A 72,089-nucleotide genomic window follows, 5' to 3' on the forward strand; every position below is an offset into this window, starting at 1 on the left:
AATTTTGCTCAATAATATTGTGTCTGTGAGATTCATCTATATAATTAAATATAGCACTTGTTCATTCTTTTTCATAGCTGTACAGTATTTTATTGCTTAAATAAACACAATTTATCAATTCATTTCCTGTTGAAGGACATTTGAGTTATCTCTAGTTTGGGTCTATTATAAATGAAGGTATTATGAACATTCTTGTGCATGTTTTTTGGTGAATGTAATCTCTCATTTCTATGGGGTACTACCAAGAAGTGAAATGGATGAGTCATAAGATAAATGAAGATTAAGCTTTATTATATATTGCCATGGTGTTCTAAAGTTGTTGTACTAATTTATACTCCTAACAGCAATGAATGAAATTTCCAGTTGCTCCACATGCTCATCAACAGTTGGTCTTGCCAATTTTTAATTTTAGTCATTTTAGTTTATAGCAATATCTCATTGCAGCTTTAATTTGAATTTCCTTGCTATGATTATTTACTGTTTGGATATTCTTTTTCGTGTGTAAATTCCTGTTCAAGATTTTGCCTGTTTAAAATATTGGTTTTGTATTTGTTATCCCTTCTGAGTTAAAAATTACCTCAAGATATAATGATTTAATACAGCAATAAGCAATTTTCTCACAGTTTCTGTAGGGCAGGCATTCTGGAGAAGCTCACCTGAGTGGTTCTGCTTGGGGTCTCTATGAAATTGCAGTCAAGGTATTTGCAGGGGCTGCAGTCATATGTAGGCTCAACTAAGGCTGGAGGATCCCTTTCCAAGGCAGCTTTCTCACATGGCTGGCAAATTGGTGCAGGCTGTTTGCAGGAGGTCACAATTCCTTGCCTCAAATTTTCCATAGGATGGCTTGAGTGCCTTCACAACATTATGTCTGTTCTTCTCCAGAGAAAGTTACGCAACAGAGAGCAGGACAGAACATGCAATGTCTTTCTTTTACGAACAAGCTTTGGAAGTTGTACGTCATCATTTCTGTAATACACTATTGCTCACACAGTCAACCTAATTCAATGTGGGAAGGAACTAAGCAAGGGTGGAAATACTAGGAAGTAAGCATCACTGGGGGCCATTTTGGAATCTGGACACCACAGGTTGTCTGTTGTTTTCCATGTATATTCTGGTTTCAAGTGTATTTATTGCAATATCTTTTCCTTGTTTGTGACCAGACTTTTCATTCTCATAATTGTGCCTTTTGGCAAAGAGAAGTTATTAACTTTATTAAGAAAATTCCATTTTAAATGTACAATTCAAAGGGTGTTAGTATATTCAGAGTTGTGTAACCAACACCACAATCAATTTCAGAATATTTCCATCACCTCAAAAAGAAACTCATACTTATTAGAAATCACTCTCCATTCCTCCTGCAAACTCCTAGCCCTAAGAAACCATTAATCTACTTTCTCAATATAGAGATTTGCCTGTTCTGGATATTTCATGTACATGAAGTCATACAATATATGGCCTTTGTGACTGGCTTTTTTCATGGTTCACTCATGTTGTAGTATATATCAGTACTTCATTTCTTTTTATTGAGAAATAATATTTCATAGTATGTGGCTGTTTGGGTTGGTTCTGCTTTTTTGGCTATCATGAGTAATGTTGCTATGCACATTCATGTAAAATTTTGTGTGTGAACATATGTTCTCAATTCTTTTGGAGTGGAATTCTTAGAAGTGGAGTTGCTGGGTCAAATGGTAACTCTACATTTAACTTTTTGAGGAACTGTCAAACCGTTTTTACCAAGGAAGCACTGCTTTCTACTCCCACCAGCAATATTTGAGGATTCTAATTTCTCCATATTCTCACTTGTTATTTTCGATGTTTAAAAAAAAATTGTTTTAGGCATCCTTGTGGGTGTGAAGTGGTATCTCATTGTGTTTTTTTCTGTAATTGATTATTTTATTTTTAATTGTGGTGAAATATACATAAAAATCATTGTAACCATTTTAAGTGGAGAATTCTTTGACATTGAGAACACTGAAAGGGAGCAGGTATAGCTCAGTGGTTTGAGGGCCTGCTTCCCCTGTATGAGGTTCTGGGTTCGATCCCTGGTACTCCTAATAACAAACAAATGAAAGAACCAACTTGGGGGAACCATGTAGGTCAGGGCTTGTGTGCTGGCTTCCTACATACTAGGTCTGGGTTCAATCCCCTGCCCTGGTACCTAAAAAAAGAAAAAAGGAAGAAAAGGAATATTGAAAATACTGTCCACTTTCATCACTATTTCTAGAATATTTTCATCATCTCAAACAGAAACTGATATACATTTAGTAAGAACTCCCCATTTCCCCTTTCCCCCACCCCTGGTTACCACTATTCTGCTTTCTACTTCTTTGAATTTGCTTATTCTAAGTGTTTCATGTAGGAGAAATCATACAATATTTATACTTTTGTGTATGGCTTATTTCATTCAACATGATGTCTTCAAGGTTTATCCATGTTGTAGCATATACCAGCACTTTTTACAGCTGAATACTATTTCATTGTATGGATGTACCAAATTTTGTTTATCTACTCATCTGTTGATAGACACTTGGGTTGGTTGCACATTTTGTCTATTGTGAATAATACTGCAATGAATATTGTTATATAGGTATCTGTCCAAGTCCCTGCTTTCAATTCTTTTTGTATATACCTAGGAATGGATTGCCAAATCATGTGTTAAAATTCTTTTTTTTCTTTCTTTTTTTTTTTTTTTTTGTGGTAGGCAAGGGAGTTAAGAGATTATTAAGAAACTAGAAAATGAGAAAAGTACACCGTCTGAAGCATGGACTGTGGGCAGGCTATAGAGTGAGATGTGCCTAAACTTTTTATTTGCATATTTAAAAATTTGTGCATTCTAATAATTAAAATCATTTGGGAAAAAATGGCACTCAGATTAAATTGCATTTAACAGTTTTTGCCTTTACTCTAGATTTCACTGTTGTCCCACTCAGCTTCTTCCTTCCCCATCATGCAAGTTCTTTTCCTTATCTGTGAGCCAGCCAGGCATATGGGAGAGGTAGTTGCAGTCTTCCCTGTCAGTGGTTCTTGATTCTTTGATGTGAAAAGGGGCAGCATAATTATTTAAACCTGATCCAACCTCTTTGTATCTTACAGAGTTAACAGCTAAAAGAAATAAAATAAGAAGGCAATGCTTATAGAATGTACAGTGAATAATGGCAATGCATGTCTCATTACCATTCACCTGTTTGCTTCGCTGGTTTGATCATTTCTTTGGAAGGCAGTGGGTCTTTTTCTCTTGTGTTTATGTCTTCTATTGAGTCTGTCATGCATGGTTGTACAGGAAGCTGAGCAAGGCACGCAAGCAAGAATTTTCCAGTCTGTGCAGTGGTTGCTGGTGAGTCCATGTATTAATTCTGTTTAACTTTCTGAGAAACCACCAAATTGTTTTTCAAAATGGTTGCACCATTTTACTTCATCATCAACAATGTATGAGGGTTTTGTTTTATTTTATTTTTAAAGATTTATTTTATTTATTTCTCCCCCCTCCCCCATTCCCCCCGTTGTCTGCTCTATGTGTCCATTCACTGAGTGTTCTTCTGTGTCTGCTTGTATTCTCCTTAGGCGGCTCTGGGAACCGATCCTGGGACCTTCTGGAGTGGGAGAGAGGAGATTGCTATCTTGTGCCACCTCAGCAACCTGTTCTGCTTTGTCTTCTTATTTTCTCTCCTTTGTGTCTCTTGTTTCATCATCTTGCTGCGCCAGCTCTCTGCATTGGCTGGCACTCTTGTGCGGGGTGGCTTTCCCGTGCTGGACAGCATTCTCATGCAGGGTGGTACTCCTGCGTGGGGCAGCACTCCTGTGTGGGCCTGCACTCCACGTGGGCCAGCTTGCCTTCACCAGCAGGCCCTGGACATCAAACCCTGGCATTCCTATATGGTAGACAGGAGCCAAATTGGTTAAGCCACATCCATTTCCCTGAATGAGGGTTATTTCCCTGCATCCTCCTCACACTTGTTATTTTCCTTTTTTTAAAAAAAATATACATTCTAGTGGGTGTGAAGTGGTATCTCATTGTAGCCTTAATTTGCATTTCTTTAATGGCTAATGAAGTTAACCATGTTTTCATATACTTATTGGCCATTTGAATATCTATCTTGAGGAAAAATCCTTGGTCCACTTTTTAACAGGTGTAGTAGTTTGTTATGGTTTATGAATTCCAGAAATAGATATTGGATTATATTTGTAAACTGGTCTGTACCTGGGCATAATTAAATTATGATCAGGCCTTTAATTGGGCCAAGTCAATAGGACATTGAGTCCCCATCCCCTTGGTGGGTGGGGATTCACAGATAAAACTACATGGCAGAGTGGAGGAGTTAGTTGAAGGTTTGATGTGGGAATGTTGATGCTGGTGTTTTGATCTGGAGCCTGGGAAGTAAGCACACAGAGGAGCACAGCAACTGAGCCTGGAGAGAATCAATCCCCAGGGAGAGACACAGCCGGTCACGTGAGGGTCTACAGCTGGCTTTGTGGAGAAAACAGAGGAGCTGGGACTAGAAAGAAATGAGCCCTGGGGAGAGAGGAACCCAGGAAGCCCGAATCTGGCAGATATTGGCAACCATATTGCTCCAACATGTGGCAATAGACTTTGGTAAAGGAAGTAACTTACACTTTATGGCCTAGTAACTGTAAGCTTCTACCCCAAATAAATACCCTTTATAAAAACCAACCAATTTCTGGTATTTTGCATCAGTACCTGCTTGGGTGACTAATACAATGGAGTTGTTTCTCTTTTTGTTGTTAAGTTGTAGGAGTTCTTTACATATTCTAGATATCAAATCTTTATCAGATATATGGATTTGAAATATTTTTACCCATTTTTTAGGCTGTCTTTTCACTTTCTTCATAATGTTCTTTCATGCACAAAAGTTTTTAATTTTAATGAAGGTTACTTTTTTTTTAAAGATTTATTTTTTATTTATTTCTCTCCCCTTCTCCCCCCACCCTTGTTGTCTGTTTTCTGTGTCCATTCACTGTGTGTTCTTCTGTGACCACTTCTATCCTTATCAGCAGCACTGGGAATCTGTGTCTCTTTTTGTTGCGTCATCTTCCTGTGTCATTTCTCTGTGTGTGCGGCACTGTTCTTGGGCAGGCTGCACTTTCTTTCACACTTGGCAGCTCTCCTCACGGGGTGTACTCCTTGCGCATAGGGCTCCCCTATGGAGGGGACACCCCTGTGTGGCAGGGCACTCCTTGTGCGCATCAGCACTGCACATGGGCCAGCTCCACACGGGTCAAGGAGGCCCAAGATTTGAACCATGGACCTCTCATACGGTAGGCGGACACCCTATCCATTGGGCCAAGTCCACTTCCCTAATGAAGTTTACTTAAATTTTTTTTTTTTTTGCTGCTTATGCCTTTTGTGTAAAATCAAAAATTCCATTGCCTACTACCATGTCTTGAAGACATTTCCCTATATTTTCTTGTAAGAGTTTTAAAGTATTAATTTTAATATTTGGTCTTTGACCCATTTTGAATTAATTTTTGTATATGGTAATAGGCAGGGGGCTACATTCATTCTTTTTCACATGGATTTCCAATTGTCCTAGCACTATTTGCTGAAGGGACTATTCTTTCCCCCATTGAATAGACTTGGCGCACTTGTCAAAAATCAACTGGCCATAGAGAAGTGGCTGTGGCTCAATTAGTTGGGCTCCCATCTACCATATGGGAGGCCCTGAGTTCATGTCCCAGAACCTCCTTGTGAAGGCAAGTGGGCCCATGCACCATGGAGAGCTGGTGCAGCAAGATGACACAGCAAAGAGAGGCAAGCAGATACAGAAAAAAAAATATGCAGCGAATGGACACAGAGAGCAGACAACTTGGGGGGGGGGGGAGGTGCGTAGGAAAAGGGAGAGAAATAAAAAAGAAATCTTTAAAAAAAAGATGTATTAGTTTTATTTTGTAATATTTAAGTTATAGAATATCAAGTTTAAGAGTGAATATTGCCAAGGGACTTGTACCCTATTCTGGAGCGATTTAGTTTATTTGCATTTGTACACATGACAGTTGAGTATTGTTAAGTGAAAAATGCCTGCTTTTGTTTTTATTTAGAGATTAAGCATGGTTTAAAATGATGTGTATGGCTGTCAAGTTGACAAGGGGTGGACTGTGATGGTTAGGCTCACGTGTCAACTTGGCTAGGTAATGCTGCACAATTGTTTGGTCAAGCAAGCAGTGGCCTAATTATTACTCATGATATTCTGTGGACTTAAATCATTAGTAAGTTGATTGCATCTATAGCTGATTAAATCTGCAATCAACTGTGGAGTTTGCCTTGCACAATAAGAGATGTCTCATCCAATCAACTGAATGCCTTAAAAGGAGATATGATTATTTCAGCAGCTAGATGAGAGAATTCCAATCTCTACTTCAGCCAGCCAGCTTTTTCCAGAGAATTCATCAAAAACCCTCATCAGTATTCCCAGCTTGCAGCCTGCCTTATGGAATTTGGACTTGTTAATTCCCATAGTCATGTGAGACAATTTTATAAAATCTTATAATATTTAAAGATATTTCCTATTAGTTTTGTTTCTCTAGAGAACTCCAATACATATTTATATTTTCTTATGTCTTTGAGGTACTATATACTGTCCTTTTAATTCAGCTTGAAAAAATCCCTTCATTCTTTCTTGTGCGGTAGTTCTTCTAGTAATGGACTCTTTTACCTTTTGTTTATCTGTAAATATCTTAATTTCTACTTTATTTTTGAAAGATAATTTTGTGGGATATAGAATTTTTGGTTGACATTTTTTAAGGACCTTAAACATGCCACTGTTTTCTGGCCTCTATGGTTTATTTTTTTTTTAAAGATTTATTTTTCATTTATTTTTCTCCCCTTCCCCGCCCCACCACCCCCAGTTGTCTACTCTCTAGGTCCATTCGCTGTGTGTTCTTCTGTGTTTGCTTTTGTGCTTGTCAGCCACACTGGAAACCCATGTTTCTTTTCGTTGTTGCATCTTGCTGTGTCAGCTCTCCATGTGTATGGCACCACTCCTGGGTAGGCTGCACTTTTTTTCATGCTGTGCAGCTCTCCTTACAGGGTGCACTCATTGCACATGGGGCTCCCCTACATGGGGGACACCCCTGTGTGGCATGGCACTCCTTGTGTGCATCAGCACTACACATTGGCCACACGGGAGGTCCGTGGTTCAAGCCCCGGGCCTCCTTGACCCGTGTGGAGCTGGCCCATGCGCAGTGCTGATGCGCGCAAGGAGTGCCACCCCACGCAGGGGTGTCCCCCGCGTAGGGGAGCCCCACGCGCAAGGAGTGCGCCCGTAAGGAGAGCCGCCCAGTGCGAAAGAAAGTGCAGCCTGCCCAGGAATGGCGCCGCCCACACTTCTCGTCAGCGGACAAAGAAACAAGACGCAGCAAATAGACACAGAGAACAGACAACCGGGGAAGGGGGGGGGGGGATTAAATAAATAAATAAATCTTTAAAAAAAAGATTAGTATTAAAAAAAAAAAGGGTATGTATTAGTCAGCCAAAGAGGTGCTGATGCAAAATACCAGAAATTGGTTGGTTTTTATAAAGAGTATTTATCTGTGGTAGGAGCTTACAGATACCAGGCCAGAAGGCATAAGTTACTTCCCTCACCAAACCCTATTTGGAGCAAGATGGCTGCTGACATCTGCGAGAGTTTAGGCTTCCTGGGTTCCTATGTTCCTGGGCCTTGTTTTTTTCTCTGGGTTCAAGGTTCCTTCCTTCCTGGGGCTGGCTTCTCTTTCCTCTGTGTGCTGACTTCCCGGGGCTCCAGTTTAAGACTTCAGCATCAAATTTCAACATCAGAAACCCTTGCATCAAAAGGTCCAACTCTGTCCTTTACTATGCCTTTTATCTGTGAGTCCCCACCCACCAAGGGATGAGGACTCAATGCCTTAATGACGTGGCCCAATCGAAGCCCTAATCATAACTCAATCATGCCCAGTAATAGACCAGATTACAAACATAACCAGTATCTATTTTTGGAATTCATAACTATAACAAACTGCTACAGGATATCTTCTGAGGTGATGGAAATGTTGGTTTGGCGTTACAGGGGCATATACATTTTTCAAAACTGATCAAACTGTACACAAGATTTTTTTATTGTATCACCATGTAAATTATAATTCAATAAATGACATGTGGAGAAAAAAGTGCTTGCAAACACTTAAGCTAAAATCTTCTCTAGAGGGATGTTTAAGATGCCAGTGGGGACCCAATGTGGTTCAGTGATTGAGCAGTTTTCCCACATACAAGATCCTGGGTTAAATGCCCAGCACCTAAAAAAAAAAAAAAAGCAGTGTGTTTGCTTTATAACTTTTTCATTTGAATAGCACATAAAAACCAATGCAGAGAATTATCAGAATATATAGTATGATTCTCTTTATATTGCCTAATTAGTGGTAATCTTTGTTGGGGATAGATGAGAAGAAATACAGTATTTATCTTATGAATCTTATAACTTTTTAGCTTTAATAAAAATACTATATTGGGGAGTGGATGTAGCTCAGGGGTTGAGCACCTGCCTGCCACGTAGAAGGTCCCGGGTCCAAACCCCCACAACTCCTTGGTTAAAAAAAAAAAAATGCACGTGGATCAAGAAGTGAAATTAAAAGTTTTTTTAAAAAATTTACTGAGAATATAAGTCAATTTAAACAAAGTAATCAGGGAGATAATTCTTTATAGTTTTCAGAAATCAAATTTTTAAAATTTGGGTTGCCTACATTTTAAAGGATGTTTTAAACAAATTATATTGAAATTAAAAAGGACAAGCATGAAGCAAAATAAAGGATTAGGGAATTGGTTCCAAGCCTGAAAAACAGCTCAGTGAGGCACCGCGTTCCAAGGTCTCTATTTCCACTTTGCCTCCTCTTTTTTCCCTTCTCTTCCCCAAGTGGCTTCTTGCTGGAGCTCTTACTTCCAGTTAGTAAAGTGAACGAAGCTCCTGCTTCCAAGTAATCAAAAGAAAGGAGGTGCAAGATGAGGGTGCAGGATGAGGTTGGAGGGGCCGTGGGGAGCTAGATCATGGTTTTGCAGACCACGAGTTTATATCTAAGAGCAATGAAGAATTTCAAAGCAAAGCAGTGATGTGGTCTTTTTTTAAAGATTTTTATTATTTATTTATTTCTGCCCTCCCACCCCCCCGTTGTCTGTTCTTTGTGTCCATTTGCTGTATGTTCTTGGTTTTGTTTTGTTTTTTTTTTGGGTCCCCTTCTGTTGTCAGCTGCACGGGAATCTGTGCTTCTTTTTTTGTTGCATCATCTTGCTCCATCAACTCTCCGTGTGTGCAGCACCATTCCTGGGCAGGCTGCACTTTCTTTCGTGCTGGGCGGCTCTCCTTACGGGGCGCACTCCTTGCACGTGGGGTACCCCTACGCGTGGGGAACCCCTGCACGCATCAGCACTGCGCATGGGCCAGCTCCACACGGGTCAAGGAGGCCTGGGGTTTGAACCGCGGACCTCCCATGTGGTAGACGGACGCCCTAACCACTGGGCCAAGTCCGCTTCCTAGTGATGTGGTCTTAAGACATTCACTTTCACTGCTAAGTGTAGGATGGATTAGAGGGAACACGGAGACTAGGAAGCTCATGGTTGGTAAGTATTGCTATCATTCAGGTTCTTGGTTGTAAAGAATGAAAAAACACCAAACACAATGTTAGCTGATTTAAGCAGAAATGGAATTTAGTAGAATGTTGGGGATTTCACAGACTGCAGGAAATGGGGAGAACGAAGCTTGTAAGTTTAACAGCCAAAGTCACACCACAAAATTGGTTCAGTATGGTCACTACTGCTGCCAAATCTTGGACACAATTTGCCCCACCACTGCTACTTGCACCAGGCAAGAGACTGGCCACTAAAGCTGTAATCATTATCCCCCGCCCCTGCCACACACACGATGTTGCTGCCACCTCTAAGGCACTCTTACCGTCCTCACCCCACCCATTCAAACGTATCTTCGTGGGTCACTGGTTACTGCTTTTTAAGTTTGTATGTATCTGATTGACCAAGACTAGGTCACATGCATATGCTCTGGATACAAAGGACGCTGGGCAAACAAGAATCAGACTTTTTCAGCATCTATAGTGAGAGGCAGGATCTTCCACGCAGGAATATCCATTCAATGTGGAATTTCCCAAAGACAAGTCTGGATGCTGGACAGCTGAAAAAAATTGATAAAGCACTATGCTAGCACAGGGAATTCACTCTGGTAGAATGAATTACTGACTCTTCCGTGTCCATGTCTTTTGCCATGTACCTTTGGAATCTCCTTCACTAAGAGTGTATTTCCTCACCCCTTGACTCTTGCTTTAGCCATGACTTGCTTTTTTTGCCTGGGGGTAGTACAGGTAACAGTCTGCGGCTTGAAATGCATTTGGGTAGCTGGACTTTAGTCTTGCATTCAGGCCATCACCAGAACCTGTACTGACTTGGCCCATGGCCCAAGATTGAACTTTGTCACCAGTTTAGAAATCAACCAACTCCTAGATGTCCTGGAGATAAAAAAAAGCCTGGTCAAGATCAGCAGAGCCACTCCAACTGATCCTGTCTCATGAACTAAATATTATATGCCTGTGAAGTTTTACGGCTTTTATGCAGCAATAGCTGACCAGATACACCAGAGTATTTCAGGAGCTCCACAATAGTGATAAAAATGGCTGGCAAGATCTATTAAAAAGGGAAGCGGACTTGGCCCAGTGGTTAGGGCATCCGTCTACCATATGGGAGGTCCGCAGTTCAAACCCAGGGCCTCCTTGACCCGTGGAGCTGGCCCATGGGCAGGGCTGATGTGCGCAAGGAATGCTGTGCCACGCAAAGGTGTCCCCCCGCATAGGGGAGCCCCACGTGCAAGGAGTGCGCCCCGTAAGGAGAGGCACCCAACGCGAAAGAAAGTGCAGCCTGCCCAGGAATGGTGCCGCACACACGGAGAACTGACACAAGATGATGCAACAAAAGGAAACACAGATTCCCGTGCCGCTGACAACAACAGGAACGGACAAAGAATATGCAGCAAATAGACACAGAGAACAGACAACTGGGGCGGGGGAGAGAAATAATCTTAAAAAAAAAAAAAAAGATCTATTAAAAAGCTTTAGGTATGGAAATCAAGAGTGCACATGGTTAAGTCTAAGGGGCCTCCCCTGTCTCAGGTTTCTGTTGACCAGACCATTTACCTTGCATATGTAGGGATAGTCTTCAAAATTCTTGCTTATATGCTGCTTTACGGCTTACAAAGCACTTCTGCAAACATTATAAACACAGGGTTCTGCTGTCATCACCTCCTAAGTCTTACCCAGGGTGCCTCCTGTGGGCTCGCAGATGATCTCCATTAATTACTTCAACAGATCTTGCTATATTAGAATGAAATCACCTTTGTTATGTGGCCAGTAGAGCCCATCCTTGTATTCATTACACGTTGCTAGTCACTCAAGAGTTGAGCCTTCATGTAAATCAGCCCCAAATCCCCAATGGTTTGCCCAGAGTAAAAGTCAAATTTCCCTATTAGGTTCGGGTCCACTGATACTCAACCCCTTTTCCTATTCCTCCTTCATTCACACTGGCCTTCCTACCACTCCCGTTTTAAAAATTTCTTTCTCTAAATAGAATCCAATATGGCTCACGCTTCCACGTTTCCATCTCTACTTGAATGTCCTATTTTCTGTGGTTTTCCCTGACCATCTTATTTAGAATACTTTTCTTCTTCAAGGAACTTGACAACATTTGATATGTATTTTGTCTGTGTATTGTTATTTATCCCAACAATAGGTAAGCTCCTTGAGGAAAAGGATTTTTGTTTTGTAATATCCACTGCTGTAACCCCAGACCTGTAACAGTTGTAATACGGCTCAAACATTTAATGCATAAAAGGGGTATTTGAATTACTTCCAATTTCAGAATATGGGTCATTTGCAAAATTGAAAAACTAACAAAGATTACATAAAGGATTACAAGCTCAAAGCCATACACTATACTCAATTATCTTACTTCTAACCACTTCGTCTCTTCAACATAATCAAATTTCTGGGACAAACTGGCCAACTTGGACTGTGTGGTCAACTGTAAGGAAAGGTGAGATTAGAGAGTGGAGACATTGATTAGTGTTGTTTCCGAACTATCAACTGGTGGGCAGTAAAAAATACCACAAATTATAGTACTGATGGGGAAATTACTTGGATCATGACCACTACATTTTTAAGTCACTTCTACTATTGAGTCTATGGCAAAGTTCATATTCAGTGCATACCACTAAATTTTGGGTGAAAAGATAGCTATCATGGCCTTTAAAATTCTCATACTTTCATGTACACATACACCAGTACCACAAATGTCTTATCAGAATCATCCCAAGAGGTCTAAAAGTGTAGTCAAGTGGTTCAATAGTATGGAGACACTGGTGAAGAGAGCTTATTTAACGAGCGTCGAACGCAGGCTTTGACCCCATTTGGCAATTTATGTTGGCAAGTAACCCTAAGCTCGATCTACAGAAAATAATCCACTTCTCTGATTTTGTGGAAATGAAACAGTATCTTTGTTGTTTTTAATAACAGCTGGGAAAAGATCTTGTATATAGTCATTAATGCTTGAGATAGAACCAGTCATGGGAGGCACACATGGAGATGAAAATCAAGTCTAAAAAAAGTATGCAGCTTAAATAGAAGCTGACAGTTATTTTAATTCCAACCAACCTTTCTGGAATGTGCCAACCAGACATGGTCCCTTCCAAAGATGTTCTAGAATGGGTCACGGGGCTGGGAAATCTTTTCCTTGCCTTCCTCACCCTCAACCCAACAGAGATGGGTCTTCTGCTAGGGGAGCAGCGACAAGGCACTAAATTCTCCCACCCCCGTTGGCCTGGTGTTGGTCTAGCCATTTTAGCAAGAGTTATAGTTCTCCAATATGCACTATCACTATAAAACTAGGCTATCTAAACCATTACTCTGTCCTTTCGTAACCCACCCCCTTTTGGACCACGTTCTAAAACTCTACTGGTACAAAGCCCTAAATTGTCTCTTATTCCAAAACTGGTTGAGAATGGATTTGAAAAAATGTTAGTTCCAGGTGCTTGTTGGAAACACAGCAGAATTCGATGCCTACTTTGGACTATCCATGTGCCAGCTGGACCCTGAGCCTCAGCAGTCTTGCAACTCCTACCCTCCGGTCCACTGGACTTACCCCAGACCAGCTGACAGCGAGGTGAAGATGGTCAACCACACCAGGGAACGGAGCGTGCCTACAACCGCAAGCAGAATTGCATCCATTGTCCATGTGGAATCTAAGCCCCCTCTCGATACAGTGGAGTGGACACCACCACCCCAGGGTCCACAGGATAGAGGAATAAAATATGGATTAGAATGGACTTCTGATATTCTATGTAACTACTGTGACTAGTAATGTTAGAAATTATAGCACTGATGTGGATAAAGTGGCCATGGTAGTCGCTGGGGGCAAGGAGAGGGAAGAGATGTGTGACGTGGAAGTGTTTTCGGGACTTGGGAGTTGTCCTGAATGTTGCAGTCATTATATATATCCTGCCATAACCCACTGGGCGGACTGGGGGAAAAGTACAATGTCGACTGTTATTCATGTGGTATGGCAGTGCTTGGGGGGGTGTTTGCCAAGTGCAATGTGTGCGCTGCGGAGGTGGTAGGGGTTCTTGATGTGGGAGGTATAGGAGAACCTCGTATTTTTTTGAACTTAAAAAACTGGATAAAAAAGTCTGAGGCAGATGTTAGAAATACCTTGCCCAGTAGTTTTACAAATGAAGATCTGCAAATACTGCCCATACTCCACTACTAAACTGCAGTGGCTTGAAGTCAAGTTCTCAACCCACTCCTGAGTGTGAATCCACTGTAAACAAGCTTTTGTAGTGTGGCATGTTAAATAGGATGGATCTTAATCCTATTACCTGAAGGCATTAGAGAAGCCACAAGCTGAAGTCAACAGGACCTACAAGAAAGACTCCACCACCTCATGCATTGCCATGCAATGGTAAAGCCAAGGAACCCTAAAAATCGCTGGCTAGCCAAAAAACCTAGGGGAAGCCTTCTAGCCTCTGAAGTCTTGAGTCAAAGAGTTCCTGTTAAGCCAACCCACTGTATTGTATTCTAACAGCTAACAAGCTGTAAGACCAACTTATTGGTTATCTGATTACTTGGATTAGAGGCAGTATAGCACCATGATTAAGAGTACTGACTCTTGACTATACAACCTAGCTTTAAAATCCTTGTGTTGCCATTTCATAGTTCATGGCTGTTACATCACTGGATTGTTGAACATTAAGATATACGTAAAGTGCTTATTACAAGTACGTGGGGCATACTAAGTGCTATTAAAATACCATAAGGGAAGTGGATGTGGCTTAAGTGTAAGGCCTCTGCCTACCACATGAGAGGACCCAGGTTCAATCCCCGGGGCTTACTAGTGAAAGAGTCAAGTGCCCGCACAAGTTAGTCATGCAGCAAGATGCTGCAACAAAGAGACAGGAAGGGGAGTCAGGGTGAAGGGCAGCAGAGAAGAGGAATTCAGGTTGCACAACCGACTGGGAACCCCTCTCCCACACCAGAGGTCCCCAGGATGAATCCTGGTGGATCTTAGAGGAGAAAGATGAGAAGAGAAATACATATAGAAGATCACACACAGCTAATGGACAAGGCAAAAACAGGACTGGGGAGGGGGTAAAAAAAAAAAAAATCTTCAAGGCTAGCACCATAAAATCTAACAGGTTAATAACTGGAGCAATTTCCCTAAAACTGGCTGTGAAAATACCCTGATTTGAAAAGGACCCTGAGAATATGCATTCAAGTGTCCTCACAGAAATCTATGTGGAAGCTAGAGTAATTATTTAATATAACCCCATCCCCAGGTCATTATATATCTTGTCAGAGCTTACAGAACTGTGTGGGAGTTTACAATGTAAATGATACTCCACAGTGGCAATGCTCCAATGTGTCCAATTCTAACAAATATATCACTAACGAAGGACGTTAATGTACAAAGTACAGGAAATGTAGGGAAGTGTAGGAGGGGGAAGGAGTGGGGCATATGGGAATCCCTCTAAATTTTTAATCTAACACATCATCTAAGTGTGTGTGTGTGTGTGTGTGTGTGTGTGTGTGTATATATATATATATAAAAACCCCACCAACAAAACTATCACCCATCCCCAAATGGAGATGGGAACTTCAATACCTAATTATCCATCCATTCAATGTTATTTTCCAAGATATACAATTTACCTATTTCTTTAAAAAACAACAATAAAAGAACACCTCAGTCCAATGAAGACTGTATTAGGGACTAGAATATGAAAGGACAAAATTTTAATGAGATGGAATTAAATGCAAAGCAAGCTTAAAAACAAAACAAGGCAAAATTTGGTAAACCGAGAGTTGCATCAGCAATTTTTCTCTTTTCATTTGAGTTTATTTAACACAGTTCTCAAAACATTTGAGTGAATGAAATTGGGCCTCCTCTGGTAAGCAAAGGACCTAAAAATAATATTTAAAAAATGAACAGGCAAATTCTTCAGTTCATCCATGACACAGGTGTAGTGTTCCCTTCTTTTATCCTGTACTTTGAAGCACCCAGATTTTTTTTTTTCAGATAGTCTAATAGCTAGAAGAACAAGAGTACATTTGTGGTGGAATGTATTACTTGTTGATAATTATAGTTTGTGAGATAATTATTCTCTTGTAACAGTTTTAGGTAATAGTCTTTCGTAGGCATTCACTGTGTAACTCCTTTCCTTACTCCTTGCTATATATAATACAGAATACACAAAGGCCGACAAATCCACATTTAGATAAGCATTAAGTATTTGTTGTATTGAAATCTTTAGTTCTAAGCAGTACAGAGTTACAGAGCATAATTTTAACACTTAGTTGCAGGTATATTAAGTATGGTATTTTTCATGGAGTAGAGGAAAATGGGCATTTTTGTCTTTAAATTTACTATTGACAACTTATTCTGAACAGTTCTGCTAAACATGGATGTTAGAAAGAAAAGTAGAAATCAAAGTGTTTATTGTTGCTTTTTGCCATTTGGTAGCACTTTACACACAGGCTTCGATCTTCAGAATACCCTGGATTCAGTAGAAAAACCTTTTAAATGAAGTTTGTACAATAGAAACTTCTCAGCAGTCAAAATTTAGACTGTAAAAAAATACATGCAAAACATACTTTTCTGAAAACACAACTTTGAACAAAGCACCAAACTACACAAATGCAGAATGAAAACAGCATTTCAACTCCACCAAAAGTAGTCATCATAAAAGGTGTAAAGTCACCTAACTTCACTAGGCACTGTTCACTTTTTAAACAGGAGACAATAAAAAATATTGTCCACAAACAATATCCCAACTTTAGGGTCGGTTTCAGAAAGTCTTCAACTTCATGCTTTAATAGCGGCCTAGGAAGAAAGAATAAATAAGCTTTAATAAGATGGAATTGTCTAGTATACTATGATGCTGGTAATTTTTATGTTCCAGATACCCTTTGTATAAAAAGAGGAAGGTCACCAGGATTATACTAGGAATAAGACAACCAACGTTAAACAGAAACTGTTGGAAAGTGTGTCAAGAGAGCTACAGCTGTTTAAGTTGTCCAAAAATTGCAAGCACTCCTTAAAAAAATAAAAGCCAACAATGACAGAATATACTATATATTTACTATTTCAATTAACAAGTGGTAGAGTAGGGTTTCAAGGGTTCCTTCCACGCACTCTCTTGACCCCTTACACAGAAACATTTGAAGGATGTGGGTGGAGATTACTTCAATTAGCCCATTAACTGCAGAAATAATTATTCTGCTGTGGTTGGGTAAAGTTGGGGCAAGCTAGTTTACAATACACTGACAAAATCCAATCAAGATAAACACTTACGAGGTGAGTACGATCGAGATCTGGAACGTGATCTGTATCCACCACGGCTGTAGTACGGAGAGGGTGACCGCCTTCTATAAACAAATGTCAAGAATGTCCAGTTTCCAAGACCACAATTAGACTAAATGGTACAAAAAGATTATATGCTACCTCTAATCTTTAAATCAGGGGGTTCTTAACAAGGAGTCTGTGGGCTTGAGTGGAAATTCTAAAAAAAAAAAAACCCATCCGTGTGCAGGTGTGATACATATATTACATAATTACAATGTGGACTTAGTATCAATTAATTACATTCTTTAATTATCAGGTCAAATACTCTTTGCTCTTTTTGATCCATCAATAATCTGCCGACCGTCTACATTTTGTGAAGAATCTCATAAAGATGCTTATAAAATGCAAACCAAAGAATTAAAGAATATGAAAGCATGGCAACCAAGTAGAAAATAAAAACTGACTAAAAAAATACCAGAGCTCTTATCAAAGCTTATATTACACCCTACACTGTATCTCATTAAGATAGAAAAATCCCTAATACAGGCCCAATTACTTTGCAAACATACAAATATAAGCCTCGTACAATTGTTATTCGGCTTCAGAATGGGACAAGACATTTTAATGAAATTCATGCAACCCAATTTGTGTGATGTCCCTTATGAATAACTTAATAGAATAGTATGTGAACATCTTGTATCAGCCTTTACACCACTATTCAGATTTTAAATCCTCTCCAGGCATACCTGTATATCTGATCCCTGTCTTGAGCAGCTCTCCATCCTCCACCTCCTCCACCTCCTCCTCTGTGAGGGCAGAAAAGCAACATATGTTCAGATTTGTGTAGTCTTGAAAGAATTATACAATTCCTGTAATTAAAACTCCTACACTGTCAATAAAAATCAGTTTAAGTGAACAAAATTAAGGGCTATGCCACCCCTTTTAGAAAATGGCACAGAGCTCTTTAGTGGCTAAAATGTGCATAATTTAGAACACAAAACAACTCTAAAATGATTTACACCCCATTGTTAAAAATGTGTTACTTCATTTCATTAAGTATCCAAACTTATCCAAGTTCCTCTAACTATAATGTGGAATATCCAAGAGAAAACCCAAATACCCATAACTAAGTTAAATAAAGACATTAAATGTGGTTTAAAGGGCAGTGTTGGCTTTCTCAGCAAAGTATAAATAATGCTTTTAATTAAAGGTTAAAATTTAGGAATGACAGTGCTGCCTCACATTAAATTTTAACTCAGATTTTTAGAGTTGAAACTTCCTTCAAAGTTTGACTTCAGTCTCAGATTATTTTACCTGTATGATCTGCTGTAGTAGTCCCGATCATCATAGCCTCTATCATATCCTCTGTCATAGTAATCCCGACGGCGTGAGCTGCCACTACAAAGAATATGTCTTTTTAAAATATCAAGCTGTCTTTATCTTCCTGAATGTGACTTTTACTATTGTTTCAGGTATTTATCCTTATCAGCAATAATGAAAATCAGGTATCATGGCTCTCTTAGTTCTTGGAATACCATACAATCCACAATCAAGCTCTATGGACATGTAAAGGACAGCTATTTCAAAGATACCCTCATTTTAGTTTCTTCTCCAAGGAAAACAAGAGGTACCATCTAACAAACTCACTAATCAGTACTTTATAGGCAGGATTTTCCTGACAGATGTTAACTAGCAAATAATTCTCAGAATTTTCACAGGTATTAAATAGTACTTTCGTTGTGTAACAGTATACATGCAGTAATAGTTTTGGTTAAGGAGGCACAAAGATCCTATTGATTTGCTTTCAACCGTATAAGTCAATTTGCGAATCCCTTTTTCCCTAGAGGAAGGGAAAAAAATAGTTGGAAAATGTTCTGGGAGTGGGAAAATGTTCAGCAATAGTATTGATGAAAACATGGGAACTGCACTACATTAATTACAATTCTCTGCTCTATAAGATCACACTTAAACTAAAAAATGCACTCCAAAAGGTTAAGTATCTAATATGGGAAAGGTGTCAATTCAGAATTTGTAATACAAAACAGAATGCTTCCACTGAATATATATCTCTGATCAGCTAAAAAAGAATAAATGACAAACTGGCAACATTAGATGAAGCACTGAGGACTTTTCCCAGGACATGTGATCTTTGGGGAAAAGTTGAAAAGTAAAAATCAAATTTGTATTTTCACTTACTAGGTAGGTCTCCCCATGTAAATTCCTGGTGTTGGGGTATGCGGTCTTTTAGTTATAGAGAAATCAACTCTGATCCTACGACCATCAAGCTCCATTCCATTGGCACGCTCTTTAGCCTTCAAGAGATAAACAAATTGTTACAGACATCCTGGATATAAAGCCATTATTTTAATGTTGGCTCAAAACATTCAAAGAGTTGTTCCCTCACTAATTTGTCTTTTGTAAAATAAAAGTCATAAGAACTAAGGGTTTTACCAAAAAGCCCACAAAGGCCAATCTTGAAATATTGTATCCAATTACAAACTTGAAAATGATTCTAGAAACACTAAAGCAGAAACTGATAAAATACAGCCTGCTGACCAACTCTGGCCAGCTGTCTATCTCTGTATGGTCCACTAAGAATTTAAATGGTTGGGGGTAGAGGAAAATAAAAACAGTATTTCAGACATGTGAAAATGAGAAGAAATTCAAATTTCAGTGTTCATAATAAAGTTTTATTGGAAACAGCCACACTTATTTATATATGGTCTATGCTATTTCATTACAATAGCAGACTCAAATAGGTGTGACTGGGACTGAATTGGGCTCACAATGCCTATAATGCATTATAATCTTACTCTTTGGAAAAATTTGTCAACTCTGCTATGGAGGTTTAAAAAAAACCAAAAACCTAGTATAAAGTAGAAGAATTGAGTTACATATAGCTCTCCTTCATCACAGCGCACAAATAACTGAAATCCCCTTCACCTAAATATAGGAATTTTAATCCCAATGTCATGCCATCTTTTTTAGAGTTCAGATGCTCAAACTAGCATGTCTCTCTGATATAGTTTCTGGCACTACAGATTCAGATAGGAAAGTGTTAACTGGTCCTGTAGCAAAGCTGAATTAGGAAATCAGGTGGCCTAATGGCCAGTGTGAACTGGGCAAATCCTTACGCCTTTATTTCTAAAATTAAGGTAAATGATATCTTAAAATGGTACTTCAGATCTCCTGAAATCACCCATTAGCAATTAGTTCAATTCAGCTTTAATTTTTCCTCTAGTAGATCAAGTTATTACTTTTGAAAATTGTAGTTTGACTTTGAAAAATCAGGTTAACTTTCATTAAACTATATAAAAATGATTTTACCTACTACTGAATTCCTAATCTTGACATTGACCTTAGTACAATCAGATGGCTTGTCATTGAAGTATTTTCCAAAGCTTTTTCTCTTCCTCAAACTTTGCTGTACCTGACTTAAGCTATCATCCTCATGCATTGAGAAATCCAAATTTCCTAAATGTGGTCCATATTCATGCCTAGGTACTAATGATGTAAAACTTTTTATGTTCTGCTACAAGTCAAATTAACATTCAAATCTGAAATTACCGATTTGCCAACATATACTCAGACTCAGTTCCTTTTTCCTCTCAACCCCTAACGGTATCACTTTTATCTTCCATTCTAGAAAAAAACTTTAATTATTATTACTAGATACCTTAAAGAATTATTAATATTCTTATTATTCAGACAAATACATATACATACACTTAAATAGTCATGTGTAAAGTGTTATGGAGGGCTGGACAGAGTTGAGCATAGCTGGTCACAAGTTAAGGATTAGTGAAGCAGAGTGACAAGTACAGTTGCCCCATGGCTTATTCATGTTATTCTACACGTACCTGAAAATTTCCACAATGAAAGGTTTAAAAAAAGTCTTAAGTACTACTGACTTCCAATATTTATTCCAGAAGAATAGATATTTCCCTTTAACTCAAGCTACAATTACATACCCTACATACACCATTAAAAAAACAGAATTTTCCTTATCCAAGAATGTGGTCATTAGTATTTGGAGTTACCAAAAGGGCTGGTGTTTCACAAACGTACAGGTAGACTTTTACTTACTTCCTTGGCATCATCTACATTTTCAAAATATACAAAGGCAAATCCTCTTGAACGTCTAGACTGCTGGTCATATACAATAGACACATCAGCAATGGGGCCATATTTAGAGAACACTTCTCTTAAATCTCTTTCTGTGGTGTACAAGCTCAACCCAAATACTCCAAGACAACAGTTGGGATCAGGATTTGCCTAGAAATAGATAAATGGATTTTAAATATGAAAACGTAACTTTATACCAATTAGTCAAAAAATATTGTAATAAGAACAGCATATTACGTATTGGACCAAACATTTTAAGAAATCACAAATTTGCTACAGCAAGCCATCACAGGCCAAGTTTAAGAATAGACAGAAGAGACTGCAAAAGGAATAACTGGGGAAAAACTGGCATCTTTTGTGAGGGCAATTTGGCTAAGAGATAATTTCTTTAGAATATAAAGGATTAACCACACATCTGCAATATGCATATGTAGGGATAACCCAGTATAGCACCGTACCAGCCAAAGAAACTGTGAACTTAAAATGATGAATTAAAACATACCATCCTACACAATGAAATGTTCTATACTGCCAAAGATGTAAGAGCCTATATAGTCTGATTCTATTTTTGTGGAAAGTGTTCATAAACACACATAAACCAAGTCTAAGGAAGTGCACCAATATTGAATTTAATTAGTTTGCAATTACAATAAAGAAATATATAAATCACATCTTGCTGATATTCCCATTGCCATAACTAATGTAAAGGTTCCATTTATTTCATACTTTCTAAGGAGAATTTGCACTCCACTCAAAAACTAACCACCTCTTTCCAACACAGCCACTTAGATCAGGACAATGAAATCACTATCAATGCACAATGGAGTTCCCCACCCCCACGGGCTGAGTCACACTAGTGTGTTAATATTTTGCTTAAATGCAACTGATAACTCTAATCCAGACCATTAGATATATTTTAAAGAGGATTTTTTTCTATGAGAGTGATTATGAAGACTGTTTTAAATTCCCATGCCCTTCCGTAATCTTAATGGAGTAATCAAATTAAATATTTAAGGCTTTCTTAAAGACTATCTCAACACCAAAAACCTCTAAAGACAACTCATACACTAATCTGCTAATGCTCCCCAATCAATAGGAAATTAAAACAACAACAACAACAAAAAAACCACATTCAAAAACCGCACACAAAAGACAAGTGTATTACATATTGTATTATAAAGTGATTTTAGGCAGTCCATTGCTTGGAAAACACAGCAAATATCTTACCCGATTTCCAACATGACGCCTGCGAGTAGACATGGGAGAATGACTGTGGCTATGCCGTCTGCGATAATCTCGACTGTAAGACCTGCTACGGGATCGTCTATGGGAGCGGGAGCGGGACCGTGACCTTGTGTAATGCCTTCGAGAACTTCTTCTGGATCTAGACCTGCAAAACAAAGGCTTCAAGGTTATAACAAAACTGGCAACAGAAAGGGCTTTCACTGTTATATCATTCTATTCTAGAGTAAAGCCCAGAAGAAGGAACATACTCTAGGAATATGTATACATGGTACCAATTAACTAGGATCAATAATTTTCTTCTCTAATTATCTACAGTTATTTTCAGTTCTCCTATCAAGAATTCCAAAGCCATAAGCTCTCCTCCAACATTTCTTGAAATTAAGAAAACATGGAGAATAAAATTAAAACACACGTTATCTTTGGAAAAATCCTAAAACATGCAGCACTTCCTGGCTTGATGTGTGCCCATCTTTGCTCCTCACAATACCAGTCAATTTTTCAGCTTCTTCCGTTTTGCTCACCATTCACTTAACAAGATACTAAAATCAACACCATAGTTTTCTCCAGGTTTTAAAAGAGAAGCGGTTCTTGACGTGAGTGACTGTGTAATTTGTCAGCTAAACCAAGATACAAGTTTGAGAAAAGGGGTATTAATTATGCCTGAACAGGAGGCATAAACTAGGACTGACTGGGCAAAAACCAGGATGTTATACCCTACTCTTGACAAGCAAAAAAAAAAAAGCAAAGCATTGTGGTATAATTTTTGTTTACAAATGTATGCAATATACTAGACTACACCTACTTCTGCTTATCATGAATTGCCATTACTGAAAGCTATTCTGCAGTATGCTTACCATACTAAGCACTTTATTTACACTCATAGTGAATCCTCACAACAACTCTGAAGAACAATACTATGACTAGCTGCTCTCCTTTTACAGAGAAGGAAACTAAGGTTGAAAAAGGTTAAAGTAATTTGTCCAAGCCAACAAAAATAGTTAAGATTTGAATCCTAACTCCAAAGCCCAGGCTCCTAACCACTCAGTCTTCTGTCTTCCAGAATTTACAATTAAAAGTTCATTTCTAGTACCAATATTACATAAGCCAACAAATGATCTAACCCTCTCTACCTTCCTGGTTTACAAAGCACACACCAATTTCAGAGCTAAGAGTAACACGAGAAAATCCCAAGACAGTCTTTCTTACCTAGATTCAGATCTGGACCTGGACTTTGATCTGGAACGCCTGGAATCTTCCTTGGAGCGAGACCTTGCGGGGGTATGCCTTGCAGATTTCCCAGATCCATGAGCACTTCCACTTCTGGAAGCAGAACGGGATTCCTACACGTAGATTTCAAAAGTTTAATTTATATACTTTCTGGGCAACTTTAAAAACAAATAAGCTGCTGTGAGGTGAGGGAAAGCAATCCCCCTCCAAGATAAGAAAACACAGTTAAGGGCAGGAACTGAGTACAGTATACCTGTTATAATAGTTTCATTGCTCCAACTGACATATAAAGTCAGTATGTCCCTTCTTCCACCTTTTCGGAGCAGGGATAAGAGTTATCTGACCCTATTCCCTTCAGAAAGGGGTGCCAAAGTCAACAGGTAAGGAAAACTGTCAAAGGACTGCCTTGGGAATGTTTACTCCAGAGACTAGGGTGAGAAAAAGAACCTTAGTAACTATACTTTATGCCTATTTTCAGTCATGTTACAATCAATAAACAGACCCTACAAAATTTATAAAACTTACTTGAAAAGAATGCTTTGATTTTCCCCTAAGATCTCAACTTTTCAAGTTAGATATTTATAGTTGAACGGGGAGATAAGGACCAGCTCAGTTTCAAGCCTAGAAAAAAGTAGAAACCTACTGGAAAAGACCAGCTGAAGGACGCTAGACCCTGTAGATCCTGTTTCACCTAACCATAGTGGAAGGGACCCTAAGATTCTCAAACAAAGCAACCAGATGAAAGTAGAAGGAAGGCACTGAAATAAACAAAGATAAGGAATAGAGAAGATGCTATAGAGCTATAGCTTCCCTCAACTAAATGAAAATGAGCCAAGGCAAATAAAGAAGGAGTAAGTAAACTTGGAAAAGTCACATAAAGGACACACTGAAACCAAGAGCAGATTAGATCAGGGATTTCTAATCTTAAGGTCCACAAAGGGAGGGAGTTTAGGACCTGTATGCAAATTCAAGAACCAAAGCCTGGGCAGGTAACTTTATACCCATAGCTTTCCCAAACAAAACTGGGAATATGCACAGTAAAGGGCACAAAAAGACCTCCAAACAAGAAAGTAAGGAATAGCTGGCTGAGGAGGACAACAAAGTTCATCAATGAGCCAAAGGCATATGGTTAATCCATCAGCAGAAAGGCACACATATACAGTAGTGTAATGGAACCAGAGCAAAGTTCTGCCAAGGGACCAAAACTGAAACAGTGGATGAAAAGGAAAGGGACAGAATTTACCCACAATTTAACAGTCGACTAAGGCATCCTATATCAAAGCAAGAAAGCCTTTATTTCAGGTCATCCAATTTAGGCAAGCTAAAAGACATACATACAAGGTCTCTAGTGAGTCTTTCCACCCAAGATACAACAGAAATAGCCAGACTCAAAAGGAAGCAACATCACAATAAGTCACGACAAGAGACATCCCATGAGGTAGCTCTTCAGAATATTGTCACTCATGAGGAAAAATTTACACACGACATACACAAATTAAAACAGGAAAGAGTAATAACTCAGCTGGTAAAGCATGTTTGAGACTCTTAAGCACCCAGCTACTCTACAAATTTTCAAGTAAGATCTCAACAGCAGCTTTTAAAACGTTAAGTAGAATGGTTGAAAAACATACCACCGCCCTGGGAACCCCAAGAAACAAATGCCTGAATTTCTCTAGCAAATATTCTGAGCACAGAACAAGCACAATTCACCTTCTTCTCTCCTTGGACAAAAAAACAAAAAACAAACAAACAAAAAAAACCCCTCAAAAATAGGGGTCTAGTTTCCGCCATCTTTACCATAAGCAAAAGCTAACCTAGAAGACAGAAATGAAAAACCCAAAAGTACTAAATGTCTCATTTATCCAAATGCTAGAAAAATTACTTCACTGAAATAACTTCTAACAAAAACCAAATAAAATAACTTGCTTAGAATATGAAAACCCCAAAATAGAGTTAAGTAAACGTAGTTAATGGAAAATCAGCTTAGGGATCTTAATATAAAGAGTGGGTACAAAGTCAACAAGATCCCCTTTAAGCCTCTGGTTTCATTTAACAGAAGAGTCTTAATTATGCCCACAAATTGAGATGCTTCACCAGACAATCGGTCCACAAAGAAAGAAGAGATTAGTACTGTTGCTCCTGCATAGAAGAGAAGCCTTAATGAGGTTTCCCCATAAATTCTAGATCAAGAGCCAAAGACATTCCAACTCCTATGGAATAATAAGACTTTCACTCAGCTTCCAGAACTGGCCACGCAGACGTATTTTTTGGAAATAACCATTTCTTAGACCAAGATCAAAATGTAGATCTTCCTTTCTGTACTGATATATGGGTTAGGCTAACACCTAAATAACGCCTCCTGCCTAGCTTTCTTGTCAGGGACAGTCAAAGAAATTAAAGCCAAATTAAATTTGTTGATCATTAACTGGTTGGGAAAAAATTTACTTGTGTAGGAAGAAATGAGAACTAAAACTACTGGCCAGATCTAAAAAAACAAAACAAAACAAAAGCTAGTTTTTAAGTCTTAATCCACGGATGGGGGCTTATTTAAAAACAGGTGGGAAGGCACCTCACATAAGGAAAACTCCAAGTCCACGCTCAGGGCCAACAAAGCTACACAGGTATCAGCACATTAAAATCCTATTTTAAGTAAGCACTACAGGGACATCACACGTCCAAGAAATGGATCATTAAGTTATGAGATAAAGCCAAAAGTCCCTTAAAAATAAATGCCAAGGAATCAGGTTCTTATAGACTAGATTTTGGTCATGAATATACAACCTGCAGGAAACACATCAGGGGGAAAAAAAAACCCAGACTTCTAACAAAATACCTAAATCTGCATCTCTTTATTCCAAGAATGGTAATTTCTTAGAAAAACTTTTTGAGAGGATACCATAAAAGTGACAATAATTACCCAATCCCAAGATTTCTGGGTTAGCTAGCTTCCAGATTGGGTGTAGTATATTGGATTTAGTACAGTGCTCTTAGAAGAATGCTTTAAACCTGTACAGCATTTAAAAATACAGGGCACTAACCTGGAATGTGTAGATCTGGAGTTGGGTCCCTACATTTCTTAAATTCACCAAACACTTTTCTGCTGTTGGCTAAAAGTTCTATCCACTTATTGAGTTATGTAGATGCTTTCCCACACCTCTTTTTTTGGCACCTTGTTACTGTCATTTTTCTCTGCTCCAGGCATTAATAGGCCCTCCAGGGGTGTGTAGTCAGTGTTTGTGGCCAGGGCCAGAAGCTTGATTATTCCCTCTCCCCCCACTGGCCCCAGGTAGAAACCGTCAGACCCAAAGATGCTTTGGCAGAAGGGGGGTTGGGGGAAGGATCAGATGGGCCAAAAGAAACTTATTTTCCATCTAAAATCTATTCAGCTTGGGCCATGGCCATACAGTGAGATTCCAAGCTGTTTTTTCCCCTCAGGGAAAAAAGTTTTTTTTGAGATCCCAAGAGCATGAATACAACAAACACCATATCCATTGACAGCATTTTAACTTCAGCTATCTGCTTGCCCTTTGTAAGAAATTCGGAAGGCAGAATTAGCATCACAAGTAAAACTGGATTCTGTGGATAAACTAGCGTTAAAGTACTGAACAAACACAACAGGACAAAGGCAGACAGGTGGTCCTTAAAGAATGAAAAATTGCATTTTGGGAGTAATCAAGTTACTCTACGTTTATGGTCAATTTGAAAACCCGGCTTCAGTGTTGAGCTGGCTAAAACAAAGTCAAACTGGATACTCAACTGCCACATTGTGACAGTGGCCTCACATAACAAGAAATTTTAGGGCAAAGCAAATGCAGAAAACTGGTCTCCTACAAAAGGGGACAATTTCCTTCTCATGGCAAGGTACAAAAATGATTAAAAACCACAAGATTCACACTGCAACAACAGGCTGTCTAATGCCTTAGAAAGTGGATCCTTCAAGAAATGTCATCTAAGCCACTTTTCCCAAGAGCTTTAAGATCTGACAACTCTCAGAGAAAGTTTTAAAAAGTTATCTTCATTTCAACAGAAGTGTGTAAGATGGTCTCCTTGGCTTTCCCAGTAAGGTTAAAAAGGAACTGTTAGTTGCCTACTACTGGGTATTATTTGGTTATGTGTACTTGACCCCATCCACCTAACGTTATTATACCATTCATCTGACTTCTACTCAGCTAAACAATAACAAAAATAAACCCATAGGCTTCCAGAACTTTTGGGATGATTTTTCCAGTAACAGATTGGGGTGAGGGTAGGGGGAGTAGGGAACCAGAATAAAGGTACTCTAATCTGCACCCATTAAACCATTATAATCAAGTGCTGCTAGCAGGTAACAAAGGAGTGAAACCACTGCTACTGTTGCCACTTTAAAATTAGACATCCTATTCACCTGTGTGGTCTATCTTGTTCTAAGAGAAGCTGTTATTTTAGAATCACTTTACTCAGATGGGACAGGCAATAAACAGAAACAGATTTTTAAGAATCATCCCTGTGATTTAGCACAATGCACCTTAAAGTAGAGCCTAAAAAGCCAACGCTTTCCACTGAAAGTCATTAAGAAACAAACTTAATGCTCTCACAAACGCCTAAAAGAACTATACCCTGTCTAATGCTTTGTTTAGATTTTGGGGTTTGGGTCTATAACCACCCACCCTGGGTCGGGTTTTTTTTTTTTGGGGGGGGGGGGGGGCGGGAGGGGGGGAGAAGAACAACTGAAATTCAAAAAGCATTATTATACCATACATTGTTCAGTACTGAAAGAGAGGCATCATTGTTAATAGTTGGGGGGTGGGGGGAAATTGGTACAAGACCACTAGGTTCCAAATCTGGAGGTACTTACTCAGGCCCCAGGACAGCGGTGTTAGATGAAAAAATCTAGAAGGGAGAACATGAAACCAACCCATGCTCTTGGAGAGCGCATTCCTGCCTGGTGTTTGACTACAAAGGATTATTATTTTTTTAAATTGCATTTCAATCATTTTATGACTAAGCAGTTAAAATTAGAGTTACCTAATTTAAACGTTTCCCCTGGAAGGTACTTCTTTACCCTGTATATATTTTCTTCTATTAAACAAATAATGCATGCATCTTTAGCAAAATATACAGGGACACATAAACAGACTAGTAATTACTTAGCGTAGTGCTTTCTGATTCCAGATTACTTCTTATCTTAACTTCATTTTTATTTCTTTTCTTCATTCTTCCGTTTCAAATTCTGACTTCTTTCATCTTCCCCACTTCACACAAATTGCTCAATATTCTACAAGTGGGACTTCTGGTCTGATAATTAGCATGCATTCTTTCTTTTATTTTTTCAAATTTCAGCTTCACTTATTCCTGAGCTTCAAATACTCATTTATAAAACTTGTCAAATGACGACTTCCGCATTTTCCTTCTTCAACATTAACCTTAATAGAAAAAGAACAGGATGAAGAATATTTTAAAACTCCAGGATAAAATCCAGTGCCAAAACTGAAACTAGAAAAAAAATCCCTTGTTGTTTTGGATTTTTAAAAAACCTAGAATATGCAGCTCAAAAAACAGAAACTACATAGTTTTCTGTTGGTTCTAGAATATATGGGCAATCGATCTCATTTGTCTACTCCAAATAAAATTTATCATGCTTAAGTTGAAATTGAAGTGCGCAACTGAACATTTACTGTTCATTTAACATTTTAAAAACTAATTACATTCCACACTTCTTACGTATCATATTCATCAGCAGAAAATATTAAGTGTCAGAAGCATATCTCTAGTCCAAGTGACACATTAATACAAAAGTGCAAGAAAGGAAAGCACGGACAATTCATTTGTACAATGATGACAAACGCTCAGGTTGAAGGTGGTCTACAATATTGTGGCCTGTCTTAGATAGGGTCAAGGAATGTATTTAATGTCAGACATTTTTGCACTGCATATTTGAAGAGCTCCCCAGACAGATACTGTCAGGGAATCTGAAAATTTGGAGCTTTTAAGTATTCAACCCACCCCTAGAGCAAGCTGTTCTAGTATGATACTCCAGGTACTAAATTTAGAACAAAAAACATTTTTTAAAAAATTAAATATCAAGTCAACCAATTATTTTATGTGAATAGCAACAAAGAAAAGCAAAACAAACTTTAATCCAACAGTGGGTATTTTCAAAGTTTTTTTTCCCCTATTTTTCCCCCTCAATGTATATAAAATATTAAAGGTTTCTAATGTCCAAAGGAGAAACCCTACTTCACAACGAGGCAGTATTAGGAAAAAATTGTAGCTCACCTCAATTATTGGAAGACAAAGCCAATTTAAAATAAGGTTTAACAGTGTATGCTGAACATGTTCAACAAAATATTGCCTATATAAAACATTATAACTTTCCTAATTTCTTTATGATCTTTTATTTGACTACCACTATTTCTTCACTTAGTTTTATTTCTAAATATATATAGCCCTTTCTTAAAAAAAAAAAAAAAAAAAGACAAGCCTTTATTACCCACCTGGGCATAAAGACGACCATGGCTCTATCATGGAAGTGTCTTTTCTAACATAGCATAATTTCCTATCTGGCTTTAAAAATAAACTATTGCTAACTTTAACTTATTTAATCCAGGAAAAATTTTTAATGCATTTTTATTTAAGGGAGTAATTGATTTTCTTTTAATGTCCATCACTAAAATGTAATGGGAAATGTTCGCTGGCAGTACAAATGTAATCGTGGAATCAGAATGCCCAAGCAGATTTCCTTAGAGCCTCCTAATGGTTATGTGCAGGTACAGGGCTTAGATGCAGAAGACAAAATAACTAGAAGGGAGGCTAAAGCTCTAGGTTATCACAACTGTTTTTAATGTGGACACCTTCCTGACCATTATTACTTTCAAACCTTCTTCCTTCTCTTACATTCGAAGAATAAAACAATTACTAGATAAGTATAAATATTAGATTTATCTCAGTTCAGCTGCTAAGTTCAAGTGGCCACTTTATAAAGCCAAAATACCAACTAAGCTAAATTTATTATACAGTTAAGAGATCCTAACTTAGAAATAAACAGAAACTTGTCCTATCACAATTTTTGACTGTTCTAGGGGCCATAGCTGGGATCCATTTAGCATTAAGCATACTCATTAAGGTGACTGACAATTTTTAAAAATTGGGAAGGGCAAAGAAAACCTCACTGATCCTTATACAGGCTATCAATGCTCACCTAAAACATAAAAAGGACTGTTTTTTTTTTTTAGCCAAAACCATCCACTAGAAGGTTGGACAGAAAATTCTTCCAAGACTGGGCAAATATTCTCAAACCATTGTCTGATATATCTAAGTCAGTTGTAAGCCGATGCAAAAAACAGCACAGGCCCTTAACATTTACAAGCATAAAACATTCAGCACTTTCCAGCAATAAAATCAAGTATTCTTTTACTTTTTCACAGACGACTATCTACTTTGCTTATCTAGTATTGAAGCACAAAAATCAATGCAAAAAAGGGGCTGTCATCCAAGCTGTCATATACACCATAAGCATTCTAGAAGAACAATCTGAAAATAACCTCTAAAACCCAATTCAAAGAATTTTGGGTATCTGAAGATAACTTGCTAAATATTGTTTTTTTTTTGCCTTATGGCTTAAAAACAACGGTAAACAATGATGGCACATAATTCTGTGACTCTTCAAAAACAAACCTGGGTAAAAACACCTGAATTTCCTAAATACCAACCACTATACCATCACTATATAATTACGTGTAAAAAAAACCACACAACATAAAATAGTAAATAAGGCTGAAAAGGTACACAATTATAGTTCTGTCCTTATCTTGGGCAAAATGGGAACTTGACTAGAAAAGCATTACTGTTTACCACTTGGGTTTTCCCCAGAAGGGTCAAAAGTCTGTTAAGGGCGAATTCCATTTAACACATCCCTTCACAGTCTTAATTCTTCAATCTTTTGACAAAACTGGTAGTACTTACCTTGTAATCACTTGTAATTTCATTTTGGAATGTCACCTTCTAGCTCCAGACAACGTGCACAAGAGTATTAAAAACATTCTCATTTAAAACCGACCTGGCTTCTTCAAGAAACTACAGACCACGCACAGCTAATACAAAACAATGCACAATATTCTCTCCCACTTGACATTACCTCAATCCTTTATTAAAGGAGCTCGGTGAGATGGCTACTATATTCTTTAAAAAGAAATCAATAGTTTCAGGGATACTTTGAGAATTGGAAATTCGAATTTAGAGTTCAGGGCCAAAACCAAGGAATAAAAAAAGAACCAAAGATTAGTCAGAAAAAGAGGAAAACTGCAGAATGTGAAAGAGTTTGATGGGATGATAGATCCAGATGCTATTCTCCTCTACTGGGACTATGACCAGAGACCATGTACCTAAATTACAAACACATTGCTTCTACAGAAATAACCAATATTCTTCTAGATTTGCTGCATCAAAATATACTGCCTTAAATGGCTCGCAATCTTCATAGCTTTTGACAGAAATCAAAACCACCTGGTTCACACAAAAAAGTGTTTTTCCTTAAGTTTCCGGACTCTGGTTAAGACTGGCTTGCAGAAGCTAAAGAAATATTCTTTAGAAGGGGGCAGGACATTATAGTGACTGCAAGACCAGACAACAAACCTCACATTACCTTCTTACCCTATATAACTATTATTAATCTTTAAAGATTTACTACAAGTATTACACACTCAATATTACCATGCACTCTCTACAAACATGCTGTTCTTTATGTCATTCTTCCAAAAAATGACAGAAGCTAGATGTTACAAGTGCATCTTCAAAGAAAAATCATTTATTTTGCATTTGTTTAGGCTAGTTGAAAAAGCCTACTGTTGATTAGACCCTTGGAGATAGATTTCTTAACTAACTTACATCAAATTAAAAACCCATTACACAGATGAAAAGACTGCCACAGCTAAAGTGACATAAATCACAAAAATTCAAGAACACATCCTAGTTAAGCATTTAAAACAAGATGAGGGACAACAATGACCGACAATTCCAAGTATCAACTTATTCACCCAGTAATGTAAACGCGATGATCAATCTCAGCCATCAATTTGAGGACAAGTAAATTTGAGGATAAGTGATTTCACACACACAACCTTAAGCCTGTTCAAGAAAGAAACCAACTTTAAAGTTCAGAGTGGGAGGAAAAAAAAAGTAAACAAAAAACTCCTTTAGTTGCTTTGGAGGATGCAAAGAGTCTGGATTAGAATCAGATGAAGGAGATGATTTCAGTTTAACCAGAGATCTGTTATTAGTCATTTTCGTCAACAGTTTGAATGTTTTAAGAGCCTCGAGTTGAATGAAACTCATTTTTCAGGCTTCAGAGATGATACTTATACCACAAGAAATGTCCAAAATTATCACCTTCAAGGCACCTTTTCCATTAATACATTTCTCAGTGTTTTTGGGCACTTTTAAAAGAAGTTTAACCAATTTGACTTGTTCTACCTTACTTTTTATAGTTCTTGCCAACAATCCTTTGGAAACGCAGGGATGTATTTTAGTTCTAATTACTTCGCCTTTCAATACACTAATTGAAACACACACACACAAAACAAGCAAAACAATACGAAAGTATTCCAATTCCAGGTTTAGACCTGTCTTCCAGAAAACTGAAGACTACCATGTAAGAAAAATACCAACTTCTGACGTGACTAGTTATAAAACTTTTCATTGCTTTAATAATTTAGCCAATACCGATTCTATATAACAGAATTGTGAAAAACACTACTGTGCATTTTCTAAGAGTAGAAAAAAAATAGAACCAATTCGAAAATTTAGGAGAACAATGTCTCTTTAGTTTTGTCCCAAATCATCACCTACACTTCCATATACTACTTTATTATTCTCTAGACAAGTTTCCATGGTTTTTCGTTAACAAATTCCCATGTCACTTGTTCACTTGCATTCAACTGGGAACTTTCCTAGTTAGAAACCAGTTATTTTATATTTCCTTTACAGTGCAAAGGCACCAAACAACCCATTTTTAAAAACCGACAACTTAAACCTGCTTTCCAGTCCAAACACTGAGGACCTGTTTCAACAGTATATTCAATTAGCAAGAACAAAAAGCCTCAGCCTAGCTTGTGAGCTCAATGCAAACCGTTAAGAAAGCCAAGACGCACAGTGGTTTAACACTAAAATCTACAGAGCAATCGTTATCCCCCCTCCCCCCATAACTCTCAAAATCAATACACACCTGCTATCTGAAGGCGAGGCCTGATTAGTTAGAACTAAATCTTTTGGCTCCAAAGTTACCTAGTTAAGTTCACTAAGTAACAGGAAACAGTTTCTTCCTAAAAATACCCTTTTCTAATGAACCATCGAACATATTTTACGAACATACTTGAAAGTCTGAGTAGACTTCTCTACCCGACAGATGAATCTAGATTCATATCTATAGAAGACTAACAACCATACGGAGGAAGGGAGGGTAGACCGTAACAAGCAACTTAAAAAGCACCAACTATGTACCAGCTGCAAAAATCAAGGTCAAGGATATTTATTATTACCCTTCTTCTAGGAAGTTCTCCAAACGCACCCCCCCCCCCCAACCAGAAACACAAGGTTCTAACATGCCTCGCAAATTTGCATCTTCACAAGATGCTTTCCGAATCTTAACACCCTCGGCCTCAGTCATCCTTTACATGAGCGGTTTGTTCAGCCTTGGAACTGTCCTGCATTAAATCTAAACACACCGAACTTTGTCCGACAGGCGAAAATTTAGGGAAAGGGGGGGGGGGGGGGGGAAGAGAAGTGATTTTCAGTTAAACGCCTCAAAACAAAGGAAATGGCGCCATAAATTGATGCCCGCTAATTTTCTCCTACGTAATCCCGTGGATGCGGGAGGGGTGAGAAACTACTCCATTAAACAAGAATATCTTACCTTTATCGTCTATTCTACTTAAGTAGACTTTAGAAACTCTGGTAACGACTTCTCGCTGGAAAGCTCTTTCGGTATCAGACAAAGCACTACATCTAGGACAACGGCCAAACTCGCGGGCAAATCTCACAAAACAAATGGGCCTAGAATTTAAGTCTACTTCAGATTAATCTCCTGCATCCAAAGAGGCCCCAAGAACTCACTAAATTCCGTCCTTTCCGCGACTGGTAAGAATGCCCTTTGCTAAGCAATACCCGGCGGAAAGCCGTAAGGAGCACAATCTTTCTTCTTAAACCCCACCACGCGGCCCCATAAGGCGCGGGCGCGGTCACCAGGTCGCGACGCGGGCGCGCCTTAACGCGCGGCCTTCCGCCATTTTGTGCCTCTGGCCGCGCGCCCGGACCCTCAGCCCAAGATGGCTGCGGCGAGGCTTCGCAGGAGAGCAACGGCGAAATACGATACGGCTCCCCTCCCCCAACACCGAGGGGACGCCGCGGCCATTTTTAATTCCTACCAACGGAAAAAAATCTGTCGTCTCGGGTATGTGGCCATATAAAGCTGCCGGTGATCTCCTTCACGACTAAAAACACTATCCACAGAAATCTTTAACCCTCTATCTTACCCCTCCAGGCCCCAGACTTTGGCGCCTAAATCGCCCCTGACTTTTCAGTCCGATACCGATGGGCCTCCATAGAAATGCAAAGAACTGGGACCACATAGCCTCCCGCTGCACCACTTCTACGTACCCGCTCGCCGTAGTTTTGCTCGCCGCTGTCGCTCATGACTCCCAGCTGCTGCCGTCCTTCGATGTGCTTAGTCGAAGCTGCCAATCTCGGGTACCTTCTTTATCGAGGCTCCACCGCAGCCTCAGGACACACTGGTTTCTGAGCCACTGGGAAGCGAAGCACTCCGCACCGCGTCCGCACAGGCTCTAACAATACCGGACGTGACGCGGCGCTCCTTAAACCCTCTCCTCCCCCGCCCAGAACGCGCGTTTTCTTGGTCCCGCCCCCCGCCTCGCTCTGCGTTCCCTCTGCAGCCGAGGCGCGGCCCGAAGAGGATGTGACGTAAGCCCCGCCTCTCGCGCGGACCCAACCCCCTCATCGGGGCCTCTTTGAGGCGGGAAATTGAGTGCTTCGGTTGGTCTCGGTAGTGGTCGCCACCGGGTGCGGTGTTGTCACCGGCCACGCCCCATTCACTTCTGGAACTTTCCAAAGCCACCGACGGGGCCCATGGAAAGAAGAAGGTGACCTCCATTTCTCTCATTTCTTATTCATTCTGCATTATTAGTTTCTGACTGGTGCTTTCCTTTGGAGAAGACAGAAATCTAAATTCCAGGGTCCTACTTTCCTTTGGATTTATTTAGTCTCAGCTGCAGTTCTTTAAGGAAAGAACTTGAAGGATAAACCTTCACTTGAGCACCTACCAGATGTTTTACTGGAACTTAATAGACAGGAATTAGACACATTAAACACACAGTTGCAAACTATGATCTTAAGTGATAGAGACACTTACAACTATAGTGGTGTCACAGAAGGAATGATTAATTCTGCCAACCCAGGAGAGAGACCAAACTTGGGAAGTCAGGAGATCTTACTCCTTTGCACTTGTTTCCCCACCCATAAAGACGGTACCTGGCTGGTGAGGTGTTTTGATACCTGTAAAGAGCAATTTATTTTTAACAGGCTTATTGAGATATAATTCACATACCAACAATTCTCCCATTTAGAGCATACATTTTTTTATATGTTCAGAGTTGTGCAAATATCACCACAATCAGTTTTATAGCAATTTCATCACCCCCAAAAGAAACCCCACATCACTACATCACCCCCAAAAGAAATTCCCCCATCCTCAACTTTTCTAGCTCTAGACAATCAAAAATCTACTTTGTTTCTATAGATTTGCCTATTCTGGGTATTTCATATAAACGGAATTGTGCAGTACATAGTCCTCTGTGACTGGCTTCTTTCACATAACATAATATTGTCAAGGTGGTAGCATATGTCAATTCTTCATTCTTTTTATGGCCCAATATTCCATTGTATGGATATGTATCACATTTTGTTTATCCATTCATTGGTTAGAAATTTGGGTTGTTACCACTTTTCAGCTATAAAGAATAATGCTGTGAACATTCATATACAAGTTTTGTGTGAACATGTTTTCAGTTCTCTTAGGTATATACCTAGGAGTGGAATTCCTGGTTTAATTCTATGAAGCAAGTTGCTACAATGGTGCATCACGGGAATACTGTTTCAGGGTACAACAGAAACTTTCAGCAAATGATCTTTTTATTACTTGCAAAGTATGAAGAGTCCAGAAAGGCCATATAATTTTTGTGTTACTTACACAGCACAAAGACTCAAAAAGAGTAGGCAAAGAAGTCCCATTGTGGCTGGTTTCCCAAGGTGGTCAAAACGGCTCTGGGTCTGGGCTGGTAGATGGCATCTTCACTTCAGATAGGAAAAGAGAGACAAATCTATACTGTTTGAATGTGGTTATTTTATCCAATTTTGGGGAGGGGGCCCTGCTATTGAGAATTCCTGTTCTTATAAGCATCTGGGCTACCTGTTCGAGGGTCCAAGTTTAAGGTCCAGCCTTTGCATTAGACTTAACATCTCCCCCAGATTATGGAATGGCACGCAGTAGAAGAGGAGAAGGCTGGCTGCTTAGCATATGTTCATGACTTCTCCAGAGTAAGAGGTGGGGTTTGATGAGCTCTCAGCAGTGGCTTCTTAACATATGTCTGTGACTTCCCTAACATTATCCGACCACTATGTTTATCTTTTTGAGATACTGCCAACCTTTTCCAAAGAGCCTGCATGTACTTCTATTCCTATTAGCAATATATGGTAGTTTTGATTGCTCTACATCCTCACCAACATTTGTTATTGTCTTTCTTTTTATTATTTTATTCCCAGTAGGTGAGAAATGGTATCTCATTGTGGTTTTGATTTGCATTTCCCTAATGACTAATGACATTGAACATCTTTTTATATGGTCATTAGTCATTGTAGATCTTCTTTGGAAAAGTATCTATTTGATCCTTTGCTCATTTTTTAACTGGGTTTTCAAAAATATTTTTGTTACTGAGTTGTAAAACTTGGTGATTTGATTCTTGCTTAGTATAAAATGGTCACCTTGAACAGCATCAGTATCCAAGATTCTGAGACCCAGTGATTTGGTGATGGCTCAAGGTGACTGCTGTCCCTCTTTTTACATTCTCTACAGAGCAGAGCTCACCTATTCTTATGGTGTCAATCAGGATCCTACATGCTTATGGTTTCCAAATCTATATTTATAGCCTTGAACCCCTCATTAGTTCTATGCATAAATTCCAGTTGCCAACTGGAATATTTACCTGGTTGTTTCAGAAGCTACTAAAAATTAACATGTCCAAAATTAAATTAATAATTTCTCTACTTCTTTTCTGTCCTCCAAATATCTGTGCTGGAAATATGAGTCTCTCATCCCCTCGTTATGTAAATAATTAGTTAACACATCTTACTAATTCTACCTCCTAAATATTTTTAAAATAAGTCTTTTCCTTTCCATCCCCACTGCTACAATCTATCAGGACCTCGTTGCTTCTCTTATCTGGAGAATTGCAGAAACTTAGAAACTGAATTAGTGTTTGTGTAGTTTTTACAGCTTTAAGCACTGTATTTCAAGGTTTAGCAAGAGGAAATATTGTTTGAAAATGATTCAAATTATTCCTGGGAGCTGGAGTCGTAATTCACAAAGATGAAGTGGTGCATGTGAGAAAACAATGCTAGTATACTTTTTCCCAATAATTATTTTTGGAATTTTGCAATTATTCTTTGTGCTTCTCTGCATTTATAAATTTCCAATCATTTTATCTTCAAGGCTATCCCATTTGTAAAATTTCTTATATCCTCCCTGGGAAGATGAGATTAAATTTATTTTGCCCTTTTCTAGACCTAGATAATTGTCTATGCAATCTACTTTAAAAATTAAATCAGAAACAAAATGTTAATTTATAAAATCTATGTGAAAGGTATATGGGTGTTTGTTGTAAAATTCTTTCCACTATGTTTGAAATTTTTCATAATAAAATGTTTGGAGGAAAAAAAACATGTCAGCTTTGTCAGCCATCAGTGGCTTCCCATACTTTCAGGGAAGAATCCAGAAACCTTAATATGATTGGCAGTGCTCTGCATATTCTGTTCTTAACCACCACTCTCCCTCAGATTCACTACGCTTGTAGGCACACAGTTCTTAAAAGTCAATGTAACTTCAACCCCATGCCTTTGAATGAACCATTCCCTCAACCAGGATCACTCACAACAACCCTTCCCCCCAAATACACCTGTAGTGGTTTGAAGCTGTATGTATCCCAGAAAAGCATATTCTTAAAGTTAATCCATTCCTGTGAGTATGGACGCATTCTAAGTAGGCTCTTTTGATGATTAGGAGCTTAAATTAAGATGTGACCCACCTCATTCAGGATGGGTTTTAATCCTTTTTCTGGAGTCCTTTATAAGAAAATGAAATTCAGCAAGAGAGATAGCAAGAAACTGAAAGCAGTGAAACCTGGAAGACAAGGGAGAGACCAGCTGACACTGCCACATGCCTTACCTTTTGACAAAGGAGTCCTGGGTTGCTAGCAGCCTTGGGGAGAAAGCATTGCCTAATATCTTGATTTGGATATTTTTCTCAGCCTTGAAATTTCAAGTTTGTAAGCTAATAAGTTCCCACTGTTAAAAGCTAGTCCATTCTATGGCATCTGCTTTTGGCAGCCTAGCAAACTACATTACCACCTACACCTAGATTACCCCTCCTCAGTCAGATCTTAGGCCTTGATTTGCTTCCTAGTTTAGATTTGATTAGATCTTTTGTTAGACACTCTTAAAAGCACCCCTCAATACTCATATCTTTCATAAAAATTGTAATTAAACAGTAGTAATTATTTATTTCTGTGATTATGGCTTTTATGCCTGTCTTTCCCACTTCCTGGTTCTGGTGTGCTTGCTCTAGAGGTTCTGATAGCATATGAGGCTTCCCCAGTGACCAGCACAGGTCTCTCCAACACTGGCCTTTGCAGTTTGTGGGCCCCTTCTCCAGTCCCCAGCTGTTCCAGTATATGGTGGCCAGGTGCGCCTATGGGCCATTAGCAAGCAACACCTTGCTCCCTCCAGTTAAAAATTTAGTGTATAATTTTCTACAACTTCGATAGATATAGAGATACATAGAATTAAAATTTTGAAAAATAAAACATGGGATCATGCTATACATATTATTTTAACATGTTTTTCTTCAATTTTCATTTTTCACTTAGCGAAATAAAATACCTGATTATCTTTCCTTATCATTACACCTAGATTTATCCTATATTTAAAATAACTGCATGGTATTTCATTGTAAATATATACCATGTTATATTTTACCATTCCCTTTTTTATGAAGACCCAGAAGATAAAAAATGATTTGTAGTTGTTTTAATTTGGATTTTTTTTTTTTACCACCAATGACAAAAGTTATCTCTGCTTATCTACATTTGCTTTTACGACAGATTCATGGCTGTGGTCCTACTGCCTGCAATCCTCTCTCTTCCCCCATCACGCTTCATCTGGCTTATTCCTACGCATTTTTCATCTTTCATCCGCAGTGATACCCCCTCAGTGAAGGCTTCCCTGACCACTCTCCTCTCTACCTCAAGTATAGATGTGATTTCTTTTATATATGTTTCCATAGAATCATATGTTCTTCTCCTTCAGAGTAATAAGTTCTATTTTAAGTTATATGTGTAATGGTGGGATTGTTTAATTTATATTTATTTCCCCCCAAACAGTAAGCTTTATAAGTGCAGGAACCTCCTCCTCTTTTGTTCACCATTAAACCCCCACTAAATAGTTGTTGAGTGAATGAACAGATGGAAAAATGAATAGGGAAGCAGATGTGGCTCAACTGATAGAGCATCCACCTACCTTATGGAGGGTCCAGGGTTCGAGGCCCAGGGCTTCCTAACCTGTGTGGGGTAAGCTGGCCCATGGTGCAGTGCTGCTGTGCGCAAGGGTGTCATACCATGCAGGAACGCACATGCAAGGAGTGCGCCCCACAAGGAGAGCCACCCCATGTGAAAAAAGTGCAGCCTGCCCAGGAGTGGCGCTACACACATGGAGAGCTGATGCAGCAAGATGACGCAACAAAAAAGAGATGCATTTTCCCAGTGCTGCCTGATAATGCAAGCAGATGCAGAAGAACACACAGCAAATGGACACAGAGAGGAAACAATAGTGTGTGTGTGTGGTGGGGGGAGGTAAGGATAGAGAAATAAAATAAATATTGAAAGAAAAAGAAAAAATGAATAGGAAATGGGAGGGAAGAGGTGTCAGCCTGGGTCATGTGCTCATCCCTGTGCATGGAAAGGAAGTCTATTACTGGAGAAAAGCAAATACGGTCAATGGGCAACTATTCTGAGCTGGAAACATCCTAACTTGTATCAGCTGTAAGTTTTAAATTTGTGTATGGTCAGAGCTACAGATTCCTTTGTTAGGAAGTTCTTTATTGCATTTAGGCTTAGAAATCCTTCCTTATCCTGAGATGAGATAAACATACCCTTAAATTTTCTTGTAGTTTGTTCTTCTTTAGGGTTTCTTTAAAACACTTGACAGTAGTTGGACGGCTCTTATTATGAAAACATAGGGGAAAACATAGAGGGAAACCCATAGGGCAACAGAGAAAATGTCTGTGTGCAGGAATAAATTTTCTGAACTGTACAAAAAAGAAAGGGTGGCAAATATGATAAATATTTTCTTTTGCTGATTCGCTATGGGAAAATGGCACGCCTTACTGTTACTGTTTTCCTCACCAAAATATTTATATAGTTGATACCATTAAAAGAAGATTCAAAGAGGAGACTGTTTTTATAAATATATATACATTAATACAAGCTTTCTCAGACCACACCAGAATAGCAAGATGAGAGGTCAGAAGACTATTTACAAAAGGGTATTTGATGCTTGTGGTGGTTTGAAGCTGTATGTACCCCAGAAAAACATGTTCTTAAATCTAACCTGTTCCTGTGGGTGTGAACATATAGTAAGTTGGACCTTCTGGTGATGTGCCTTTAGTTAAGGTGTGGCTCAACCCAGTCAAGATGGTTCTTTTTTAAAAAAATATTTTTTTTAAAAAGCAGTTTTATTGAGATATATTTACATACCATACACCTTCCAAATTGTAGTCATTGGCTTTTAGTGACAGAGCTGTGTTTTCATCACCACAATCAATTCTAGAACATTTCCATTACTCCCAAAAGAAAAACTCCATACCCCTTAGCAGTCATCTCTCAAGCCTTCTATCCTCCCCAGCCCTACATACCACTAATGCAATTATGTTGTTGTGGAATTTAAGAGAAGTTCAATTATTTGAGTATAGAGAGGCCAGGACTCAGGAATGATTTTGAGAAGGAAAAATGGTTTATTGACGGCCGGCCGGACTCGGGAGCTTTCTGTTTGAATCCCGAGCCCGGAACAAGATTTTCAAACGTCTTTTATACAGAGAGGAAAGGCCAAATCGTCCCTTTGTTTCAGTTCTCAATAGGCTTCAATTAGCATATATCTCTTCCACATCTTAGGTAAGCTTTTAGCAAGGACTCCAGACATTTTAGATAAGCCTTGGTTTTTGCATTTCCCCTAAATACTTAAAGTTTATAGCCCTTGCTTTGTTAAACATTTCCTGGGACTGGAGCTTGCTGGTCCCTAAGAGCAGGACTGCAGCCTCTTACCGTTTCACACCCACAAGTCAAACAACTTAGTTATTTCTGAAGAGACACAAGTCAAACAGCTTAGTTATTTCTGAAGAGACACAAGTCAAACAGCTTAGTTATTTCTGAAGAGACAAAGAGCCTTCCACCCATAGCCCACATCATTCCCCCCTTTCTGCCAAAGATTAACTTGCTAAGCTTTGGCATAATTATTGTTGGAGCTATGAGGTGGATGGCTGTTTGTTGTCTTGACTGATTATTTATCAGTCTTTAGTACAGCATTCAGGACCGTTTTTAGAAGTTTAGAACTTTTCATTCTGGACAGCAGAATCTTGGGCAGGGGCCTCCTGCAGTTATTCTGCTGCCACTGGCACTCACGTGGATTTCCAGTCAGGTTCCAGATCCATCTATTACTTTTCTTTACTCTTAAAGAGTTTACACCTTTAATTTAAAAGGGGTGCTGAAGGGAGACGATCTCTTTTCTGTAACTGCTTCCTGCTGGCCATGGGCTGTAGTCATTGCCTAATAAGGTGTAAAACTCTTAATTTATTCTAACTGGAGGAAGATGGATCTGGCATTCTGTACGAAGTTGGATGAAGTTTTCATATGGTTAATAAGATGTTCACTCTGAAAGAAACAAACTTAATTAAAAATTTGGAATACCCGTTTTTTTAAAAGAGGACACATTGGATTACAGAGGTAGACAAGGTTAGGTGCCTATAAAGATGGCACTCCTTAAAAGCTGGTGGGAACAGCATATATTCTTTTTTAAGTTATCCATCTTTAGAGAGAAATTGCAACAGACACTTAGCTTTGTCTGAAGACACATTCCAAGCTGTTCAATGATTGACACTCATTCGCTCTGTCAGATGCTCCTGGTGAACTGGCACTCCTTGGGCAACTGGCTTCACTCAGGATTAGAACACTAATTTGGAAATACTCTTAGTTTTCACCTGTGGGAGTGATCAGAACTACAGAATAAAGATTTTTACACCTTGGTTTTCATTGTACAATTTCTAGCAATTTTGACTTGTTCAATAGGTGACTCACCATCAGCAAGCAAGCCTCACTTTTGCTAACTTGAGACTGGCTGAGACTGCCACCTTATTCTATAGACATGTTATTAACTGTTTAGAAAATGATTTTACCAGGAATTTAACATGTCTAATATACTTCTGCACTTGATCCAAAATAGAAAAGATAACATTACAATTATTAGGCATATATTTAGTACAGGATAAAAGTACAGCACTTAATACTAACTAATGTATTACTTAGTGCATAAGGATTCAGAGTTGCCATTATTAGTTTTGAGTTTCAGGTTTGTAATACTTTACATGTTATCTCTCCATGAGAGCAGGCCATAATGCCAATTGTGTTTAAGTTTTACTTACAGTCTCCTGGTATCATGGCTCCACTTAGCATGTTCTTCAACGCAGTGAGCAAGTTGCAGCATCCTTCCAGTATTCTAGAGATTTTCCAGTATTCTACTAGCCTGGTGCATAGTGCTCTCTGGCACCATGGAACAGTGCCAGTCTGGAGGCGATATCCATTGTACACTTGGCTGTACCGAGTCATTATTGGCTGCAGGAGCTTGAAACTGCAATATAGTTTCCATCAACTTCAGGAGCAGAACCAGAGACTGATATAGCACATATTTTTAATTGAGGGGTCAGTGACCAGCCTAGCCAATAACTCACATGGAGAGGCCACCTGTAATGTATACAAGGCCTGGTTCGAATGCACAAGAGTTTGACAATGTTAAAGTTTATTCTTTGTTTTATATATATTTTAAACAACTTAACGCAATACATATATCAAATGACTATTTACTTACACAATTTTACTATGAAGATAACAGTAGGTGCTTTACTTTAGTAATAGAGGAAAAATATTATTTTTCATTGTTAGAATGAAAACAATTTTTCCAATAGAATCAAGACAACTTTTTATTACCATTTACTTAAATGTGTATTTTGCAGTGGCCTTCAGACAGGTTTATTATCATGAAGTTATTTCTGCTACCAATACCAATCTAAGTTTCTTTAGTTAACAATAACTTCTACAACTAGAATTATTTAAACATTTTCAGTTTGGAAGATGTTTTACAAACTCTTTATAATTGACTATAACCACATTGACTAGCCACCTCATGTTTAAATAAACTTACTAAATTACAATTACCAATGAAAGAAATTTACTCTCTATTTAAGAGAGCATATCTACAATCTTTTCCCTTTAGCCTAATTTCACCAATGTGAACTTACAATTTTCACTTACAATTTTCATTACTGTAAAGATTTTGTACATATGTTAATTTAGTTTATAAATTAACTATGGGAGATTACACTCAAGTTAAATAAAATTGAAACCATAATAGTTTATGCAAGGAATGTTCTCTTTTTCCCTTACAGGAAGCTAAAAACTTCTTTTCTTTAAGTTATGAAAATTATTAATTTAAAAGCATAACTGACTACCAGGTTTTAAAACACATGCATACTGACTTCCAGGTTTCAAAACACATTACACAATTACTTAATTTTTTAAAATCATAACCCAGGAAAGATCTCTCTATAGTTTTTATGGACTTTCCTTTACTTACTGAAATTTGTTAATAGAGCCACTAATTACCTTATTTTGTTGGAAAGAAATCTTCTGGAAGAAAATAAGGCTCACCAGATTGTGGAGAAGAAAATACTTTATTCTCAATCTTGCAAGAAGGGGCGCAGAGCCAGATATGGCTGGTGCCCCGAACAAAGAAAAATGACACAATTTATACCCCTAAGCCTAGCATGCAAGCTCTTCCTGTTTTTCTATAGATTGGATACTTCAGAAGTTACAGCTTATCTGAGATTTAACTTTCCCACGCAAAAGTTTGATTTAACTGCTTCTTCTATCACATTCCAACCATTTTAGTTTTTACCTGCTCCCCCCCTTTGTCAAATAAGGAATAGAATTTAGTGCTGAAATGGCACCGACTTAGTTAGCTCCTTCTTGGGCATCTTTCCACTGCCCATAGGACTGGCCTAAACTGGTCTCCTCCACTGCTGTCCAACCCGGGAGTGGGAGACTGAGGCAGCAGGCCGCCGGGTTACATCAACATTTTTCTTCTGTGAAAATTAACCTAATCTTTGTTTTGTTTTTTTTTCAATTTATGGCTGACAAAGGTTTAAACTGGGAAATTACCAGGCAAACTGATTCTTAATTCCCTAGCCTAGTAGATAGGTTTAATCTGCCACACCTAGTCTTGCCTTAAAAGCTCTTGCAAAGGGGAGGCCCTTTCCCAATTGTTTCCATAATCAGATTTCTATGACTTTTTCATCCTGCTTAGTTCAATTTGGGCTTTAAGAATATTTATAAATATAACTGCATATTTTTTAACAATTTGAGCAAATAGGCAGACATGAATAGTTTGACACAACAACATGACTTTAGTTACTTTAAACTTTTCAAAGACTTTTGAAACTCTTCTTAATTTGCACTATGACCATGCAGTTTACCACAAGAATTTTCTTTCTTACTTAATGGATTGTAATAACCAAAATGTTCTCAATGCCTTAGCACCATTTTGTTTTAGAACTTTATATTTTACTTTGAAATTAGCAGAATTTTGGATAAGTAACAAGATTAATTTTATATATATTTACTGAGGCTATTTGAAGCCTCAGGGAGACAGACTGCTTTCTCTCATGAATTGCCACTCTTAGGAACACTGACCGTCAAGGCAGGAGACTTCTCCCCCTCCACCCCCCTTTTGATTTTGGAGATAATAAAACTCCAGTGGCCATTTAACCTTATTCTATCAGGCAGCCATTTATTTAGTTTACACTTGAATTCATGAGAGAAAGGGTTACTAATACCAGAAGAGGAGACAGTGATGTCCCAGCTCTTCTCAATTATGAAATAACCACAGGCAAAGGCAAAGGGCGAGGTTAGGCCTGAAGCAACCATAAACAAAGGAAAGGTTAGTGTAGAATTTACACTTAAATAATAGTTTCAGGCTAAATTCACCCAGCTATAATCTCAGTTATTGTCTTTCCACTGTTTTATAATATAAATGCATTTATAAATGATTTTAACTCTTAGTTACAGTTTTTATTAATTTTTTAAAACCTATTAATTTTATAACACCTTTAAATACCTTTCATTCAACTTATAACATATTAAATGAACTTAACCATTACTTTAATTTTTCCTTTAAAGTGAAAGAATAAATCTCTTGCAGTTAGTTTGAAATAAAAGGCTACTTTTCAGGATTTGATTTCTAGAACATAAAATGTTCTTTTAAAAGAACTCTTCTTCAAACATTGAGGATATGATGAGGTTAAAGCACAAGAAGCTATTGATAAAAGATTTTCTTTGTATATTGATCTTATTCAATTTTAATCATAAAAATTTCCCTTCCACAAACCTTCTACACTTTCAGTATTCATTCAGGTTCTGTCCCACACTCTACTCTTTCCAATAATCAATCATTTTATCTTAGGACAAAATCATCTTCTGTTTCCTTAACAATAAAAACACACTCCATATATCCCACATACTGAGTTACCAGGCAAACTTCTTACAACATATAATTGCCATTAATACTAAACAAGTTTGTTAAAATAATGAACTTTTCTTCACTTTAAATACTTAGTAGCATGTAATACCAGAAACAGTTTTTTTGGAAGTAAGTTGGCAGGGGAGATTGGCTGCCGAATAAGTTTGTTATAAAATTGCCTTTTATTATTATTATTATCAATTCAGTTTTGTTAAATAATGACTTTCTGCAATTAGCCACTTAAATACCTTAAACAATGCTTTGTAAAACCTTTATATTTATACCCTTAAGACAGATTTTACCTTCACAGAACACATTCTCTCACTTAAGGTTACTACAATACCTTCTAAGAACCTGAGCAGAATGCAAACGTATTTTGGCTTTGACACCCTAAGGAGGGAACTTTACTGCATTTATTCTGATTCTGCTTTTCACCTCCTTCACTTCCCCCCCTTCCAGGCAGTCGGGTGCACAACAAACAGGAATGCGGCTTATGAATAGAAGGGTGGACTCACTGGAAAGGGGCAAGCCGCTCCCCCCTTTCCAGCTTTCAGCCAAAATGGGCAGACAGAACCTACTCAAATTTGGCAACTCTCCCAGGAACCCAGCCGCCCTGACTGGGACATTCCCAACAGACTTGGGTGCTTGGCGCGGACACAGATGGCCTCCAAGCCCCGGCAAAGGGCCAGACCAGAGATAAGACACCAGAACATGCACAAACATCTAGACTCCTCAGCTTTTGCCCCAGAATCATTTCACCCCCTTGCCAATGGCAAGGGAGGGCTCCAGCTCAGCTGTAATTCTACTTCATGTAAGGACACAACTCCAACACTAACATTGAGCTGACACAGACAGAAGCACAAAGGTCACTAATCTGACTCACAAGTTTATATATTTATTTTCACCACGGCTGCCCCCACAGCCATCACAAACCTCAGAACACTTAACATTTGGTATAAAGCAAATTCATTCACAAATTAGCACCATAACAAAAGATTTCAGCTAGACTTTTCCACTGTTTAAACTTTACACCCAGACCAAGCTCCACCAGAAAAGCCAATCCATTTTCCTGTAACCAAGTTTTGTTTTCCTTAATCTAGACCAATTTCCAGGATATTAGGACTCGAACCTATAAATACCCTTCCTATTAAAATCGAGACTCCACTCCTTTAGTGGATATAAGACCAGTACCAGATTCTAACATGCAGTTAGACAAACCCAAAACACCAGGGCTTTTCCCCGGTTTTCCTCCTTTTCCCAAGCCTAGAGAGAACGGCTTCCCCCCAGCCTTCTGGGGCTACTAGGGTTCTCTCGGGAGGTGATCAGCCTCCCCTTCCTAGCAATTAAAGCTAGGGCCTTCCAGACTCTGCTCACCCGGGGAGTCTTACCTTCTTCCCTGTTCGGAGCTCTTTTTCGTTCCCAGAATCTTTCTCTTCAGACCTTCCATTGCCCCTTGATTTTGTCGGGAAGATTCTGGTGGAGCCCACATCTTTTCTGGATTAAATTTAATCCAGGGGCGCCCAGATTTGGGGTTCACCCGAGTCCTCCCGGCTTCCTCGGGGATTTGGAAGGGGCAGCAAAATGCTACCGTCTCTGGCCTTCATTTATTGTCCCTTCGTGGTCGCCATTAATGTTGTGGAATTTAAGAGAAGTTCAATTATTTGAGTATAGAGAGGCCAGGACTCAGGAATGATTTTGAGAAGGAAAAATGGTTTATTGACGGCCGGCCGGACTCGGGAGCTTTCTGTTTGAATCCCGAGCCCGGAACAAGATTTTCAAACGTCTTTTATACAGAGAGGAAAGGCCAAATCGTCCCTTTGTTTCAGTTCTCAATAGGCTTCAATTAGCATATATCTCTTCCACATCTTAGGTAAGCTTTTAGCAAGGACTCCAGACATTTTAGATAAGCCTTGGTTTTTGCATTTCCCCTAAATACTTAAAGTTTATAGCCCTTGCTTTGTTAAACATTTCCTGGGACTGGAGCTTGCTGGTCCCTAAGAGCAGGACTGCAGCCTCTTACCGTTTCACACCCACAAGTCAAACAACTTAGTTATTTCTGAAGAGACACAAGTCAAACAGCTTAGTTATTTCTGAAGAGACACAAGTCAAACAGCTTAGTTATTTCTGAAGAGACAAAGAGCCTTCCACCCATAGCCCACATCAATGTCTCTATAGATTTATTTATATTTACATTTTATAGAAATGAAATCATACCATATGTAGTACTTTGTGTCTGGTTTCTTTCACTTAGCATAATGTTTAATTATAATTTTTTTAATTAGAAAAGTTATAGGTCATGTAAAAAATACAACATTCCATATATTCCCTGTTGTTGACACTTTGCATTGGTATGGTACCATTGTTTCAATTGATGAAAGAATGTTAAAATATTACTCCTAACTATAGTACATAGTACTTTTTTCCTGTTCTTAACACCTTGTAATAGGTGTTAATAATAATTCTATTATTGGAGTCCTTTATAAATAGAATGAAATTCAGATATATATAGAGAGAAAGACATGGAAGCAAAAAGCTGAAATACATTGGAGCCTGGAAGAGAACGATGAGGCAAGAAGAGGTCACCATGTACATTGCCATGTGACAGAGGAACCAAGGACCAAGGATCACTAGGAGCCAGCCAGAGAATACCACAGTCTTCAGAAAAAAAGAATCACCTTGATGATGCCTTGATTTGGAGTTTTTCCCAGCGGAAAATTGTGAGCTAATAAATTCCCATTGTTTAAGCCGACCTATTGCATGTTATTTCCTTGATCAGCCCTGGAAAGTGAAACAATGCTCAATCAAATCTTTGGAACCCTTTTATCCCCAGTCAGTTCCAAACTCTCCTGATTGGTCCTAAAGGTCCCTAGGGAGGTGTCTCTCACTTGCTTCCTCCTTCTGGCATTTCTTTACCACCCCCATCCAGTACCACAGGAGTTGGGGGTCTGATTTAGACTGCGTGACTTGCCTCTTGGTGTCTTTTAAGGTATAGCTCTTTTATTGACTTTCTATTTAGACTCTAATAGTATAGCTCTTTCATTTTAATCTTTTCCTATTGGTGTCCTAAACTGACTACCAGCATATTGAGAAGTTTTTGAAGGCTAATCAGGAAGACTTCTGTGAATGCCTCCAGACTAAGTAAGGTGCATGTCCTTTAAAGTGGTACTAAACTACAATACACATACCTCTGTTATTGCTCTAGGGCATAGAGGGAAGAGCATTGGGTTCAAATCAGCTTTGTGACCTTAGACAAGTTGTTTAAATTCTCTAAGCTGAATTTTTTTCACCTGTAAATGGAAATAATTGTACTACCCCTTGGGATTTTGGGAAATAGTAAATGAAATAAAGAATGCCAAGATTAAATGAGATACTACAATGTTTTGTTTCTTAAGTTATCTTTATTTTTTAAAAACAGGTATTTGATATACTTTCTACTGTTGAGTATCTGAAATAAGAAGAAAATATTTTCAAAAGATGAAACAAAATGAAGTGTGTGGTACACTTTTCTCACATTTCAGCCCTTTGCTCCAGCCTCTACCCATTGACCTATCTGGCAGGGCATGGTGCCAAGGCCTCTCACTTAGCAGAGCTTTCCATCACCAGCTTTACCATCACCACTTTACATGCAGCTTGTGATAGCATCTCCTTCTCTATTTGAAGTTCTCCAGTACAGCCTGCCTTGGGGCGGGGATAAATGCATGATCCACTATGGGTCCTATTTAGATTTAGAACTGTTTCAAACTATACATAGCCCCACCTCTCTTCCTAGATAGTCCCTCCTCTGGGGTGAGGATGGGTGGGGGCAATCCAGCCCTCACTTAAGTACTGTGCTCTCCTTATCATAAAAAAGAGACTGGTGTGTACCTACTACCAGAATAACTTTTTTTGGGGAACTTCATGTTCAGAGGTTTGAATATGCTCATTTTATGGCCCATTTTCATTATTGGTCAACATAAGGCCTTTCTTGTTATATTTATTTTTTCCACCCTTCCTTCCCCAGCTATTTGATTGTATTTCTTTTTGTTTCTCTGTGTTTTTGTATTTTAAACTTATGTGAATTCTATTGTGTTAAATATCTGATTCGGTTTCTTGCTTTTTTCATTCAACACTATGTTTTAAGGTCCATCTGTGCTGTTGTTTCTACCTATTCCATAGTATTCTGTGGTGTATAATCTAAATTTAAAAAAAGGTCTGAGCTTATACTGACAAACTTACAAAGGGATAGAGAAAAATACAGATAGAAGATAGTACAACCATTTCTATCTAGCCCTTACTGTTTAAAAATCTACCCATTACCCAATGCTTATCTGGAAAACCTGAAAGTGATTACTTACTTTCTGGCATGAAGCTAGCTCCCATACAACAAAACACACCTGTGTAATTCACATGGTGATTCTATTCGAAGAAGATCTTCATATATGTTCACTTATGAACATGTGTGAAAATTTGATTTGATGAGTCAGTGGGTATTTACATTGACTAAGGACTGCCAGATGACTTCTTTTCAGAATGACCGTCCATTGCTCTTGCACTAGCAGTCTTAACAGGTAATTTAATAAAGCCATGTCAGCTGAATCTAATGCATTCAAAGGGTATCCCATCCAGAGGAATAGATTAGTTTACAAAAATAATCTCCTTTTTTGGGATCATAAATAATCTCGAACTACTAAACATACTATGAGTTTCAGCATCTCTTTTCTACTTATTGGCCTTTTAGATTTTCTCTTCTATAAATTGCCTGTTCATATCCTTTGTTTTATTTCAGTTGGGTTCCTGCCTTTTCTTGTTGATTTTCACAAGTTTGTCTATTCTGGCAATTATCCCTTGTCAGTTTTAGACATTACAAATATCCTTTCATATCCTAGCATCTATTAATTTTGTCTATGGTGTCTTTCATTAAATAAATTTTTTCATTTTGATGTAAGGTTTTGTTGTATGATTTCTTTTCAAAGGAGATTTTGTTTATAAAGTCTTTCCTTGTCCCTAAAATACAAAGATATTCTATATTTTCTTCTATTTTTTTTTTATCCACTTTTGTGTGTGATGTGAGATAGGGATCATCTTATTTTTCTCCATTAACTCACCAGTTTTCCCAACATTGTATATTAAATAACCTGACCTTTCCTTTGTAGTGCCACTTTTATTGTATATTAAGTGCCCATATATACATAGGTCTATTTCTAAGCTATTCTATTTCATGAATCTTTTTTACTGTGCTTGCAGCAATAATGCATTTTTAAAAAATTGCTAAGAATTTATAGTACCATCTTTTTTTTTTAAAGATTTCTTTTTAAAAATTTATTTCTCTCCTCCCCTCCCCGCCCCCGAGTTGTCTGCTCTCTGTGCCCATTCGCTGTGTGTTCTTCTGTGACTGCTTCTATCCTTATCAGTGGCACCGGGAATCTGTGTTTCTTTTTGTTGCATCATCATCTTGTCGTGTCAGCTTTCTGTGTGTGTGGTGCCATTCTTGGGCAGGCTGCACTTTCTTTCGCACTGGGCGGCTCTCCTTACGGGGTGTACTCCTTGTGCATGGGGCTCCCCTACGCGGGGGACACCCCTGCGTGGCAGGGCACTCCTTGCACACATCAGCACTGCACATGGGCCAGCTCCACACGGGTCAAGGAGGCCCGAGGTTTGAACCGCGGACTTCCCATGTGGTAGGTGGATGCCCTATCCATTGGGCCAAGTCCACTTCCCTATAGTACCATCTTTAAAACTGGTAGGACAACTCCCCTTGTGAAATACATCCATTTTTTGTTATTTGTAGTTTGTCTGTATATTCCATTGCTTTGTCTAGGTAACTTAAAATAATGATAGTTTTATCTCTTCTTTTCCAATCCTTATACCTTTTGTTTCTTGTCATTATTTGATATAAGACAGAAGGATGTATATAAAGATTTAAAGAAATGGGATCATTGCAGTGGATTTCTCTCATGCAATCTGTTCACCCACCCTTTAGCTATAACCTAAAAGAACATAGGAGATACTTCCCTCACTAAAACACAGAGATACTTTCATGATGAGAGTACCGAATTCTTTGAATAGTGCTATAGTGACTCCTCTGTAACTAGTGAGTCCCTAAAGATAATCAGAGGGAGGGAATGATAAAATAGTCTTAGTTTGAGTCAGTAAATAAGTGGCAATTTGTTAGGATATTCTAGGAGTCAGTGTAGTTGTTTTGGAAGTTCCAGCAGTCCACAGGTTTCACTACTCAACACTTAAGCAAAATAGATTGTCTCCACGAGATGGCGCCAAACCTCAACCAGTAACCACAGGATTGGAAGGTAAATCTGGATCTTTGAAATTAAGCCACCTCCTGTGAAGGCTTACTCCAATCATTTCATTAACTCCCAATGACACATCCCTGCATTTTTGGCAAATGACCATTCTGGATGCCACTCACTGTGCTTTGTTGGCATTTTGCCATCAGAATTTTACCATCTTTAGCAAGTGGCATAATACTTATATTGGCTTTCTGACTGTAGAGCAAGAATTATTATTATGGGAGGAAGGACCAAGTGCAAGTGCCTGGAACACTCTCTTCCTACTAAAATAGTGAAGTTTTGAAGAATCACAGAAGTTAGTGTCCATATCAAAGTCTTCTAAGATGCACGTTGGCAGTTCCTATCACAGACTCATTTAATTCACGAGGTGGTCAGTGCAGAAGGCAGAGAAGTCTTAGAAGATGACAGTGATCTATCTTTAATTTAGTCAGATTGATGCCAATTGCATTTGATACTCCAGATGGTGTTTCCCTTTTTGGGGAAATCAACATAAATTCTGGTAATTGGTATGTAGCTATTAATCTAAAAATTGTATTTGTTCTTGATTCCAATAAACAGAGAATACCTTTCTCCTGGCCCAGAGACTGCAATACACCTCATTGTTGTGACAGTTTGAAACTTTTAGTGGATTCCAGAAAAGATCATGTTCTTGAAGCTAATCAATTCTTATGGGACCCTTTAGTTGGATTAGATTCAGTCGTGGGGTGAGAGGGGGTAGGAGGGGGGCCTTGATTGAATTAATTCAGTGAGGCATGACCCAAGATGGGTCTTGGTCCTCTTGCTTGGAGTCCTTTATAAACAAAGAACTGAAAGCAGAGACACACAGAAAAAAAGTTGCAGAGATGGAGAGAAGGAACCTCAGAGAAGAACCTGGGAGAGAGGAAGTCACTGAGGAACAGCCAGAAGCTGAAACAGTGAGATCTGGAAGAGAAGCGTATGCCTCGATGTGCCTTTCCACATGGAAAGAGTCCAGGATTATCAGCAGCCAGCCTTCTGTGAGACAGCTTCTCTGATGATACCTTGATTTGGACATTTTCACAGCCTCAGAACTGTAAGCTTTCAACCTAATAAATTCCCACTATAAAAACTGATACATTTCTGGTCTGTTGCTCCCAGCAGCTTTTAGCAAATGAAAACAATTGTCTTCCATCAAGGTTTTGTTAACTTTCTGATTCTGTGTTGCAGGAACCTTTGTTGTTTCATCAATCCGTAGGCTATCACACACAAGTCTAATACATTGTTGTCATCGTGCTGCAAGAACCTAGAGAATTGGAAGCAGGTACCCTAGATATCTTAGTAAAAACAACAAAAAAAGCAAAAAACGGGTATGCCAGGAAATGTGAGAAGAATCCCATGAAATTAAAAGGGCATGCTATCTCAGTGAAGTTTCTAGGGCCTGTCAGTTTCCCTCCAAATGGAAGGAGTAATTGTTGAGTCTTCTTCCTATCACTAAGAAAGAGGCATAATTCTTGATAGGGTGTTGACCAGCACTGCCATATCCAGGGGTTAAGGTTTATGAAAGACTTCAGTAACTATGTAAGCATGATGACTAAGAATTCAAATCCCTTGATAATAAAGGTTTGGTCAGCTGAGGTGCTGGTTGTGGACAAAAATAACAATGGGTAATTGAGAAGCAAAGTTATAAATACTTGGGTTCAGTTACAGAAATGAGAATTTTAGCACCTACTGGCATTCCATGAAGAAAAATTTTAAGTTTTAAAGGAGTATTTCTCTTTGTACACCCTTTCCCCTGGTATTTTATATAGAAAAATATGCTTGTTAATCTTACAATTTAATGCATACTTTGCACATTTTCAAGATGGAATCTAAGAGAACTTGAGGAGGAATGAGCATCATTCAGAGAACCTGGATCCTGGGTACAACAATTAAAGAGATTTTGAGTTAATCACTTTTGGAAGGGGTTAAGGACATAAGGGTATGTGGTAAGGTCATAATCTTACATATTATTTTATAAAAAGACATAAATGTGGAAAGAGACTTGTATGTTGATGTTGAGAAGCTAAAGAGGTAGATTGTGTTAGTCATTTGTCTCTCTTCATGGTTACTTATCTGAATTCCTTCCTGTTATGTTTGGGGGAATCTCCACTTTATGTGGCAGGGCTTGCCTCCCCTTATAGAAGCTACCCAAGATACTTGCTTTCCCCTTTCCCTGCAGTTTCTGAATCAGAAATTGTTAATGCAAAGAAATTTCACAGAATACATTTTGGGACAGGATAGTGGTGGCAAAAGCAGCTACATGTAGTTACAAGAGGGAGCTGGGTAAGTGTTTTAGCTGTAGGGTCCAGTATCCAGGTTCAGTGGTGTTGGCAGTTATAAGCTATGATGGCTCGGCTCAGTGGTTGCAGCAGTGATATCTTTGCAAGACCAATTCTATGGTGTGATTTTGAGATATGTCTTGGCTGCTGAGCCTCGAAGCTTTGTTCTTAGCATTTCTGAAGATTCTGAAAATGACTCAATATCTTTTGAATAATTTCCATAGTCATTATCACTTGGTTACAAATGAGAATCCTAATTTATAAAAGCTTGAACATAGTTGTTTTAGTTTACCAAAGGGCTGCCAATGCAAAGTACCAGACATGTTGTTGTTGACTTTTATGAAGGGTATTTATTTGGGGTAAAAGCTTACAGCTCCATGGCTGTGAAATGTCCAACTTGAGATACTGTAAGAGGTGCTTTCTCACCACAGTCAGCTGCCAACATGTTGAAGCAAATTGGCAGGCGATATCTGCTGGTCTCTGCCTTCTGCTCCCAGCGTTCTCCCTCAGGCTCAGCTGCTCTACTTTCTTCCCTATTTCAGCTGCAAGCTGGAATAGAGCTTTGCTTCTTTCCAGGCCTTCTATATCAGTCTCAGCTGTTCTGCATTCTTCCCAAGTTTACCTGTATGTATCAGGCATATAGTAGGTCTGGTCTCCTCTTGAACTGCTCCATGGACCCAGCCTTTTGAGACTTCATGCTTAAGCAACTTCCCTCTTACACAGCAGGCTCAAACATGGTAATTTCCTTCCCTCCCCCCTTTTTAGGCAAGGGAGTAAAGAGTTTTTTAAGAGGCAAGAAAAATACACAGTCTGAGGCATGGGCCATTGGCATGCTGCAGAGTGAGATGTGCTTTTCTTTTCTTTTTTTAAAGATTTATTCCTCTCCCCTTCCCTGCCCCCCCCCATTGTCTGCTCTCTGTGTCCATTCACTGTGTGTTCTTCTGCGTCTGCTTGCATTATCAGGCAGTACTGGGAAACTGCGTCTCTTTTTTGTTGCGTCATTTTGCTGCATCAGCTCTCCATGTGTGCAGCGCCACTCGTGGGCAGGCTGCACTTTTTTACACATGGTCGGCTTTCCTTGCAGGGCACACTTCTTGCACATGGGGCCCCCTATGCGGGGGTGCCCCTGCGTGGTAGGGCACTCCTTGTACACAACAGCACTGTGCATGGGCCAGCTTACCACACAGGTCAGGAGGCCCTGGGGATTGAACCCTCTATCCTCCATATGGTAGACAGATGCTCTATCCATTGAGCCATGTCCACTTCCCTGAGATGTGCTTTTCTTTTCTTTTTTTTTCAGTTCTCTTTTTCCTCCTCAGTCTGTCTTTGTGAGTCTTTTTATATCAGACAATGAAGGGGACAGGGACTCAACCTTGATTTAGTCCAATAAAAAGCCCTATAGTAATCTCTTTTTTTTTTAAAGATTTATTTATTTATTTAATTCCCCCACCTCCCCCCCCCCCCCCCCCGTTGTCTATTCTCTGTGTCTATTTGCTGCGTCTTGTTTCTTTGTCCGCTTCTGTTGTTGTCAGCGGCACTTGAAGTGTGAGCGGCGCCATTCCTGTGCAGGCTGCACTTTCTTTCGCGCTGGGCGGCTTTCCTTATGGGGCGCACTCCCTGTGCGTGGGGCTCCCCTACGCGGGGGACACCCCTGCGTGGTAGGGCACTCCTTGCGTGCATGAGCACTGCGCATGGGCCAACTCCACACGGGTCAAGGAGGTCTGGGGTTTGAACCGCAGACCTCCCATGTGGTAGACGGACGCCCTAACCACTGGGCCAAGTCCATTTCCCCCTATACTAATCTTAAAGGTAATCTAATCAAAGTTCCCTCAACTGAATTTAATGCATTCAAAGGGTATCACATCCTTTGAAATTGTTTATAAACATAATCTTTCTCCTTTGAGGATTCATAAAATAATCTCAAACTGCCACAATACTAATAGTGTTTATTTATTTATTTAAAGAAGTTGTGAGCTTACAGAACAATCATGCATAATGTGCAGAATTCCCATACATCTCCCCTCCACCAATACTTTGCGTTGTTGTGGGATATTTATTGCAGTTTATGGAAGAACATCATCAAAATATTACTGCTAATTATGGTCCACAGATTGCATTGGTGTACTTTTTCCATACCCCCCCATTATTGACACCATGTATTATTCATTTGTTATAGCTCATAAGAGAATGTTCTCCTGTTTGTGCTGTTAGCCACAGTCCATCATCTACCATATGATTGACTGTTATACACTCCTATGCCTTGTACAATCCATCCAAAGTGTACACTCAGTGACTGTCAGTTTCATCACAGAGTTGTGCTATCATTGCTGCAGTAAATTTTAGAAAGTTTTCCTTAGTCCAATAGAAAAAAATCTCATACCCCCTATTATTGGCCCTTAGCATTGATATAGTGCCTTCTTTGACATTGATGCAAGAATATTACAATATTGCTATTAACTGTTGTCTGTAACTTACATTAACTGTATTTTTCCCATGAATCATCCTATTCTTACCACCTCGTAATAATGACATACATTTGTTATAGTTTATAGAAGCACATTCTTGTATTTGTATTATTAACTACAATTTATATTATTAACTCATCTACCACTGGGTTTGCTATGTTATACTGTCCCTAGATTATTCTCTAGCTTTCTTTCAATTGACATTGATGTTGCTAGACTACCCCTTTCAGTCACAATCACATTTATAAATCAGCAGTGTTAGTTATACTTACTATAATGTGTTACCATCAATTCTATCCTTCTCCACACTTTTCTAATCAAGCTAATTAAAAATTCTACATACATTAATCACCAGACCCCTTCTCAGCCCTCATCCTAACTCCTAGTAAACACTGCTCTAGATTTTAACTTCATGTATTTATTCTTTGTATTTAGTTCATTTTAGTGAGACCCTCCATATTTGTCCTTTTGGATCTGGCTTTTTTCACTCAGTATAATATTCTTAAGGTTCATCCGTACTGTCATATGGATCCCAATTTCATTTCCTCTTATGGCAACATAGTATTTCATTGTAAGTATATACCACATTTTCTTTATCCATTCATTGGTTGATGGATACTTAGGTTGTTCCCAACGTTTGGCAACTGTGGATAACGCTGCTATGAACATTAATGTGCAAATGTCTGTTTGCATCCCTGTTTTCAGTTCTTCTGGATATATTCCTAGTAGTGGAATTGCTGGATTATATGGCAGTTCTATGTTTAGCTTTCAGAGGAACGGCCAAACTGTCTTCCACAATGACTGTACCATTTTACATTCCCACCAACAGTGAAGGAATGTTCCTATTTCTTCACATCCTCTCCAGCACTTGCAGTTTTGTTTTTTTTTTGTTGTTGTTTTTTAAATAATGGCCATTCTGTGAGGTATGAAATAATATTTCATTGTAGTTTTGATTTGCATTTCCCTACTAGCTAGTGATATTGAACATTTTTTCATGTACTTTTTGGCCATTTGTATTTTCTCTTTAGAAAAATGTCAGTCTTTTGCCCATTTTTAAATTGGATTGCTTGCTCTTTTACTGCTGAGTTGTATGATCTCTTTATATAGCATGGAAATCAAACCCTTATCAGATATGTGGCTTCCAAATATTTTCTCCCATTGAGTAGGCTGCCTTTTCATCTTCTTGACAAAGTCCTTTGAAGCAAAAAAGTGTTTAATTTTGAGGAGGGCCCATTTATCTTTTTTTTTTTTTTATTGCTCATGCTTTAGGTGTAAGGTTTAGAAAACTACCACCTACCACCAGGTTTTGAAGCTGTTTCCATACATTTTCTTCTAAGAGTTTTATGGTTCTAGCTTTTATATATAGGTCTTTGATCTATTTTGAGTTAATTTTTATATAAAGTATGAGACAGGGGTCCTCTTTTCTTTCTTTTAATATATTTCTATCAGTTTTATTCATTTTTATTTTTGTTCATCTTTATTTTACCCCTCAATACATACCAAATTATATATAGAGAATTACCATCAAGAAGCAAAGAAAATAATTCATACAAATATGGGATCAAATATGCTGAGTGGTTCCTTCAGGGTGGTGATACTATGAGAAAAAATGTTCATAATTGTTTCCACTTACAAGAACTTTCCATATTTTTTCCATGGGAATGCATCATTTTATAAACAAGAAAAATATATTAAAATCTGAGTAACAAAAACAAAGGCCAAGAGCTTCATCTGAGCTCTTTTATGCTTAAAGCAGCCACTGGCTTGTAAAGCTTTTTTCCAATTTCTATATAAGCTAGAATACTAAGCCTTTTATAAACACATTCCTTGATTTTTTTCCCTTCCCTCAGCTTCCCCAAGTGATATGTGATTTTCCCTTTTCCTAACACCAACAATTTAGCTTAAATCTATTGAGAAATTATTGAACAGCTACCAAATGGCTCATATGAAGAGAGAGGTAGTGTATTTATTGGAAAGAGCATGCGCCTTTGTAGCTAGGTGAAAAAACTGGAATTTAATCCTCATTCTGCCACTTACTATTTGAGTGGATTTAAATAAATACATTTAATTTCTTTGTAACTCAATTTCTTTTTTTTTTTTTAAACACAACAATAATTTTATTTATGTTGATTCAGAGATAAGGTCCAAGTTGGTACAACTTCCGGGTCTCACTGAGCAATCTCACAACAGTGTAACTCAATTTCTTTCTGAAGTTTGAAGGTGATAATCTAATACCTAAATTACAGGGTTCTGGTAAGAATTAGATATTTTGTTAAGTACCTAATATGCAGGCATACCTCATTTATCATGCTTTGCTGTATTGTACTTGACAGATATTGTGTTTTTTACAAGTTGAAAGTTTGTGGCAATCCTGCTGTGTGGTTTGGAGCTGTATGTACCACAGAAAAACACGTTCTTAAACTTAATTGTAATTAGGACCTTTCAATGATGTTACTTCAGTGAAGATGTATCCCACCTTAATCAGGATGGGTCTTAGTCCTGTTACTGGAGTCCTTTATAAGCAGAATGAAATTCACACAGAGACAGATAAAGAGAGAGAGAAAGCCACAGGAAGCAAGAAGCTGAAATTCAAGGGAATCTGGAACAGAATGGAGAAGCCAGGAAAGGCTGCCATGTGCACTGCCATGGAACAGAGAAGCTGAGGACCAAGGATTGCCAGTAGCCAGCCCCCAAACCCCAGTTTTTTGGGAAAAAGCATCACCCTGATGATGCCTTGATTTGGGATTTCTCTTGGCCTCAAAACTATAACATAATAAATTCTTATTGTTTAACTCAACCCATTTCATGGTGTTTGCTTGAGTAGCCCAGAAAACAAAAACAGATTCTGGTACCAGGAGAGTGGGGTGCTACTACTGCAAACACCAAAAATGTGGAAATGGCTTTGGAATTGGGTAGTAAGTAGAGGCTGGAAAAGTAGTGAGATGCTTGATAGAAAAAGCCTAGAGTGCTTTGAAGAGACCGTTGGTAGAAATATGGATGATAAAGGCATTTCTGTTGAGAAATGATGAGTGAGTTATTGGAAACTGGAGGAAAGGTAATCCTTGTTTGAAAGTGGCTCTGGTGAAATTGAGTTCTTTCTTGCTTTTTTTTTTTTAGGTACTGCGACCTCTTTTGTGGGAAGCTGGCACTCAACCACTGAGCCACATAGGCTCCCATGAGTTGTTTTTTTAAATTTGTTGTTGTTTTGTTTTTGTTTTTGGGAGGCACTGGTGACCGAACCTGGGACCTCCTATGTGGGAAGTACACGCAACTCCTTGAACCACATCTGCTCCCTGAAATTGAGTTCTGATGTCAGATGGAAGGCAGAAGTTGAAAGTGATGAACTTGGGTATTTAACTGAGATTTCCAAGCTGAGTGTGGAAATTGCAGCTTGGTTTCTCCTTGCTGCTTATAGTGAAATGCAAAAGGAAAGGTATAAGCTGAGAACTGAACTATGGGACACAGAGAAACCAGAAATTGGTGGTTTGGAAAATTCTGAGCCTATCCAGAGAGTGTGCTCTGAGAGCAGGGCCAGAGCAGCTTTATCAGGGACTTCCCTGAGCTGTGAAAAACAAGTCCCCAGAGAATAGGGTTCCATGTGAGAGTTTAACTGAACATAGAACCAGTCAGAAATTTCAGTGGAAGTCAGGATTGGAAATGCAGTTATGCAGGAAGGAATTGTGGACAATCCTTCTGTCTGATAGTTTGGATCCCTGTGAACTACATCCAAAGCCAACAAGGTTATTGCAAAATTTGTATGAATGGAACTACTGTCAGACTGAACTGAAAGGGATAGAGAAGGGATAAATTGAAGGAAGGATGACTTCAAGGGCAGAACCATGGAACCCGAAGTCTTGACTGAAGATTTTTCCTTGGGCCAAGAGAGTGGGCCTGCTCATGTATGTGGAAAGGGCAGATCCACCCCTATGCTTGGAGGGGGCAAGTCACCTGCCCCGTTCCTCGGACAGGCAGACATTCCATCTTCTTTATCAGGTACAGAGCTGCCACCCCAATGCTTGGAGATAGTGGGGCCAGTGCCCTAGCCTTTGTGAAGGTCCTGGCTGCTACCCCAGTGTTTGGAGATGGAGGGACCTGTGCCCACCATATGCTTGGAGAGAGTGGAGTCTCACCCCAGTGCTATGGGAGAGCAAGGCTGTTGTGCAAGCACTTGGAAGGGATGAACTGAAGGATAAAACATCATTCCATGGATAACTCTCAGATCTTGAAATCTAATGGAGTTTGTTCTGCTAGTTTTCAGAATTGTTTGGGACCCATGACCCCTGTTTTCCTTCTAATCTCTCCCTATTGGAATGGGAATGTCTGTCCTTTGCCTGTTCCTCCCCTGCTTATTGGGAGTAGATAACTTGTTTCTAAGTTTCACCATCCACAGAAAGAGGAGAATTGTGCCCCAGGACAGACCACATCCATAACTGATTTTTATGTACTTAGCATTATTCCTGAAATGACTTAAGGCTTTTGGAATGTTATAATGGAATGAATGTATTTCATATATAGAATGTATTTTGCATGTGATGGAACAAATATATTTGGCATGTCTTTTGGGGGTCCAGAGGGTGGAGTGAGGTGGTATGGAGCTGTACATACCCCAGAAAAACATGTTCTCAATCCATTCCTATGGGTGTGAACCCTTTGTAAGTGGGACCTCTTGATAAGGTTACTTCAAAAGGATGAGTCTTAATCCTGTTACTGGAGTCCTTTTAAGAAGAGTGACACTCAGACACATAAAAAACCTTGGGAAGCAAGAAGCTGAAGGTCAGTGGAATGTGGAAGAGAAGTGAGAGAGGCCAGGAGCGGCTGTCAAATGCCACAGAGATTAAGCAGTTTTATTTCATTTAATCCTTGATACAACTATATAAAATAGATGCTATTATTATCTCCTGTTTTATAAATGAGGGAATTGAAGCTTAGAGAAATTTTAAAACTTTATTAAGTTTACACAGGTAGTGAGTGAATGGTTAACCCAGGGCTGTCGTACATCAAAGCTTTGATTATTATCTTATACAGCCTTCTAGTTGAGAGTGGACTGAGTTGAATTAATTATACTTGGAAGTAAAAGGGCAGCTAATGAATCTATAGGCAAACAGTGTGCAGATAAATGTTAGGAACTGAGACTCATGCCCATTCTCTTCATTGGATGGACTCAAATATCACTCCTTTATTAAGGGGACACTAAATAAATTTTTCAATATCAGCTCAAGATGCCTTCAAGCTTAAAAAATATATAAAAGTCATCATTGGTTTCCTTGAGCATATAGTCTTAATGGGTTGCTACTTGTCCTGATATGTATTAGCCTAGTTAAAAATGTTTTCACCAAATTTTATTGTTGCTTTTTTTCCTCCATTCTGATGGACTTCAGAATAAAGAAACATGACCTCAATGCAGCAACCAGATATTTCTTTAATTACAGTTCAGCATTACAGCTTGAGTGTTAGCCTGACTGGGGCAAGGATGGAAGCGTGTCCCACAGCTCAGTGTTACAGCTGGGGTGGCTAAGGCAAAGGTGGAAGCGCCCTCAGTGTTACAGCGCAAGCCTGGCTGGGTTGACGATGGAAGCGCTCCACAGCTCAGTGTCACAGCTCGGATGACCAGGGTGAGATGGAAGCGCGTCCAGGGCTTTGGACTGCACTAGATACAGCTTCACTTATGCAGCCACCTGGGGCAGAGCCTTAAGCTGCGATCCTCTAATTGGTTTGTCATGGGGTTCCCCGCAGGAGCATTGGCTAGGGTTTGGAAACTAGCTTAGCCTTTTATGTTAAAAGGCTGGGAGGCATTGGATTGGCTGATTATTAATTAGGGCAAGAGCTTGAAAATCTCTTATCCTATTGGTTGACTCTTTCTCTCCCTGCCTATGGGTCACAGTTCAATTGACAGCCTACCCCCTCAAAAAAGCCATCGCATTTTGTCTCCACCCAATGTAAATATTTACAAGCTGCTGCCTGCCTGTTTTAGCTTTTTACTGATCAAGCACTTATACTTCTTGTTTTTCTTAAAGATTATTTTTATAGTTAACTTTTAATTGAAATATAAGATATATTTGGAAAATTACACAACTCTTTACAGCTTGATAAATTCTCACAAATTGAATTTGTCCATGTAATTAACACTCACATCAAGAAATAGAATATTACCAGCTCCTCATAAGTTCCTCGCAGGCTCCTACCAAATACTACCTCCAAAATTGATGACCACTCTGTCTTCTATTACCATAGATCATTTTTTTCTGCTTTTGAGTTTTATAAAAATCCATCATATACTAGGTATTCCTTTATTCTCTTGCTAAATATTCTATTTATGAGATTCTTCCAGGTTGTTGCATGTTGTCAATAGTCCATTCATTCTCAGTGCTGTACAGTATGCCATTGTATGAATATGCCACATTTAATTATTCATTCTACTCTTGATGGGTATCTGGGTTGTTTCCAATTTTTGGCTATCATGAATAGTACTGTTATGTCCTCATAGACTTAAATTTTTCTAAAAATTTAAAATCCTTAGAATGTACATGCCATAGTACTAAGCTGCAATCAAAATGCAAGAACAATAATGCATGTCATTTCATGCTCAGTCCTCTGGCTCTACTACCAATGTATTACATAACATTGTTCTGAGTCTCTATTTCTTATACATGTTATGTGTGTTTAAATTTTTAAAAATAATTTTAGATAACACTGTGAAAAGAAGTAAAACAAAATAGAATTACTCTGGCTAAGAGATTTAAAATGGAATCGGGAGGCCGTTGAAGAAGTTACTCTTAAGCAAATCTCAGCCAGATATCACAAACTGCCAAAATATCAAAACCTCAAGCAGTAGTGTTCCTCAAAACCCTAAAGAGATCTGTACATCCTAAACCACAAGATAAAGAAATTAGTCAACTATCTATCCTGAAGGACATTTGGTGCACCCTGAATATCCACCAATCACAAACAAGGTACGTAATCTTTTTCTTTAAAAACCCTTGCCTGGTGGGAAGCAGACTTGGCTCAACAGATAGAGTGTCTGCCTATCTGTGGGAGGTCCATGGTTCAAACCCAGGGCCTTCTTGACCCATGTGAAACTGGCCCGCGCACAGTGCTGATACGCACAAGGAGTGCCGTGCCACGCAGGGGTGTCCCCCGTGTAGGGGAGCCCCATGCGCAAGGAATGTGCCCCGTAAGGAGAGCCGCCCAGCGTGAAAGAAAGTGCAGCCTGCCCAGGAGTGGTGGCTTCACACATGGAGAGCAGCATGAAGACGCAACAAAAAGAGACACAGATTCCTGGTGCCACTGACAAGAATGGAGGCAGACACAGAAGAACACACAGTGAATGGACACACAGAACAGACAACTGGGCGGGGGGGGAGGGGGGGAGGGAAGGGAGAGAAATAAATAAAAATTTAAAAAATAAAAAATAAAAACCCTTGCCTGGAAGTGCCAAGATGGGACATAATTTGGGTTGCTACCCAAATCTGTCCTCCTCAAATTGCAATTCTAAGTTTCCAAATAATTGCCTCTGTTACCTTGCAGCTTAGTTTGTTATTTCTCAGTTGACATTACATGATGTCAGAAATGGGATCCAAAGTGACCATCAACCTGGCTCTGGAGCTGCTGTTGGATTCCAGCACAGGATCAGCACAAGAGCCCTTTGAACTCTCTTGTCTCCCTGATGGTCCCAGGTTCCTGTTGCTGAGTCTCCTTGGTTTTGAACCTCCATCTTTTTGGTAGAGGTTCTGGCCTTTCTTAGATGTCTTCTGGTAAAAGGCATTTGAACTTTTGTTCTGGTTTGGGCTGGTGTCAGCAGTCCTTTTGTCGCCCCTTTTTGTCATACAAGGAAACTTTCCTAGTGAATGTTTGAATGGGACTTTAAGGACTATTACTGTATTGACTTTTTTTCCGTGGAGGGATGCCTCCCTAATAATCAATTTGACCTATGTTCTGACTGTGAGAAATCAAATAATTATTTTTGTGGGCATGGGATGGGCACTTAAATGCTATTAATATGCCCATCACTTTTTGTTGAGAATCCCATGAAAGGATAAGGTGGTCATGATGGGCTAAATGGACACAAGGGTACCTGCCACCCTGAAGACAATTTCAATGCAACTAGGACCCCTGGTTGCAGGTTGGACAACTAAAGCACAGGCTGTTCACCAGGTAAAACAAGTATCCCATGAAAGGGACATTGCAAAAGATCATACTTACCCAAAACCCAGCCAGTTCCTTTCAGGTTTAGGGTTTAGGATTGCTTACCTTCAGAACTAATGAAGAAAGAATGGGTTCCAATTCATCTAAGAACTCTAATGGTGCATCGCCACCTGGCACACCAGCTGGTTTTATGTACAAAAATTATGGTCCTGCCTTATGTAAAATCCCACTGGACCTGGCACACTAGGGCAAATCTCAAGTTATAATGGCCACAATGGCTCTTTTGATATGCCTGAATTGCTATATTTGCATACTCAACTAGAAAATAGAGGCTCTTAAACTAAGCAAACGGAAAGGGATGGGATACTTATTTTGATTGGATTTTGGAAGTTTCCAAATGTATAACTAATTCTAAAATAATTGCCTCTCTTCAAGAAACACTAAATTTTTAAAAAAATGTACTTTTTTTTTTAGATTTATTTATTTATTTCTCTCCCCTGCCCCCCCCCCCAGTTGTCTGTTCTCTGTGTCTATTTGCTGCGTGTTCTTTGTCCACTTCTGTTGTTATCAGCAGCACGGGAATCTGTGTTTCTTTTTGTTGCGTCATCTTGTTGTGTCAGCTCTCCGTGTATGCAGTGCCATTCTTGGGCAGGCTGCACTTTCTTTTGCGCTGGGCGGCTCTCCTTACGTGCGCACTCCTTGCGTGTGGGGATCCCCTGCGCCAGGACACCCCTGCGCCGGGACACCCCTGCGCCGGTACACCCCTGCGTGGCAGGGCACTCCTTGTGCGCATCAGCACTGCACGTGGGCCAGCTCCACACTGGTCAAGGAGGCCCGGGGTTTGAACTGCAGACCTCCCATGTGGTAGACGGACGCCCTAACCACTGGGCCAAGTCCGCTTCCCCCAAATACTAAATTAATTAAGACTTGTCTAAGTGCATTACCAAGCTTGAAAAATTATCTGAAACTGGACTCTGTTCTAATCCTCCCTTAAACCCCTCCCCTCCTCCTCCTCTATATCCTAACTTATCCAGACTCCCCTTCTATAGTGATAAGATTTCTCAAATCCTACTGAAGACCCAGTAGCTTTTGCAAAAGCATCCAATCTCATCATTCAGACTTATGAGCCTGGATACTCAGACCTTTACCAATTAATTCACATGACTGCTGGTGAAGGTCATGCCAAAATCTGGATAGACAAAGCTAATTGGAAAAATTCCTTAAATGAGTTTTCAAAACTGAAGCACTACTGACAAAACTGATGCGGTTAAACTAGCTAAGGAACTTTATAAGGTCATATCTGAAGTTTTCCCCCAAATTATTGATTGGAAAAAAATTCAACAATGTACCTAGAAACCTGATAAGCCCGTACATGAATATTATAACAGGCTCAAAAAAATCTTTAAACAATTCTTGGATCTTGACCATAGTAACTATGAAACCTCTATCCAATTTAATTCTGCTTTTGTTAGTAACCTTTCAGAATAATTAAGCACTTCTCTAAAATGTGAATTACTAAATTGGGCCACAGTATAACCTAATGATTTGTAAATCTTATGGATCAATTAAATAATACCTTTTAAAAAGGCTCAGAAAACAAAAACAAAAAAACCTTCCAATTCAGCATTTCTAATAACATTAAAAAAAAATTCCTCCCAAGCTAAAACAGAGCAAATATAATTAGCACAAATCATGAGTTTCCAACTACAGCAACTAAATAAGCCTTCAAAGAACCCTTTAGGCACCAGGGCTCAGGAAACAAGTACTTGTAATTACTGTAAGCAACCTGGACATTGGAAAATAGTCTGCCCCAAACTCAAAAATCCAAATACAAAAAGCCCCACAAAATCAGCAGAAACCCTTCCCCACCCCAGAGGTTTTCTTTGCCAATCTAGTGAGTTTTTTTTCCTTTTCTCAAACTTTATCATTCATACATGAACATCCATAAACAATAAGTGTAAGTTATGAACTTACAAAAGAAACATGCTTATCATCCTATAGGGCTGCCACACATCACCCCACCACCACCATCTTGCGTTGTTGTGAAACTATTGTTAAACTATGAAAGAGCATTGTCAAAATATTACTACTAAGCCTATATCTTACATTTGGTATACTTCCCCCAAAAACCACCTGATTATTATTAACACCCTGTATTAGTATTATATATATGTTATACTTCATGAGAGAATGTTCTCATATTTGTTCTGGTAACCACATTTCACCTTCCATGACTGGATTTCCTGTGTTAAACTGGCCCATGCTTTTACAATCCGTTCAAAAGTAGATTGTACTCAGTGGCTCTCATTTTCATCACAGAATTGTGCTGTCATGATAATAGGATACCTTTTTTTTTCAGAAGTGCACACTTTATTTTTTTCTTACCCCTCCCCCTCCCCCCTTTCCCTTTCCATACAGGCATGTTTTCTCTTCTTTTTCACCAGGAAGCCTGAGGGATTGAACCTGGGTCCTCTCATATGGTAGGTAGGTGGAGACCCCGTCACTTGAGCCACATCTGCTTCCCAATGTACTTTTTGATGTGACTTCTGGGGCTACTCTGGGGATAGAGCAGAGGTTTTTCCCATAGTCTACATCATATATTTATGCAAAATAGATCTGATAATTGGGAAGTGAGGGTTTATGGGCTCTAATAGATACCAAGGTCACCTTCTCTATCTTAAATCCTACCATTCTCATTAACCCTCCTCCCCAGGGTACAGAAACAATTCAAATGGTGGGAGTCTCCAATAAACCCATAACCATCTTTATTTTCCTCTAATTCCCTTTCAATTTTTACAAGGTACCCATCAATTTTTATTAATCTCCTCTGCTCCAATTTACCTTCTCTGAAGGGATTTTCTTGGATTATTCCAAGCACACAGTATCTTTCTCCCAAAAGATGGAATTAATTTGGATCTCTTAGAACCATATTCAACAGACCAGGATAAGGAATTAAGTTCCATACATATTCCCATCCTTTTAGTCAAAGGAATATAATTTAAACATCACTCTCTTTTATATACTATTCCCACCCATTTATGGTCCGCATTGCCTACTGATATTAGCCACATCCTCTCTGCTCCATCTAGCTCTGGCCCCAGGGTCTCCTCTTAGGCCTTGACTAAATGCAAAGCATTCTTACTCTCTCCTTCCAAGACCACCAAATATCAATTAAGAGGAAATTTGGCCTTGTACTATAGTGTAGAAATTGGATTCCTAATTTTTCATTGATGGCTCAACCTTTATATGCCTTGCTTAAAGCCAAACAAATTGAGCCTCTAATTTGGAATAAAACAATTAAAATTCCTTTAAGGAAATAAGGCATAGCTTGGTCAGTATTCCTGCTCTGGGATACCCTAATTACAAATTACCTTTTTGCCTCTTTGTCCAGGGGAACGCTTTAGGTATCCTTATACAAAAGCATAGAGGCCAGGACATTATAGACCTCAAGGATATTACAGCCAGCAATTCATTGCCAAAGTCAAGGGACTTTCCCCTTAACATGAGGTCTATTGCAGTGATGGCAAAATTTTTAGAATCAATTGAAGAATTAATTGTGTGGGAAATGGATGTGGCTCAACCAATTGAGCTCCTGTCTACCATATCAGAGGTCCAGGGTTTGATGACCAGGGCCTCCTGGTGAGGGCAAGGTGGCCCACATGGTGAGCTGGCCCACATGGAGTGCCGACCCACGCAGGAATGCACAAGAGTACCTCCCTGCATGGGAAAGCCACCCCGTGCACGAGTGCCGGCTGATGTGGAGAGCTGGTGCTGCAAGATGACACAAAAAGAGACACAGAGGAAAGAAAATAAGATGTAACAGAACAGGCAGATGAGGTGGCGCTAGAGAGTAACCACCTCTCTCCCACTCCAGAAGGTCTCAGGATCGGTTCCTGGAGTCGCCTAATGAGATTACAAGCAGACACAGAAGAACACACAGTGAGGGGACTCAGAGAGCAGACAACGGGGGAATGGGGAGATGGGGGGAGAAGTAAATAAAAATAAATCTTAAAAAAAATTAATTATGGGATCTCCTGTAACTATTTATGTTCCTCATTTTGTTGAAGCTTTCTATCAATTGATTAACTTCTTACAAAATTCTCTTACTTTCCCCTCCCATTGTCTCCTTGGTTATCACAACCTGGTTCAGCTCAGTTGCTGCAATTTTATTCTCAAGAAATGGGCAAATGTGCATGACCAACTCGTCCAATCATTACAAATCCACAGACTTTGCTTCTCTGTTTCATTGTGGGTTACACTGTGGAGTGGGACAGTTAGAATTACTTTGTCCTGTAAGTCATTCAGGTCAGAGAAGGCTATATGAGCAGGAGAGGAGAGGGGAGGGAAAGGAAAGAGGCAGAGGTGCTGCAGATCCTTGATCTATCCCTTGTTATGGTACCTATCTGAATATCTAATTGGTAGGGCTCAGGTATCACTTTGATATCTGCTATTTTTGCCACCTCTCCATCTGTGCTGCAGTCTGTACACTCCAGCATTCACAGGAACCTAACTTCACTAATTATGCATTTATTTGTTCAACATGTATTTACTGTACACCTACTATATGCCAACAACAGCTGTAGACACTGAATATATATATGAATGACCAAAACAAAGCCCCTGTTCTCATGGAGCACACAGTCTAGTGGGAGGGAGAAGGCAGAAAATCAACATATAAGCAAATAAATATGAACTTCATGTCAGGTCATAAGTGTTATGAAGAAAAATAGAACAGAGTATGGCAGGTGGAAAGAGCCACCTTCAACCCACAAACGTGTTTAAGTCTTTCCTATTAAAATAAAATTTCATTTTATGTTGTGAGCACAGCTCACTCCTACTTTCTTCACAGCAAGGTTCCTTAAATGAGACAGCTACGCTTGCCCTCTTCACTTCCTTAGTGTCTAATCGCTCATGAGCTCTAGTCTCAAATCTGACAGGTCCAACTCTGAACGTATTTCCCTCTGAGATCAGTTGGTGCAGTCATTTTTTAGTCCTTTCTATACCTCCTAAATATCTTTCAATTCATGCCCATTGTCACTGCCTTGGTTCAAGCCTTCATTATTTCTCACCTGTATTTCTTCAGCCTCCTTAGAAATACCCTTCTTCCATCTTGTCTTTTTTCAACCCAGCTTCTATTCTGTTGCTGGAGGATCACATAAAACTTTCTGTCCCTGTCAGGATGACTCCAAGCTCCTCACCGTGCCTACAAGGCCCTTCATGGTCTGGTTTCTGCCTTCCTTCCCAATCTTATTTCCCACCTCTCACAGCGTTGCTGCAGATATCATGAACCATGTGTCATAATTTCCCTGCCTTCGAACTCGGCTATGTGTGAGTCCTCTACCTGGAGTGGTCTCTTCCCCTTCTCTCCCTCCACTGGGTTTGGATAATTCATGTGTAGTCTCCAGGCTAGCTCCATGACCCAAGACTCTCAGCTTCTATCATTCCTTTTTGCTTACTAGTTTATCTCCCTTCTAAGATCCAGATCACCAGAAACTTTAGTTCCATGCCTCATTTACTAAAGTCACTCAGTACACATTTGCTGTACCATGAGTGAGTGAATGAATGAATCTTAATTTCAAAAATTGCAGTGTCAGTACGCATAGGCTGGCACATCACAATTAAAACTTTACAAGAGAGGGACAAGATTAGGGGTGTGGTCATCAGACTTGCTTTATACTTCTTGTGTAAGAAAAGAAACTGCATTTTAGCTGCTGTCCCAGCACTGAAGAAAGTTCTGCTACTCCACTAACTTTTCCTTTGTCCAGCTAACATGACCAGCTATAAAATAACTGTAGTATGTGGAGTAGCAGGTAAAAAAAACTCCTTTACTCTTGAAGTGCATGCTGACTTTGTTTGCTGTTCTGCCTTTCTGTTTTTGGCTCCAGGTCCTCCAAAGGTGTTTGAAAGTCACTTTTGCAAGCAATGGGGATACCTCCTGGAGTAGTTACTATAGCAACTCTCCTCTGAATAACAGCACTCCCTGACCAACCTCTCTTAGTAAAGATCCTTCCTGTGTTTCTTCTTTCCCCGACCTTGTAGGAGGTCAGGGTGGCTCTGTGGCCAGGACCATTTTGAAGGGCAGACATTTTGTTGTGAGAGCAGTGACCAGAGATTGATGTGACCAAATGCCCTAGTGCTCCAGAATCTTGGTGCAGAACTAGTTAAAGGCGATCTGAATGAGGAAAAATCAGTGGAGGTCATCTTAAAAGGTAGCTACGGGACCTTTGTAGTGACCAACTTCTGGGACCATCTCAGCAAAGAGAAAGAAGTGTATCAGGTGGGAACCAAACTATTTCCCTTTCCTTTTACCCTCCCTGCC

General features: G+C 39.1%; 1 protein-coding gene across 1 annotated transcript; it reads right to left on the reverse strand.

The window, feature by feature from the left end:
- Positions 1–15,281: 15,281 nt before the first annotated feature.
- On the reverse strand, positions 15,282–35,357 carry TRA2B (transformer 2 beta homolog). Its single transcript, XM_004473724.5, has 9 exons — positions 35,078–35,357; positions 23,429–23,562; positions 22,205–22,367; positions 20,939–21,127; positions 19,049–19,164; positions 18,167–18,250; positions 17,599–17,658; positions 16,862–16,935; positions 15,282–16,390 (listed from the first exon to the last, which is right to left on the reverse strand). Exons 1-9 carry the CDS (start codon positions 35,111–35,113, stop codon positions 16,380–16,382), a joined length of 867 nt encoding a protein of 288 aa, XP_004473781.3. The 5' UTR covers positions 35,114–35,357; the 3' UTR covers positions 15,282–16,379.
- Between the last annotated feature and the right edge of the window lie 36,732 nt (positions 35,358–72,089).

This window comes from Dasypus novemcinctus, chromosome 4 (genome assembly GCF_030445035.2).
Source record: "Dasypus novemcinctus isolate mDasNov1 chromosome 4, mDasNov1.1.hap2, whole genome shotgun sequence".
Lineage (NCBI taxonomy): Eukaryota > Metazoa > Chordata > Mammalia > Cingulata > Dasypodidae > Dasypus > Dasypus novemcinctus.

Excerpts from the sequence above, each read along its gene's own strand:
- TRA2B (XM_004473724.5), bottom strand. The coding sequence starts at position 35,113 with ATGAGCGACAGCGGCGAGCAAAACTACGGCGAGCGG. Across the intron at positions 21,128-22,204 it reads GGCGTCATGTTGGAAATCGG|GCAAATCCTGATCCCAACTG; the intron begins GTAAGATATTTG and ends ATCTATTTCTAG. Across the intron at positions 18,251-19,048 it reads TACATGGGGAGACCTACCTA|TGGCAGCTCACGCCGTCGGG; the intron begins GTAAGTGAAAAT and ends TATTCTTTGTAG.